This window comes from Sceloporus occidentalis, unplaced genomic scaffold (assembly GCF_023333645.1).
Source record: "Sceloporus occidentalis isolate IW3139 unplaced genomic scaffold, rSceOcc1.0.p SCAF_6, whole genome shotgun sequence".
NCBI classification, from domain to species: Eukaryota; Metazoa; Chordata; class Lepidosauria; order Squamata; family Phrynosomatidae; genus Sceloporus; species Sceloporus occidentalis.
In genome coordinates, this window is record NW_028316986.1 from 111,892,502 (window position 1) to 111,964,391 (window position 71,890).

General features: G+C 44.9%; 1 protein-coding gene across 2 annotated transcripts; it reads right to left on the reverse strand.

Annotated features, from left to right (window-relative positions):
- Positions 1–21,916: 21,916 nt before the first annotated feature.
- Positions 21,917–47,609, reverse strand: PRDM13 (PR/SET domain 13). Of its 2 annotated transcripts, none has more exons than XM_089530682.1 (4): positions 47,380–47,609; positions 42,795–42,926; positions 42,123–42,243; positions 21,917–24,196 (listed from the first exon to the last, which is right to left on the reverse strand). In XM_089530682.1, the coding sequence occupies exons 1-4, from the start codon at positions 47,521–47,523 to the stop codon at positions 22,320–22,322; spliced, it is 2,274 nt and encodes a 757-aa protein (XP_089386808.1). In that variant the 5' UTR covers positions 47,524–47,609; the 3' UTR covers positions 21,917–22,319. The 2 variants fall into 2 exon arrangements, with proteins under 2 accessions (XP_089386808.1, XP_089386809.1); XM_089530683.1 differs by lacking the exon at positions 47,380–47,609 and adding an exon at positions 46,879–46,949.
- Between the last annotated feature and the right edge of the window lie 24,281 nt (positions 47,610–71,890).

Sequence of the window (71,890 nt, forward strand, 5' to 3'; positions counted from 1 at the left end):
AGCATGCTATTAAACACCTGTGTTGGGGGTGAGCAACTGTGGCTGGTCCAAGATCCAATTTTGTAACCCAGGACTGTGCCAGAGGCTGTGCAGACTGCCAAAAAAATGAAACTAATGGAAGTAACCAAAAGCCTACAACAAGCATGGCACAATGGTTTCAGTGCTGGATTATGAATCTGGAGACCAAGATTCAATTCCCAACTTGGCCATGAAGCCCACTGGGTGACCTCAGGAAAATCACATGCTCTCTATTTCAGGGGAAGGCAATGGAAAACTTCCTCTGAACAAATCTTGCCAAGAAAATCCCATGACAGATTTCCCTTAGAGTCACCATAAGTCAAAACCAACTTGAGGGCACACAATACACACAAAAGGGGAAACTCATGTTCCCTGCCACCCCACTCTTTGTATCATGTTCAGACCAGTGGTGAAAGCTTCTGCCCTTTCAGTTTAGCAGAAGGGAAGCAAACTCAAATAAATTCTCCTCAGATGGAATTTAAGGAGAATGAAAGTGACAACCTCCACATTCAACCACTCTTGCTCTAGCTTTGAGACAAATTATTATTATTTTTATTATTATTATCTCGTCCCTCTGTGTAACACAACCAGGGTGGCTTACAACATTAATACATACATTCCCATATCCCAAGACCCCACCCACCCCTAAAATACAATTAAACAAATTACAGTTTAAAGCATAGCATAAAATAATAGACAAAGGAACAATAACTGCAGCAGAAGTCAGGGTATAGCAAGTTAGGCCTGCCGGAAGAGATCCATCTCAACAGCTTTGGTAATGTGATGGATCTCATCTGGCAGGCCATTCCATAATCTGGGAGTGGTTGCCGAAAAGGTCTTCTGGGTGGTGGCAGACAACCTTGTTGATATTTTGAGTGATGAACCTTGCCTGTGGTCCCAGTCTGGTGCCAACTGGATGAAGATGCCGGCTCCTCTCCCACTCAGGAACAAAGCGAAATTCCAAACAGCCTTTCAGCTTGCTGGAACAACGCCTTCTGAAACAGCTGTTTAATTAAAGAATCACAGTCCAGCAGGTTCACTCCTTAGAGGGCTTTATTACTTTGTTTCTAAATACCACGAGCTAGTTACTACTATACAAAAACTCTTACTGTCACACCACACTATCTTCAACTCTCAGACTCCAAACTCCCGGACTCTTAAACTCCCACAATTCACCAGAACAATATTCCCACAATGTGACTACTAAGTCCAGCCTCCTTCTATACAAGTTGCTATGCAACATAGAAACCAATCCCTGTTCAGACTGAAGACATATATTTATATTTAGTCTTCTTCAGTTGACCTTGAACATCCGTCTGTGGCTCTGGCCTCTGGCCTCCACCTGTAGCCAATGTAGACTTCGGCAGACACTGTCACATCTGAACATTTTTACCTTAAATATGCATTAACAAACCTAGTTTTTATAGGTTGCAGCAAATTCCTCCCAGAGGACCTAAATGTGCAGGGTGGATTATATGGAAGGAGGCAATCCTGAAGATAGGTTGGACCCAAGCCATTTAGGGCTTTAAAGGTGATAACCAACACCTTGTACTGGGCCCAGAAACTGATAGCCAGCCAGTGAAGTGATCTCAAAATTGATGTTATATGGTCTCTTCTAGTTGTACCTGAGACCAGCCTGGCTGCCATGTTCTGTACTAATTGGAGTTTCTGAAATAAGCACAAGGGTAGCCCCATGTAGAGGGCATTACAGAAATCAAGACAATAGGTTACCAGGGTGTGCACCACAGTTTCAAGGTCCCCAACTTCCAGGAAAGGGCGCAGCTGGTGTATCAGCCGAAGCTGATAATAGGCATTTCTGACCATCACATTTACTTGATTAGTCATCTGGAGCGATGGATCAAGGAGCACCCTCAGACTCCAAACACAGTCCTTTAACATTTCTGAGCCTCATTAGAGTTATGAGCAGAGTAAAACCAGATTTGTGACATCATGTCTAATGTAAAGTATATATTTTTCATACATGTACATGAAAATGAAGCCTGATACCCAGAGCTGTCTACACTTAGTACCCTTGAACCTGAGCCTTTATGCCTGTGACAGCTTCTAGGCATAGCCCTAGTATCCAGTACTGTAACACCAGCAACATGCCTGCCAAAAGCTCCTGGAGAGGTGACAATGGACCAACCTATAGGCCAGGGAGTTACCTCTTTAAGGCTTGCTAGCTGGTTGAACGGGCAGGGCCTGGAGGGTAGCACTCAGGAGGGCAGGAGTATAAGAAGTTCAGCTCCAGCCATCAAAGGATCAAGGTGTTCACTTGGAGCTATCCTTGGTATAGCACCTCCTTGCTCCCTGCCCCATGGACTATCACCACTGGCCTGAATGTGACACAAGGAGGGATGGCAGGGTATATGTGTTTTCCTCTCCCTATCATAAGCCAAACCTATAAAGTAGAGTAAGCTAATACAGAGTGAATGGCCCAAATTCACTGGCTTATTGATGGTGTTAGAGCACTCGATCCCAGGATCATGGAGCTCCTAGCAGTGGACGGCATGCCTGCTGTTGGGACGATGGTTGGACTATACTCAGGGATATTGAGTTTAGGCAGCTCTGGGTGTCAGGACTCACTGACTTCAAGTTTTCAGATCTGGTTAGCTTTGGATGTCGGATATTACTGGTTAGGCCTGGCTGTCTCAGGGGTATCAGGTATAGCCAGCTCAGCAATGAGACCAACACCTGGTATTTCCTCTGCTGGCTGCTCAGCATCAGAGTACATGTTGAAACTTTTTCTGGGCTCCTGGCAAAGCAGGGTATTGAATGTAAACAACTCTGGATCAATTCAATTCAATTATATTTCATACATATATATATGGGTTACATTAAGGTTAGGAAATGTGGCCAAGATCAGGGGTCATATCCCTCTCCATTTGCCTTTGCTGTACAATAAATATGCATTTCATTTTCAGTAGCATAACCCCTGCTAGGCACCAGGTGAACGAAGCCCTTTCTTTCTTTTCTAAATTAAGGATTTGGCATCAGACCATATCTTTCTGTGGAAGCAAAACAATCTGTGGTAGAGAGTAAGTAGCAATGAGAAATAGGCTAGGAAGGCATAAGGAAGATAAGAAAAGAAAAATTACTAATTAAGGCAGGACCTTGAGATAGACAACAAGGTTTTTGCACAACCTTTAAAAGCCTAAAGTGCCAGCAGTGTCTCTCTATAAACATTTAAGACAATACAACAGAAATGTTGATTGACTGTTCAGCATCCCAGTGAGAGGCTGATTCAAGTGGTTAACCCCTCAACTCTGTTTTCAGATTGTTTTCTTAACCTTGTACCTACAGAGCAACTACATGGCTTCATTGTAACAAAGCTTTTCTTTGTTCCAGCAGACAAGAAACACTTTGGAAATGCACAAATGCAGACTCTCTTTGAAAGAGAGACACTGAACTCAATGGAACTTACCTGGTTTAGGAGCAGGTATCTATGCTCTAGTGGTATGTGGTCTCAATCTAAAATCCCCTGGGTCACCAACATATTATTTCATATGGAGATAATATTTGTTGACCCGCTCAGAGAGGGAAATGGACCAACGTGTTATTATCACTGACACTATGAATAACCACTTCAGAGACAATCCCCTAATCTGCTTCAGGATGCTCTGAGTAGAGGGATGTGCACATCCCCTCAAAAGGAGGCAGGGCTCACTAACATCACCATACACTAAACATTCATGCCACCAGTAGCAGAGCAGAGAAATGGGGGTAGGATGCCCCTTTTGAACCAGTGGGTTGGCCTAGCGGTTAAGAACATGATCCTCATGATCCTGATCTCAGGAGTTTGAATCCCAACTCAAATTTTGAGACCCAGCATGGTGTAGTGGTTTGGGTGTTGGACTCCAGCTCTGCATACCAGGGTTCGATTCCCAGTTCAGCCAGCAAACCCATTGGGTGACCTTGGGCATGTCACACTCTCTCAGCCTCAGAGGAAGGCAATGCAAACCTCCTCTGAACAAATCTTTCCAAGGATACACCGTAAGTCAGAAACATCTTGAAGGTATACACCACTACCATGTCCCTTTTAAGGGGCTCCTGCCCTCCAAATTGCTTGCTCCTTTCCAAGCATTTGTTAGCACAGTTTCTTCTTCCTGCCTACTGATTAAAGCAGTCATCAATGAGGCTGAGTGGGATTTTTGTTGTTGTTGTTGTTGTTGTTGTTGTTGGATGGCCCAGCGATGGCTGCCAGTTCTGATCTCATTGGGAAAACCAATCTACTCTGGGTTACATGAGAAATTTGACAAGCGCTATCCAAGGTACTGAACCACATCCCCAAACTAGGCCCTTGGATAACTTCCTCAAAGTATTAGGGTAAAACCTGGAAAAGATTCACCACCCCACCACTAGCTATGTCTCCATGTCTAGGAATATTAGAAAAGGATGATGTGGGAGGTTTGCCTACCTTTCACAGATATAGGACATGATATGACTGATTGTGATAGAGTTAAATTAAATAGGTTGTCACCAGTGGCATCACTAGGGTGTGCTAACTCACGGTGTCACACACACCCCAGCTGACCTCCTCCCATACCACACTATACAGAATCCTTAGTAATACTTTTTTGTACTAATGTTACTCATAGATCTTAATTCCTGCATATCACTGAATGTAATGGTAATAGTTGTGACATGAAAAAATTAGCAAAATTAAAATTATACCTATAAATTACAATATCATACACACAGCCTAAATGTATTTGCATATGCATAGTTTCAAGTTGTTCATGTTAAACTTCGGTAAGTTGTGCTTTTTTTAAAGAAAATTTAAAAAGAAAAAAATTATCTTTAAAATGATGTAAAAGTTTTTTTAATTTAAATTTTTATTTGTATATTTTTTTAAAAATAAATCCTGGGGCCTCTCCTTTCTTCTCTCACTGTGCCTCACCCCACCACTCACCACATTTCTTCAATGTTGTAAAGAAATGCAGGCAAACTTCACAGCCCACTTCAGCCCAAAGGCAGATATTTGGGGAGCAGTGTCATCCTCCTCCAGGGAGTCACCTGGTACCCCTAGTGATGTCCCTGCAGGTTTTCACATTATCAGGTTAGTGTGGGAAGACTACTTCACAAAAGACATTGGCAGGTATTCAGAGGCACCTTAATGGGGTAAAATGCTGCCTCAGAACTGTTCTTTGGGTTCCAAAGAACAGAATGTCTTTGATATATAAGTAACTTCAAACCCCCTTTGCAGCAAAGGTGGGACAGCACAGGAGAGATGTGGCATCTTCACCCAAGTGGAAGCTATCTACACAGAAATATATGCCTGGCAGCTGGGTCTGGCTCAAACATTTGAGATCTGATGCAAAGGTCCAGAAATGAGACCCTTGCCCTGAACAAGTCTATACTCTATTGGGCCCTTTGCCCAATGTTCTATCACTGTTAAATAATTAATGATGTGACCCTTTTGAATCCATCACTTAAGATTTGCCTCTTTCTTTTTGGGTAGAAGGGCAATGGTGAGTCAAAACATTGGGACAAGAGCAGCTGCTGGTAGCATGTCATACTTCACCTTAATGAAGCATATTTGACTCAGTCCCACTTTAAAACCTATTTGTTTCCAAACATTTTTACTAAGGTATGGATAGGTAGTCAATACTGCTTATTATCTCATGTTTGTGACTGTGACCTGTTGGTGATGATAGTGGCAGCAGTCAAGGGCGAAACTGGTCTTTCCTGGCATTTTCTTCCTCTGTGAGAGTGGTTCTCAATTTGTGGCATTCCAAAGTTCAACTCCAAGAATCACTGACCATCAGCCCTGCTTCTAGGAATTGAAGTCCAAAACATCTGGTAGGTTGAAGTTAGTGGGGACATGAGAGAGAGCCTTCTCAGTGACTGCCCCTAGACTCTGGAACTCGCTTCCAAGGGAGTCCAGAATGGCTCCCCTCCTTGTTGGTTTTCTGCTGGCAGGCTAAAAACATTTTATTCAGATAAGATTTTAAAACAGGAAATTTTAAAAGAACAGGCTAGAGAGTTGCTGAACTGTTTTAAGATGTATTTTTAGCTTTTTAATTGTGTTTTATTCTTTTACTGAATGACTGGTTTTAATACTGCAAATAGTTTAATTCTGTTTTAATGCTTTATTCTTAAATGCTTTTAACTGTATTGTTCTTTTAAATTTTAAGCTGTGTTGAGTCTCAACTTTAGGGGGAAAGTCAGATATAAATACTATACTTGTTGATGTTGTTGTTGTTGTTGTTGAAGTTTGAGAACCACTGCTTTATAATTCCATGTATCCTTCCATGATGTTTCAGAGGTTAGGCCAGGGCATAGTTCAGAATCTTGAATCCCATAGATGTCAGCTGCCATCCACTTCCTGGCCTTTCAGTCCATCAGGAGTCATTTTGTCTTGTCTTTCTGTGTCTTGTTTAGCAAAATGTGAAATTGAGAAAAACCATATGGAGTTGGAAAATTAATAGTTGTTCAGAGGAGGGCACGAAAAACATAGATTTAATTCATCAGAGCAAAGGCTCTACAATGGAAACCAGTAACAGCCTGAGCATGCAGAAACCCTTACAGAAGCCCAGAAAGTATTCAAAGGTTATTATGAACCTAGGAAGAACCCAATGTTTGAGAGATGCCAACTGTGACAACAAAGTCCAATGAAGCGGCAGAAACAGACAGTAAATGTGGTTTCTAAACTAAGTAATATCAAAAAATCAATTGCCACAATATGTAGATAAGAATTACTGATTGCTATGGAGAAACCATAGTGTAAAAAAGAGCAAAGCTCTATATTGCTTCTATCTCTCTCTCTCTCTCTCTCTCTCTCTCTCTCTCTCTCTCTCTCGCTTCCCATTTTGAAAATGTTGGATACCTAACAATATACATACACCATGTGTGGCTGCAAGTAAAAGAGAAATAGAATAGAAAATAAATGCTAAATGTACACTAATAGGGAAGTATAAGGCACTTCTTGTATCCCAAGAACTGGTTTAGGCACCTGCCCTGCCATGGCTAAACTATGAAATGTGGACCTGCCTTTCAGATAATGTATTTTATTTTAATGTTGTTCTTGCTTGTTCTTTGAATTGCCATTGAAGTGCCTGGGATCCTTAGTTGGATCAGGCTTGTTGTATGACTTGGCAATAGGTGTCTGCATTCTACCATGATCCCTCCCCCCCCCCCCTTTTAAGTCATGAAAGAGTAAGACAGTTGTATAAATGCATCAGGAAGACATGTTACATTGTGAGCCATTCCGGAGACGCATGCATGGTTAGATTTGTGGTTCCCTTACCTCTAGAGACAGTCATTTCAGATCAAATCAGTGCCTTGGCCAAAGAATTTGAGACTGCTCATAATATGCCAGTGCCTGCATTGAATAAATCTCTTAAAGCACCCATTAGTAAGGCTATACTTTTGCTACTCTTCATATAATTTAGTCTTAACTAATGTTAGGATCAGAAAAGGGACTGATATGATTGCTTTTCAACCATGGCATTTTATAAAGTTTTCTCAATGCTGGCAATAATGCTAAATCCTTGGGAAAAAGAGACAATCTTGTACAGACAAAAGGGGGGGATAGCAGTCAACTACAATTGAAAACAAAATAAGTGACTTTCTAAGGACTGTTCTGCTACACAATATTTACATGGCATATGCCTTGTTTCCCATCATACATCCTTCTGCACAAAACAAAATTGAAGTGACATATAATCACAATAGAACACCATCTGTTGCAGAAAACTGGGAGGCATTTTGAAGATAAAGGATAATTTCACTCCTTTTTAACACACCACCATATCTATATTCGGCTAAGCTTATTTTCTCTGAAAAAAATGTAAATCTTCTGAAGTTACACACTTTGTCACTTTATTAAAACACTCTTCAATTAAATATACTCCAACTATTCAGTGAATGACGCATACCTCAGAGAATAAATTCAAGCTGTCCAGAAGCATAGTTAAGTTTAAGACGGTGGACTTAGCCACATTTAATTCAATAGGTGTAAGGATGGAGCAGAATCAGTGAAGTCACTGAACAGTGATTCCCAAACAGCAGGTTGGAGTCTATGGGAATACCTCTTGAGAATACCATCACCAATGGAGGGCCAGCTGGACCAGCATGTGAAAGGGTTGCTTCCAGATTGTAAAATGTCCTTCCCTCAAATTTCAATCACTTCCCACTCTTGCTGCTTTTATGAAGAAGCAACTCTTCATTAAATTGCTTTCATGTCTCTTGATTGCTAATATTAATGATTTTAGTGTTTTATCTGTTTTACTTGAGCACTTTCTTAGAAAAAAGCTGTGTATTATGAGAAGGCTATCCAGCTTCATTTCAAAACAACAGGATTAAATACATCCATTTCCATATTTCCATAAATTTGCTAATGCAATTCCTTTCCTATTCAGGAAAGTCTGTCCATTACCAAGAAGTTGCTGTGATGTCTCACAAAGCAAGTGTACAAAATATGACATGCTGTATCATATAGGATTGACTTTTGAACATACCTGAAAGCATTTTCTTGCTCCTAGAATTTATCTGATAATCAAGTGTAGCTGAATCCAACCTTGACATGTTCTTATTTACCTTCAGGTAAAACACAGAAACAGCTCTTACTCAACCATTTGATGCTCTCCTTTGCTTCTTTGTTCCTTCATTCATTCATTCCAGGAACAAAAAGATTAGAAATTATTCTTGATTATCACTTGTACATGGTCCACATTGAGTGGCTGGTAGATTTGTTTTCCTTCCATATCTTCTGTCACAGCAGACAAAATAATATAATCATTCAGTTGGAAGACACACAAGGACCATCTTGTTCAACCCCCTGCCATTCAGATTGTTATTGTGTGTTCCTTCAAGTCTTTTCCAGCTTCTAGCAACCCTGAGGTGAACCTATCATGGGGTTTTCTTGGCAAGATTTGTTCAGAGGAGATTTGCCATTGCCTTCTCCTGAGGCTAAGAGCATATCACTTGCCCAAGGTCGCCCAGTGGGTTTCAATGCCAAGCTGGGAATCAAGCCCTGGTCTCCAGAGTCATAGTCCAACATTCAAACCACTACACCACACTGGCTCTCACATTCTGATATATTCAACAAAATCACTCTTGAGAGCTATTTTGACTTGAGGCTTTCTGGCTAGCTTTTCAGATACATGTCTTTGTTACTCTGTACTTAATATTATGTTTTCCAGCTCCAGCTTGACCCTGACCATCTTTTGTCAGAAATAAGTATCCTTGCTTTCAATGGGCCTTAGTTCCAAAGGCTTGGGGCTGTCACTTTCCTTTGTCATCACTTTTAGCATCAATAAATATTGACAGTGTTAAGAATGTCCATGGCTTCATGCTTCAGTGCAATTTGGATGCTTAATCCCACTAGCTTTAACATTTAAGAATCTTAATTCACAGTCCTATATGGCAGGTAGTATTACGGGATGGGGGTGTCTTCTGAGTGGACATAGGATTGCATGTTATGTTAGGGTTGCAGTCTTTAGAGGGGGTTTTCACATATGAACATGGTGTTATTCTTGACTGTCAGAAGAAATGGGCTTGCTTATCCATGTTATGGAATTACACCTTTATAAGTAGACTCATTTTGGGCAATAAAACAGTCTCCATTTGATGTCTGATAATTAATGCTGATAATTTCCATTTTGCTTATTTACAAGGCACAAATAGGAAATAAAAGTGCATTGGGGAAAAAGAAGCCACTTCTTTCTCTCAGAGGTATCCCAGCTCCACCCAGCTGAGCACCACAATTAGCAATTTTGCCCAAAGGCAATGTTTAATCTGCATGTAATAGAACAGATTGCAGGCATCAGTTATTTAAGAATAATAGGAGCATTGCTAATGTTTACCACTAACTTCACCAAACAGCTTCAGAAAATTGAATATACCATCTCTGTATTCAACAAGAGCTGCAGGTCTGAAAAACAAAGTATTTTATCTTATCCCTAACTTAAATAGAACAACATCTAAAAATTTAATTGCATTCAAATATTGGGGCATATTTTGCCCCTCTGCTTAAAGCCATACCAGCTATTTTGTATGGCTTAACACATACTTCTTTCTACTCTACAACTATCATTTCTGCATAAGAAACACTATGAACAATCCATGTACATCATTTTGCATGAGAAATACAGTGATGCCCCCTTTCCATGTTAATTGGTTACCACCTTGAAACCCATGGATTAGTATCTGTGACACACATACCCTGGTGGTGGTGGTAGTGGTGGTAGTGGTGGTAGTGGTGGTGGTAGTGTACCTTCAAGTCATTTCCAACTTACGGCAATCCTATCTGTCACAGGGTTTTCTTGGCAAGATTTGTTCAGAGGAGTTTTGCCATTGCCTTCCGCTGAGGCTGAGTCCATGTGAGTTGCCCAAGGTCACCCAGTAGGTTTCATGGCCAAGCTGGGAATCAACCTCTGGTCCCCAGAATCCTACAGACTCAAACCAATATGTCCTGCTGTCTCCATACCCTGGTGCCCTGCTTTTCCTCTGTAAGCACGAAGTAGCTTCTTTGTGGTTCCTAAGCTATCAGCCATCCATACTGCTTAGAGAGCCAGCCAGACCAGCAGCAGAACTGGATCATAAATCTACAAACCACAGGAGAGCATCTCTTGCAAAATTGATGCCATGTTCTTCTCACACGGTGTATATACATTGCATCTTATCTTTTTTTTTTTACATAGAAATTATGTGGGGGAAATACCACATCTGAAACAGGCCAAAAGCAATGATTTGCAACAGTTTTATCTAGGTGATTAGAACATGGAATTTTGGTTGCATTTTGGTCTGTATTGTTAAGTCATTAGCTCTGCAAACATTTATGTCTAAGGACCACTGAGGAATTGACTATAAGATAAGAGTAGACAACTGTGGTGTTCCCACATGTTGCAGTGCAAGTTTTTCCACCCCTCATTGTTGGAACTACACATTTCACATTCTTGTGATTTCCACAGGTCTTGATCTATGTTCTTGGAATCACTGGCTTGACAATTTGATAAGTATTCATCGGTTTCTTTGAGAAGTGGTGTGGGGTACGAATCTCTACTCAGTGGATGACCTTACACATGTCACACTATGTCAGACATATCACACTATCTAACCCTCGAAGGAAGGAAATGGCAAACCTCCTTTGAATAAATCTTGCCAAGAAAATCCCTAGATAGGGTTTGATTTACAGGCTGGCCATCAAACCCACTGGGTGACCTTGGGCAAGTGACATGCTCTCAGCCTCAGGGGAACCTCCTCTGAATAAATCTTGCCAAGAAAATCCCGTGGTAAGTTCTCCTTAGGGTGGCCACAACAACAATAACCACAACAACAGAGTTACCACAAATCAGAGTGGACTTGAATGCACATAGTAACAGTGTCTTGCATACAGTACAATCTGACACATGTCTATTGATAGATAAATACCATGGACAGATTGAATTAAATTAAATTGCAGAGGAAGAAGAGAGTTTAATTCATTGTTCCTCTCCAAATGTGCTCCTAAAGAAATCCATCTGTTGTAGGTGGCCTTTCCCCTGGGAGGAAAGGGAAGCTGGAGCTAGGAGAGGTGATCTTCCCTCTAACTCTCTTAGACCCCAGTCATGGACAAGCCAGGTCAGCTGTTCCTGCAGAATTACATAGCGTTGAGCCATGACAGCTAAAGGGGTGCCAAATTGGATTATTTCTGCAGTGCAGATGCAGCCTATGTCTCCTCACAGAGCTGACATATGGAATGCAGATGTATTTCAGGCCAAATAGCTTTGTACAGGATCTGCACAGCTGCAGGACTGGTGGGCAGAGGAGACACACTGGGATAAGCCCAAGCACATACACACATTCCCTGAGTGTCAACCGTGTGTGTCATGAATTTCACCCCTTTTTATTATTTTGAAAACATGGCAGCATGACTTGAGGCCAAGTGTAAGCTCACCATTGGTAGATTCAATGCAGGTTCAGCCCAAATCCCAGAGTGGATTCACCATCCCACTGACATGGAAGCCACCAACCACCAGTTGGAAACCAATCCACAACACTGTGGAGGAAATCTATTAAGACTGAAGCATATTTAGCCTTGCAACTCTGCCCAACCTAATCTGTGAGTTTTGGGTTGTTGTTTTTTTTAATCTAAGCAAGACTGGTGTCCCAAATTCGTTTTTCCTTCAAAGAGCCAAACCACCTGCTCCTTAGCAAACTTAGTTGAACATTTGATGTCTAAATCTTGCTTCCATCCTATTGCCAGGAAGTGTGCTTTCAAAGCCAGTCCAAAAATCAAGAACAGACTCTTGACACAAGTAGATAAGACTGAAACTGAAAGAAAATATTCCCAAGGTGAACGTGTGAAGGTTTCCATGGTCAGGATAGACACACATTCCCTGATTTGGACCAGGGCCCTGGCACACTACATAATTATCCCATTATCATTCCACTCTAACTGCCATAGCAACATCCTATGAAATCCTGGGGTTTGCAGTTCAGGAAGGGGCATTTAGAGTTCCCCAGCAGGAGAGCTTCTCACCAAACTGCAAATTTCAGGAGTCCAAGATGGAGCCATGGCAACCAAAGAAGAATCACAATGATGTAATTGTGTAGAGTTAGAGGCAGTGATCATGGTAAGATGTGAAGAACTTCCATATAGGACCATATCTGGACCCTATATAGGATGCTATCAGACTGTGCTTCCAATTATGATCATCACCATCATCATTATTATGTTTAAAAAATGCTTTGGTTCCTTTTATCATTAGGAGTGTGGATGTAAAAATGCAAAAAAAAATGGTAAAAGATAGGGAAATAGATAAGATTTTAGAGTCCGAAACTGAACTTAGACCAGAACTGTTTCTTTTAAATAAGAAAGATTCTGGTAAGAAGATAAAGAAAGGGCATAATACTGTATACCATTTTGCTATATGTTTACAGCCGCAAGAATGCTGTATGCCAAAAACTAGAGACAGAAGAATATCCCAGGTATTGAGGAGTGGATAGAAAAAGTATAGGATGTGACCATATTAGATAAGTTAATCAACCTGTTATTGAAGGTCATTCAGCGCAGGCATACCTGCAAACATGGCAATCTTTTATGAATTATGTGCACACAAAAAAGAACTGGAGAAAATGTGATTACAGGTTTTGATGGTTAGATAGGAAGGCTTTTCTAAACAGAATATTATTGTTAAGTTATAGGGAAATGCAGAAAACTTGGTTTGCTAAAGATGGATTACTTATAGAGACAAGTATAGAGGTGTTGCGGTTGAAGATCATGATTCATAGGCAGAGCAGGGCAGGAAATCAGTGGGGCTGAGGGAGGGGGATGTGGTTTTATGTATGTATGGGGATTTTGTATGTATTTCTATCTTGTTTTACTATGCAAATATGTCTGTTTTCATTTGTTTTTGTAAACTGCTTTGTTAATAAAGATTATTGTCATTTAAAAATTATATAATGGTGGTGATGATGATGATGATTGGTTATGAATCTCTTGCTAAGGCTCCACCTGCAACCCAATATAGACCTAATAAGCCATGTTGCTTTTCCTGTTTAGGTGCTTAAGGAAGGAAAGCCTTCCTTCTGAAGGCAGAGACTCCTCACCCCATATGTTTACACACACAAGAGGATGGGATCCGTGTTAAAGAATTCAAAGAAATCAAGCCACAAGAAACCAGTCTCCTAAGGCCTGGTGTAGGCTTTTCTTCTGAGTAAATGCATTAAGTATTTTACGCAGCAGGGTCCTTTTGGGGTTAGGGAAAGCAAGCAGCCTTGAAGAGGGAATTGTCTTGCTATGCGTTCCTCTCCACAATGGCTGTAGAACTGCCAACTGGTTCCTTCAACCTTTAGAACCCTTTAGAGACTGGATGTGAGATCCCAGATGTTGCCTTTGGGAAGGCTGGTCTTCTCTCTTGTGTCACATGACACTTTCTCTTCCTCTGGGTGAATAGCTTGCTAGTCTCCAATTTGTATGAGGCATAGAGATCACGAAGAAGAAGAGCAGATATGTAACCGGTTCTTTGAGTGGTCATCTGTGAACTCACACAATCCCTCCCATCCTCCATTTGTTGTGTTCTGCTCTCCTTAGTTCCTTGGCTGCTATTTCAGCATCCAGGGAACTGAGGAGACTGAGTGGGAAACATGAGAATCACATGCGTGTAGGTTGGGAGGGACTAGCACCAAAACACACATGGCATAGCTCTAGAAGGTTCCAAGGGATGCCCTGTCAGCCGCAGATTACTCATTTGTGTGATTTCACTGATGACCATTCGAAAAACCACAGTTACAGATAAACAACCTATTCTTTTCATTGTGTACATCTCCTTCTTTGGAGATCTTTAAACAGCGGCTGGATGGCCATCTGTTGGGGATGCCTTGACTGTGAGTTCCTGCATGGTAGGAGGTTGGACTGGATGGCCCTTGTAGTCTCTTCCAACTCTATGATTTTATGATCAACTCTTCCAGGCCCTCAGCCACCAACACCCAGATTTGGTGGCAAGTGCAGCAACAAGTCTTCTGTTGTTGTTGTTGTTGTTGCATACCTTCAAGTCATTTCCGACTTATGGCAACCGTAAGGTGAACCTTTCATGGGGTTTTCCTGGCAAGTTTCTTCAGAGGGGGGTTTGCCATTGCAATCCTCTGAAGCTGAGAGAGTGTGACTTGCACAAGGTCACCCAGTGGGTTTCCATAGCTGAGCAGGGATTCCAACGCTGGTCTCCCAGTATCCTAGTCCAACGCTCACACCACTACTCTATAGACATGTATTTAAAAAGCAAAGCTACCTTCTTCTATGTGGCTGGTGAAATGTAAGAAAAATGGCACTTTCATCTGAGGCTGACGTTTGGTTCCTTCTTCCCATTTCCCAGCTCCTTCTATGAGACCCTGCTCCTCTGTTTCTTTCCTCCTCCTTTATAGGCCAGAATGGATCCTTGGGATCATAACTATGAACAGAGATATCAGTTCCTCCCCCCCTCCCCAAAAAAAGAAAAAAATTGTGTAGTGTGAAAGCGCTCATCAAAGTTCAGTTCTTTCGACTTCAGCCTGGTCCCTTTCAGGGAAGTCTCGCTATTTCATCTTATAGACCAACCTATTTGATTTGGTATAAGTTATGGTGGTCCACTGAGAGACAGCATGGCATAATGGTTTGAGCCTTGTTTTGGAGTATTGGCATCAATGCTTGTTTTGTAGATGTTTCTTTCCTTGAGAAGGGGGGTGTCTTCTAACAGGAACTTTGATATACTGTATATCTCTCTGGTCATTTGGTCAGTGTTGCTTGTGAAGAGGTCACTTCCAATACCCCTTCCTTTTCTGGGGGTCAATAAAGCTTATTGCCCTTTTGTTCTCTGTCCTCTTCCTCTCTCTGCTCTCACCAAGCAGGGATACAGAAACCAGGTTATGCTACTAAAGATGTCTTTTTCTTCTAACTGACACACATGAGAGTCAGCTCTAGGGACTCTTCTACCAAGTATAGTTTTCTCTACTGATTAGTTATTTTGTAGAACCTTTACTTAACAATAAAGTAAGGGCCTGAACAGACAGGGCAAAATAAAGCTGCTTCAGATCACTTTGGAGGTATGCTGTTTAAATGACACATGCATCTGAGGACCAGAAGCTGCACCAAAGCTGCCTTCCAGTCCTTAGAACTGAAGCGTGGCTTTGGCACAGTTCCAGCCTCTTAGGACGCATGCATCATTTAAACAGCATACCTCCATAGTGACCTGAAACCATGGAGCCATGGAAACCCATTGGGTGACCTTAGGCAAGCCACACTCTCTGAGCCTCAGAGGATGGCCATGGCAAATCCTCTCTGAAAAAACTTGCCAAGAAAACCCCATGAAAACCTTAATGTCTCCATGAGTTGGGAAAGACTTGAAGACACACAACAACAATGGTGTTTCCCAGCTCACTTGATCAGATGCAAGAAAGCTTATGCCCATCAGAACATACATATTACACACACACACAAACGCACACACAAAGATCTGGCTAATCTTGAAAGTGGCCCCAAACTCCTTGAGTTTTGCTGTGACAAAGGCCCCCTATTCACCCACCTCCAATATTCATGGTGGCTTCCATGTTTTCACGAGGATCAATCTGCTGGATTTTAATCTCAACTTTAAAGGTCCTGAATCTACAGTACTTGGGAATCCAAGTTTCTGGCCCTAAGGCGACCCTGTCTTGGGGTTTTCTTGGCAAGATTTGTTCAGAAGGGGTTTTCCATTGCCTTTCTCAGAGGCTGAGAGAGTGTGACTTGCCCAAAGTCACCCATTGCCCAAGAGGGATTAAATCCCTGGTCTCCAGGGCCTCCAGGGTCCTAGTCCAACGCTCAAACCACTACACCCCACTGGCTCGGTTTTTAACTATATCCATGGCGATTCCAACCCACCTACATTGGTTCCTGTGGGACTTTAGATGTCGTATCCAACTTAGGGCCACCCTAAAGGGTTTTCGTGGCAAGACTGGTTCAGAAGGGGGTAGCTACCAGCTTCCTATGAGGCTGCGAGAGTGTGAGTTGCATTTACCTGTATATACAATCCTATTCAGAATCGTCATACTGGGTCTCCAAATCAAGAAGCCTCTCACTCTCGTAATCATCCCAAACGCTTTGCCCAAAGAACCCAAAGGATTTTTCCCCCTCTTTACCCCAGAGTTGTTCCATTCTTTGGACAAAATTTAGGGGCTGTAAAATTTCGAGCCATTTTGCAAAGAAGGCAAGCTCCTGTGGGAACGATCCGCCTTAGTGATACTTGGCTCCCTAAGGATCATCTTTTTGGACTCAAGCTCTGCTGGACCAGGACCCTCACCCTGTCATCCCATGGCCTGAAAGGAAGTAGATTTCAGACCAGATCCACCCCAAAACGGAGCTATTGGCTGCCATTGGCTGCTTCTGCTTGTCCCCCAAGGGGTTTCCAGGAAAGAAAGTTGTAGTTGTAGTCAAATATGGGACAAACATGGTGCCGATCCCAGGGCGCAGGAGAGAGGAGGACCAAGCCAGCCCTTCCTCCATCAGATAATTTAAGGTCCATAACACACTGCAGAAATAATCCAGTCTGAGACTGTTTTAACCGCCCAGGAATACTGGGAACTGCAGTTAATTGTGGCACCAGAGCTCTCTGACAGAGACGGCTAAATGTCTCAGAGAACTACAGCTCCCAGGATGCCCTAGCATTGAGCAAGGGCAGTTAAAGCGGTCTCAAACTGGATTGCTTCTGCAGGGTGTTTAGGACCCAAGAAGGTCTGCACTGATCAATGCGACTCAAGGAAGTGGTCCCTGGGTTGTTACCGACCTTCAAGCCATCAGTTGAGCGTTGGACCCTGAAGACCAGAGTCCTAATCCCCCTTCGGCCATGGAGACCCACTAGGTGACCTTAGGCAGGTCACATACTCTCAGCCCCAGAAAACCCCTAATAGGGGGCTAGCCTTAGGATTGACATAGGTCGGAAACGACTGGAAGGCACACAGCAACAACCTTGGTGAGTTTCCAGGAAGGAAAGAAAGAGTTGTAGTCAGTGGACACAAACATAGTCTCTTGAACAGTGGGGGGAAAGCCTCTTACATCAGATAGCTTAAGAAGCACCGCTCTAGACCAGGTTACGCTGCAATTGATCCTGAATATATTTTCCGGAGTGGCTGCTTTTTCACATTTGAGGAGAAGCCATCCTGGGAGTTTGAGACTGTGCGTGAATGTGGAGGAAGAGGCAGGAACGGTACTCACTGCGTCAAGTCCGTGGAAGTATAAGAAAAGGGATTCAAAGCCACCAAGTTCTTTGGACTAACAATAAGAGTAGAAATAATAGTAATCATACAAGATGTTTGAGAGGTTACGGAGGGACCTCCTCTCTTTATTCATCTGATTTAGCTCTGTTTCCAATTTTCAAGCAAATAAAATACTGGGAATAAAAAGCCCACTGCAGCCACGAATTGATGTATGAGAAGATGCTGTTGCTATGTGTGTTCAGTTGGTTTCCGACTTATGGCGGCCCTAAGGAGAACCTATATCTCTGGATTTTCTTGGCAAGATTTGTTCAGAGAAGATTTATCTTTTGCCTCCTTCTGGGGCTGAGAGAGTGTGACTGGCCCAAGAGGAAGGAACTGGCAAAACCACCTCTGAGTATCCCTTGCCTAAGAAAACCCTATGACATTTATGGGGTCGCCATAAGTCAACAGGCGACTTGACACCACACAGAAGAGAATCATCTTTGGCTGTAATCGTGAGCATTTAAAGTGCAACGTCATTGTGGTTGTTTTTGTTGTTGTGTGCCTTCAAAGCATGTCAGACTTATGGCAACCCTATCAGGGGATTTCTGGAGCTGAGAGTGTGTGACTCACCCACAGTCACCCAGTGGGTTTCCGATGATCAAACCACTACACCATGGAGGCTCTCAAATGTAAATGTAAATGTCTATTCACATGTAAATCCCATTGAGTGCAATAGGGATTTCTTCCATATAAATTATACCATTACAGCCCTACGCTAAATAGTTAAATCCTCATAAAATGATTAAGTTTGTTTTAGTTGGCTGTATGCCACCTTCCTTCCAGGCCGGGACCCAAGGAGGCTTCCATAACAACAAATTAAAAACGTTTACAAAAATCACCAAGATTCAATGTAATCTCGCTGCGGATCGACCTTCTCTGCAAATAAATTGGAAAGTCGTGGGTAAATTCTGTTGGTTTCCAGGTCTTACGCTGTTGTTGTTGTTGTTGTTGTTGTTGTTTAATCGCTACAAGTAAATCCCAATGCTGTTGAGTGAAATTCAGTGAGAAATAACTAGTCGGGATAAACGTGCAAATCAATTTGAAGCAAATGCTTCTCTCTAACAGGGTTTATTTTAACGTGTTGGACAAATTCCAAAGTGCACTTTCAGCAATAAAACCCATCCGAAGTGAAATCGACAAACAGTAGTTTGTCAGTGACTTTATTTTTTTAGGAAAAAAAAAATAATTATTATCCTGACAAACGGAAACGAAGACCAAAATACTGTGTTCGTTGTACATAATTCGTTATAAAACAAACATACACCACATAAATCGTCTACCAAATCCCCCCAAAAAAATGATCGTCTTGAAAATGATATAGAGCGTGCTTTTATGGATTCATGCTTTTCGATATTTATTTTACAAACGTTACTCAAATAGTTTTCTGTCATAAATAAGTTCCAAATCGGGTGTCTGTTATCCCGCTGGGATCCTAAATCCTCTTGTGGTGGTGTGCAATAGATAATGGGTTTACTCGGAAGTAAGTCCCACGGATTTCTGTTGGATTTAACTAAAGTCGCTGTAGATAGTGAAAGATCCCTTTGCCTTTCCTAAAACAGCCTTCCCTGATTTCCCTCGAAATCTACCGCCGTGGATTCTTCCTAAAATCCCGTACTTTTAGGAAGATAATCCAGTTAGGATTTCCTTCTAAATAATCAGGATTAAATAAACAGGGTTGAGATTGGGGGAAGAACTGTAATTCGTCCTGATTTTGATTTTAAAACCAGAGCGAGAACTCAAGCGGAAAAGTTCCACTGTCCAAAACACACTGAAGAAATAATCCAGTTTGAGACCGCTTTGACTGCCCTGGCTCAATGCTAGAGAATTCTGGGAACTGTACTTTTGTGAGCCATTTAGCCTTCTCTGACAGAGAGCTTTGGTGCCACAATAAACTACAGTTCCCAGGATTCCCTAGCACTGAGCCAGGGCAGTTGAAGCGGTCACAAACTGGATTACTTCTGCAGTGTGTTTTGGACCTGAGATAGAAACACATAAGGCTATAAAACAGGAATTAAACCCTTCAAGTCCCGTCCTTGGAGCTGCCCTATTTTAAAATGTTGATGTAGTTGCTGCTGCTGCTGCTGTTGTGGCTGTTGTTGTGTGCCTTCAAGTCGTTTCCGACTGATGGCGACCCTAAGGAGAACTTACTATGGGGTTTTCTTGGCAAGATTTGTTCAGAAGGGGTTTGCCTTTGCTGAGAGAGTGTGACTTCTTGCACAAGGTCGCCCAGTGGGTTTCCATGCCCAAGTTCGAGCCCTGGTGCAAATTTTACTTAAAATATTTTAAATTGTATTTAAAATGTGTAGTCTTTTGTTTTTAAAAAATGCTTTCCCTTCTCCTGCCTCCTTCTCACCTCTCCGCAAAAAGGCACTACTGTTGTTTCCTTCGCACAAAAAGAAGGTAGAGAAAACGAAGGAAGGTCCTGGATGTCTCTGGGGTGTTTAGAGGGAAAAGGGGGCGAAAGCGGATTTGTAACCCATAAACTGCACACCTCAGGCCTCCAAAAGCCACGCATTGGCCTGGAAAGAAGTACAATCATTTCACACACACCCTCCTCTACGCCATTCTTTACAACAGGAGTGGGAATCCCTCCAAATGTTGGACTGCCACACCCATGATCCCTTACCAATGGCTATGCTGTCTGGAGCTGCTTGGAGATGCAATCCAACAGGGCGGCTAGGGTTTTTGCACAGCTGGGGAATTTGTAACCCTCTAAATATTGTTGGATTGCAATACCAATGATTCTACAGTGTTTGCATCTATTATGCAGTTTGACACCGCTTTAACGGCCCTAGCTCCATCCTATATAATCCCGGGATTTGTAGTTTGGCGAGGCACCAGCTCTCTTGGGCAGAGAAGGCTCAAGCCTTTGCAAAACTGCAAATCCCAGGAGTCCATAAGGGTGGGGCTGCAGCACTGAAAGCGGCGTCAAACTGCATTATTTCTACCTTGTAGAAGATGAACCCAAAGCAAGAGAAGAGGTGGTGAATTTCGTCTCCAGAGTCTGCAGCCTATTTAATTATTTTATTGATATCCTCCTTTTCTCCCATATGCGACCCAAAGCGGCTAAACCTAAACCAGCTGGCCTCGAAGAAAGTCCCACTGAAATCACCAAGGGTTTACTTCTGAGGTCCAAAACACAGTGCAGAAATAATCCAGTTTGAGACCGCTTTAACAGCCCTGGCTCAATGCTAGGGAATTATGAGAACTATAGTTATGGGAGACATTTAGTCTTCTCTGGCAGAGAGCTCTAGTGCCACAATAAACTACAATTCCCAGGATTCCCTAGCACTGAGCCAGGGCAGTTAAAGCCATCTCAGACTGGGTATTTCTGCACTGTGTTTTGGACCTGAACAGATATTTGGGATGTGGGGAATTCAGCATCAAGCTCATGGAGAACTTTCAAAGAGAAAAACTCCTCCAATGCAGGCTTTCCCCAATCTGTCGCTCTCAGATGTGGTGGACTACAAGTCCCAACATGTCCAGGCAGTAGGCCCAAGATTATGGGAATTGCAGTCGGTACACCAAGAGGGCTCACGGTTGGGAAACGCTTCTCTAATATGCATTCCTCACTCTTTTGGAACGAGGCAAATGGAGACGGTTCTAGACATAGGTACTTGAAGGGCGAAGTCCTACTAGGTTCACTCCTAAACCCCAATTTAATTATTCGTCCACAGGCCTCAAATAGAGCACCATTTTAACTTCCGTGGCTGCAGCCTATGAGATCCTGGGATTTGTAGTTTGAGGAGGGACTAGAGCTCTCTGGGGGAGAATTCTAAATACCTCCGGAAACTGTTGGTCACAGGATATCCACCGGATCTTATCAGGGTACCAAGAGTGGGAAGCAAGTCTCTCTGAAAACAGGGAGAGGGGCTTACTTTCGAGCAAACATAGAGAGAGGGGCGCACTGTGAATCCCAAATAAGTGTACAATTCAGAGACACAACCATGTTAGTCTGGAAAAACCAGTCTGCAAAGGGATCTTGCAGCACCTTCGAGACTAAATGTACGAAAGAAGTTGACAGCATGAGCTTTGCTAGACTGAAGTCCCACTTCCTCAGATGCCTTTGGAAGAAAGTAGGCTGAAGTCTAGCAGAGTCCATGCCACCAATCTTTCAGTCACTATAGGTGCTATAAGATCCCTTTGCAGATCCAAATAAGTGTGTAGACCGATCTGCAGCCATGGAGGGAGACGGGGGGGGGGGGGGGGAACAGATCCTTATAAATAGAGATGATTTCAATACAGGGGTCCTCCTTTCCAAGCATCTGTCCTCCATTTCCATTTTCTGTCCAGGAGGAATTCCACAACGTCCTCCCATTCGGAGCAGGACTAGAGAAGCATGGGTTTATGTTTATGTCACCGTTTGGAGCTTTTGTTTGGCTCGGGTCCTCCATTTTGCCCCCCCCCCCCCACCTTGTCCTCCTCTGCACCATTTTATTCATGGCGTTGTTTTGGAAACCTTGGCCAACGAGTGCGACTTTGAAGCCAAAAGGGTCCCGACGGTCGCCTCCTCGTCCTTTGGGCCCAGCTACCCAGCCTGATGAGGATGATGGACGTTGCAGTGGCTATACCAGGATTGCGGAGGGTGGGTATCTGGGAAGGGTTTGCTCTCATTGCTGCTCTTTGGGCCGAGAGGTCCCTCCTCCGCTGCTGCTGCTATTGCCGCCGCCGGTGTCTTGGTCGCTTTGGTCGTCGGTGAAGCAGACATCGACGTCGCTCTCGTTGTCGGTCTTGGGCTCCGAGGGGGCTTGGCGGCCGTAGCCCCCCGCTGCCCCTGCTCCTGCCCCCGGGGGCTCTGCACTGCCCGCCCTGTCCTCCGCCCCGCCGCCGCCGCCGCCGCCCCCTTTGGGCAAGCTCTGCCCGGGGTGCCGGGACTTGACGTGCCTCTCGAGGTCCCTCCGTCGGACCAGGACCTTCCCGCAGAACTCGCAGCGGTAGGGCGTGTTGCCTTCGGCGTGGAGGCGGATGTGCTTGTTGAGGTTGCTGGGGTCCCCGAAGGGACGGAGGCAGACCTTGCACTTGAGGGGCTTGTACCCAGTGTGGGTCCGCATGTGGATCTTCAGCCCATACTTCCGCGAGTAGAGCTTCCCGCAGTAGAGGCACAAGTGGCCCGTCTTGGCCTTGCCGGGGCCCGACACCGACGGCAGGGGCCCCGACGGCAGAGGGCCCGAGGCTCCTAACCCTTCCAAGCGGGCCCGGCTCTTCTCGGCCGCCGCGATCTCCGACAGCTGCTGGGTGTGCATGGCGATCTCCCGGTCGATGCTGGCTAAAGAGCCCAGCTCCGACGGGTTCAGCCCCGCCGCCGCAGCCGCCGCAGCTGCCGCAGCCGCAGCCGCCGCCCCGTTGAAATAAGAAACCGAGTCCGGATACTTGAGAAGATTCCCGAAGTGGAGCTTGAGCGGGTAGTAGGGGGGTCCGTAGAGGAGCTCCCCGTTGTAGACGGTGAAAGGCATGAAGGGAGGAAAGTGGCACTCCCCCGACGGGGCGGACGAGGAGGCGGAGGACGAGGAGGACGAGGAGGAGGAGGAAGAGTAGGGCTTCAGGCCGCTGCCTTCGAAGGGCGGCAAGGCAGCGGCGAAGCGCTCCAAGTGGAGTCCGGCCCCACTAGCCCCGACGGGGAGGGGAGGGTAGCGCCCGGCGGGAGGGGAGAGCCTGGAGTGGAGCCCCCGCTCGACGTGCTTGAAGGCCGAGGTCTCCTCGAAGTGGGAGAGGAGCGGGAAGCCCCGGACGCCCCCCGAGTAAGCCAGCCCCGCCGCAGCAGCAGCCGCAGCAGCCGCTACAGCAGCCGGGGCCCCGAGGTGGCATTTGGGGTGGGGGTTCTGCGAGTGGGGAGGAGGGGGAGGAGGAGGAGGAGGGTGGGGGTGATGGGGGTGATGGGGGCTGTGGGGTCCTCCCCCCAGCCCAACCAGGCCTTCCCCTCCAGACCGGCCGGGCTTGAGGCTCCCCAAGAGTTTGCTGAAGCCCCCGACGGCTCCTCCTTTGCCTTCCTCCCGGAAAGGCGGCGGCGGCGGCTCCGCGGTGTGGGGGGCTTTGGCCAAGCCGGTGGGCTTGAAGGCCGAGCGGACCCCGCCCGGGTAGAAAGACAAGCCGTTGCCCAGGAGGCCCCACAGCTGCCCGGGCCCCCGTCCGGAGCCCAGGCTCATGTCCAAGGCCCTCTCCTGCTCCTCCTTGGCCGCCTTGCTCCGTCCTCCTCCTTTGGCCAGAGGCGGGGAGCCCGAGGAGGAGGAGGAGGAGGAAGACTCCCGCTTGATGAGGGCCCCCTCCGGCCGGGAGCCTCCGCTTGGACAGCTGGACCTCAAGGGCGCCGGCCCCGTTGCTCCGGGCTTCAAGGCGGCGAGGCTGAAGAGCTCCGAAGGCCTGGAAGGCTCCGGGGGGCTGAGGAAAGGCCTTCCGTGGGGGAGGACGCAGTGGAAGTGGACGTGGGCCTTGAGGCTGTTGGGGTACCTGAAGGTTCTCCAGCAGTACCAGCAGATGTAGCGCTCCTCTCCTGGACACAAGAGACAGAGAGACAGAGAGACACCGGGCAGAGCCCTGTTAACACACTTGTTCCAAAATCTATGGGAAGATTTCCCCCTCCCCGATAGATGATGATAGATTAGATAGATAGATAGATAGATAGATAGATAGATAGATAGATAGATGATAGTTTGTTTCCTTGAGAAGGGGAGAGAGGTCTTGTAGCAGGAAGATTGATGTATATCTCTCTGGTCATTTGGTCAGTATCCTTGTGAAGAGGTCACTTCCCATACCCCTTCCTTTTCTAGGGGGTCAATAAAGCTTATTGCCCTTTTGTTCTCTGCCCTCTTCCTCTCTATGCTCTCACCAAGCAGGGATGCAGAAACCAGGTTATGCTACTAAAGATGTTTTTTCAAGATGACACACATGAGTCAGCTCTGGGAACTCTATAGTTTACCGATTAGTTATTTCGTAGAATGCAGACTTAACAATAAAGTAAGTCTCTTTGTACCTACCAATGTATCCTGTTTATTTACCAGAAGCTCAAATCTAGTTGTTTTACCAAATACCTGTGGAGTACATGCTTGTTGTTGTTGTTGCTAAACTGATTTAACCACAAACAACCAAAACCATAATTCCAACACATGGCGGCAGGGCCCTTAAAGTGGTGTCAACCTGGATTATTTCTGCAGTGCTTGTGTTTTATTTAAGTGAAGCAGTGCGAGCTAATGCCCACTCCCCAGCTCTGTGCTGTCAGCTGCCAATGCAGAGAGTTCTCACTTCAGGCAAAAAATAGCATGAGCTGAGGAAAGCCACCGGAGTGAATTGGGTTTGGTATAAATGAAGCTGTCTTAATGCTTTCCTATGCCCCCCCCCCCTTTAGAAGAGGCCTAGAGAAGATGCATTCACCCATCTCTCGGTCCCTGCTTCTTCCTCTGCAGACAGATGCACAGATTAACCCAGACTCTGGATGTCACAATTCCAGAGCATATCTGTTGGGGGCCTCTCCCAGTGCATTGCAGCCAACCAAGCCCGCAAGGTGACTGCCATCCCTCTCAGGAGATGGTAATCTGTCCTGAAACATTGCCAGCCTTGGAACAGGAAGGTTGGGTTTTTTGCAGTGACATTCAGGAGCCACATTATGGATCTCTTAAGAGTTTAAAAGAAAAGACAGCAGAAGCTAGGAAGGGAGGTGTGCATTTCAGGGAGAGGTGCACTGGAGAAGTGTGAAAGGATCAATGCTGAGACTGAAAGTCTTGTTCTCTGGGCTAATCTGCACTGCAGCAATAACGCAGTTTGGCATCACTTTAACTACCATGGCTCCATGATGTGGGATTCTGGGGTTTGCCGTTTTGTGAGATATTTAGCCTTCTCCTATATAGGTCTGAATCTTGTTGTTGGCCCTAGCAAAAGGACACCTAGGGCCCACAACACACTGCAGAAATAATCCAGTTTGAGACCACATTAACTAATAATAATAATAATAATAATAATAATAATAATAAATGTATTTCTGCCCTGCCCCTCCAACAAGATCAAGGCCTGGCTCAGTGCTAGGAAATTCTGGGAACTGTAGTTTTGGGAGACATTTAGCCTCCTCTGTCAGAGAGCTCTGGTGCCACAATAAACTACAAATCCCCAGGATTCCCTAGCACTGAGACAGGGCAGTTAAAGCACTCTCAAATTGGATTATTTCTGCAATGTGTTTTGGACCCAGGGTGCATTTGCGCTGTAGAAATAATGCAGTTCTGTACCACTTTAAGTGCTGTGCCTCCACCTTATGGATTCTTGGATTTTGTAGTTTTACAGTCTTTAGCCTTTCTCTGCTGAAAAGTGCTGATGCCTCACAGAACTACAAATCCCAGAATTAGCATGGAGCCATGGCAGTTAAAGTGGTGTTAAAATTGCTTCAGGGCACAATATAAACGATCTGGAAGTGAGGAGTGAGGGTGAGCCAATGTGTGAAAGATCCCAAATTATTTAGGGAAGTGAACAAAAGGGGCTGTAAAAAGTTCTAGAAGGGTTTCTTCAGATTGGGAGGGATGAGCATTAAAATGGCAAAGTGTGAGTCAGTGGAAGCAAGTGAAAAGAGATGCACATGTGGACAAAAGGAATCCCAGAGTCCCAGGCCCCTGACAGGATCTGAACAGGTGGAAACAGATTTAAGAAATAGGTCTTTTTAGGGTTATGATGGAGGACTTTGGGGAACTTATCCAATATCCACACCTTGTTAAAATGGAGACAAATTCCACACTGGGCCTAGAACACAGAAGGAATCAAACCCAATATTGCCAATATCATCTTCTCATTGTAATAAAAACATCTATGTTGTGACACAGCTAGAATATTGTGTGCCATTCCTAGTCTCTGCATCTCAAAAAGGCAACCGAAATGGCCAAGAGTCTGGAGCAACTCTCCTGTGAAGAGAAGTGACAAGGTTTGGGGCAATTTAGCTCAAAGACAAAGGTAAGCAGAGGAAGATGTGATATTATTCCTGAAAGCCAGCCTCCTCCATCAAAGCTGAAATGAGGGGAGTTTCAGTACAGATTTAAAGGAAACACATCTTCACACAGTGCATACCGTATATACTCGGCTATAAGTCGACCTCATGTATAAGTCAAAGGCAGGTTTGGGGGCAAAAATTATGGATTTTGATATGACCCGTGGATAAGTCAATTGCAAAACGTAGGGGCATATATCAAAGGATCAAAAGGATAAAGCAAACCAAAACAATGTCAAAGAACCTACAAAATTCCAGCCACAATGTTTGGGTTGGTACTTCCAGGACAAATTATACTCTTGCCTTTCACCAGGGGATGATTCTCCTGTTAAATAAGAATTAAGATACAGTACTTACATTGACCCCTGGATAAGTCGACTCAGGGTTTTGTTTTTGTTTTGGGGGGGGGGGGTTAACCTAAATTTCTAGACTTATACATGAGTATATACAGTAATTAAACTGTGGATTGTGCTCCCACAAGATGTAGTGATGAATACCAACTTGAAAAGAAGATTAAACAAATTGCCAGGGAAAAAATATCTAGCTGAATGGTAGACCACATGCTTTGGGGGCAGGATGCCAAGTTCAATGCCTGGTGTGGGCAAAGAAGGAAAGAAATAGCCCTATATGACATCCTAGGAAGCTGCTACTGTGGTTACAGACTAAAGGAATGATTAATATGGTGCCTTCTCTCTGTTGCTGGACTCCAGTTCCCATCAGTCCCAGCCACCATGTCCAGTGCACAAAGAAAATGGGAGCTGCAGTCCAACCATATCTGGAGGAGCATTGCTTCTCCATTCCTTGCAGAGGGAGCATAAACACAAAGGTGCAAACATCAAGAAGATTGTGTGCTTGAAGATAGCATGAAAGCTAGTATATTTTAACATTGTGGTTTGAGTATTGGACCACAAGCAACTCAGGAGACCAGGGTTCAGTTCCCCGCTCAGCCATAAAACCCACTGGGTGGCACTGGGCAAGTCACACTCTCTCAGCCTCAGGGGAAGGCAATGGCAAACCTCCTCTGAAGAAATCTTGCCAAGGAAACCTCATGATAGGTTTGCCATAAGTTTGCCATGATAACTTGAAGTCACACAACAACAAACAAATCGCAATAGCAAGACCACCAATGCCACAACCAACTACAGTTCCCAGAATTCCATAGCATGGATCCATGGCAGTTAAAGGGGTGCCAAACTGGCTGATTTCTGCAGTGCAGATGCAGCCTAAGGCAGTGGTTCTCAACCTTTGGTCCTGCATTTGTTTTGGACTTCAGATCCCAGAAGCCCCAGCCAACTTGGCCAATAGTCAGAATTATGGGAGCTGAAGTCTAAGAGATGTAGAGGACCCAAAGTTGGGAGCCACTGGCTGTTGAAGGAAACCCAAAATGATTTACCCTAATGTGGATCCACCCACTCACCGCTGATTTCTTTCTCTGTTAAGTCACCTTAAGGTGATGAGTTCAAGGCAATTAACGTTAATGGCACAATACTCTCGAAATCTGGGTTGTCATCAGCCCTGATTTGTTAATGGTCAGGTAATTGAGAGGGGAGGCTTTTAAGTCATTCTTACTGACTGCTCTCTCTTTTTTGCATTTCATTTCTTCCACTTCATTCCTCTCCCTTTCCCTCTGCTCCTTATTCTTCCCTACACAGTGTGTGTGTGTGTGTGTGTGTGTGTGTGTGTGTGTGTGCACACGCACGCACGCACACTTATAGGCCTGCCCTCTTGGCTTACATTTCCTGAATCAGATTCCATCCCTAGAAAAGTCCCTAGGTATAGCGTTGGACATTGTTGCAAGAGTGTGGGCACATTTATACAGTTGTTGTGTGCCTTCAAGTCGTTTCCAATTTATGGCAACCCTAAGGTTTTCCTACCGTGGGAGATTTATTTTATTTTATTGGAAGATTTGTGAAGGGTGGCTGCTACTGCCTTTGTCTGAGGCTGAGAGAGTGTGACTTGATCCTTCTAGATCATCCAGTTAGTTTCCATGGTCCATCATTGAGTCCAACACTCAAATCACTACATGCTGCTGATATAAAATACCTATAATATATTAGAATTCAAAGATATAGCCATGTTAGTCTGTAGAAATAGTATGTAGAGAGATCTTGTAGCACCTTTGAGACTCACTGGAGGAAAGAATTGGCAGCATGAGCTGCAGTAGACTTCAGTCTGCTTCCTCAGATGCATCCGAGGAAGTAGACTGAAGTCTATGAAGCTCATGCTGCCAATTTCTTTCTTTCAGTTAGTCTCAAAGGTGCTACAAGTTCTCTCTACGTATTATATTACTTAGATTAGTGCTCATAGGTTTGGATCCTATTCTTAGACCTAGCCAGAGCAGGCCCACAGAATCTTTTGTTGAATGGTGAGTGAACACTTAGGTAAGTCCCACTGATTTACAGGTCGGCTCATAAATCTTCATCCTTTCCTGGACAGAGATAACTTAGCATTGGTAACTTCTCTACTAGACTACTGAAATGTACTCTACAGTGGGCTGCCCTTGAATAAGTCTCAGAAGCTGAAGCTAGTGCAAAATGCAGCAGCTCAGCTGCTGAGTGGCATGTCAAGTAGAGAGCATGCAGTGCCAGTTTTAGAAGAATTGCACTGGCTGCCAATACAGTTCAAGGTGCTTTGTGATTACATTTGAAGCCTTAAATAGCTTGAGGCCACAATACTTGAGGAAGTACTTGTTCCATATGTGGCTGGTGAGGATTAAGGACTCTTCTGGGGCCCACCAGTAAGGTCAATAAAATGTATGAAGACATGGGAGAAGGCCTTCTCAGCCATGGCTCCCCAAATGTGGAATGCTCTCCTCCTGAAAGCCTGACTGGCACCAATAATCTTGTCGTGTAAGTGCCAAGTTAAAACTCTGCTGTTCACCAATGACTTTGGGCCTCATTAATGCACCCCAAAGACTTTTATTTTCAATTTTTAAAACTTTTGATTTTTTTTTTAATCTGTTTTTAATCCACTAAATTCTTCAATGTGTTTTTAGCTTGCTTAAACAGCCTTACTCTTTTTAACCTGTTTAAAGTGTTTTAATGCTGCCCTGAGATCTCTTAATATACGGCAAGGAATAAAAAAAATTAATAAATTAGTCAACAGTACTCTGGATCACGCTACCAGTAAGCTTTAAGTGATAATTTTGGCACAAGGGATTTTGATGAACGTTGATTTAGCCATCCAGCAATTGATGTAAAGGCATCAGTAGGATCTCTCTCTAGCTGGGAGAATATTTAAACCACAGTTAAGAGTGCATTACGCTGTAGCTAGAATCCAGTTGGTGACTCATGCAAGCATAAATTGCAATACGCACGCAAAGTGACATTTTTGGATAATGTGGCATGGATGTATCCAGCTGATGGTGGTGGAAGCAGAGTTCTGCATGCCAAACCATTGCTGATGCACAATAATGCTCATAGAGTAGTGGGTCAGTGCACAATGCACATTATACACTGCCTTTATGCATTGTGCATGGCCCACATTCACCATTTTCTCATAAATTGCACTAAGAGCATTCAGAACAGGAACTGTGTTGTGCTAGTATAGCATAACTTCATTAACACATATTTATGCTGAGATTATGTAGGTTCTCTCCCTGTATTTATTCAGAAGCCAGTCCCACTAAATTCATCCCAATTTACTTTCTTGTACATAGGCTTAGTGTGCCTTGTTGTGCAGCCTTTATTGGAGCCAGGATTAAGGGTGAAATCTCACATATTGATCTCCCCCCCTTCCTTAAATGAGTCCCTGTTTGCCCAAGCTAACATGCATGTTGAAGATATTGCATCAATGCTTGTAACTATGGAATTGGGAGTAAGGGGGTGACTTCCTTATTGTCCGTATTGTTTACCTCGATGGTCATTTGGTCAGTGTGGCTGTAAAGAGGTCACTTCCTATCCCCATCTCTACTAAAGGTTAAGAGTTTTATGACTCTTTGTACTCTGACTTTTCTGTTCTCAGCCAACATGGAAAAGGCCACGAGGCTCTCCCACAAAGGATGTTTTTCTTCCTACTTGCATGCATAAGAGCCAGATGTAGGGACTCTTCTAGTGAAGTCCAGGGTTTTTTTCCCTAATGATTTCATACTTTTCTAAAACCCAGATGAATTCTCTATAACAATAATGTAAGTCTGATTTTTGCCTAACCTTACCAATGTATCCTGTTTATTTACCAGAAGCTCAGATATTGGATCACACTGGCTGCTGCTGTGCTTAATATATAAACTACCCATTTTACTAAATTCCAACAATGTTTTCCTGAACGCAGAAATGAAACAGGCGTGGTTACAGATTCATAAAGGGTAGCTTTATATGATTCCCAATAGTTTGGGTCAAATTACTTTTCTTGGATGACCACTTCTAGGATTCCCCACTTGGAGTTTAGTTCAACAAAAAGGTACTCCAAGCTGTGCCCTAAACTAGACTAATCAAGACCCTCCAGTGTCAAGATATCATTAGATACCAAAACTGAGATCATCCATGCCATTGTATGTATGCTGGACTGTGAAGAAAGCTGGACTGGAAGAGAATCAACTGGCTTCAGATGTGGGGCTGGAAGAGAGTCCTGCAGATACTATGGGTTGTTAAAAGGAGAAATGAAGAGGTCTCAGAGGAAATCAGGCCTGATCCGTCTCTAAAAGTCAAGATGGTTAAACTGAGGCTGTCACACTTTGAATAGATCAAAAAGACAGTAATGTTTGGCAAAGTGGGAGTGGTTTAAGTGCTGGAGAACGGCTCTGGAGACCAGGGTTCGAATCCTGGCTCGCCATGGAAACCACTGGGAGACCTTGGGCAGGTCACACTCTCTCAGCCTCTGGGGAAGGCAATGGCAAACCTCCTCTGAACAAATCTTGCCAAGAAAACCCCATGATAGGTTCCCCTTTAGGGTCGCCATAGGTCAGAAACGAGTTGAAAGCACACAACAACAACGGAAGGCAGTAGACAAAGAGGGAAACCTCACTACAAGTGGACAGAGTCGTCAAAGAAGCCAGGGCTGTCCTGAATTTGCCAAACCTGAGTAGGGCAATAGTTGATCGGACTCCTAAAAGTCTTTCATTCATAAGGTCGCCCTAAGTCAAAGTCTTGCTATTGCTAAGTCAAAGTCCATGGCAAGTGCCATGGCTTCCATGGCAAATAACAATACTGCTTTGGAAGCCTTTTCTTTGTCTGTGAAGGGCCACAAGTGGCTGCCGGGTCGCCTTTGGAGCAGGGTGACCAGGAGTCATAATCTCAAAGGAGGACAAATGTAGGACATGCCAGGGAAAAGGAGGAAATGACCCCCCTCCCCTCAAAAAAAAAGTTCAAAACACTCCTAGAAATATAAACTCATACTTCATAGTCCTGCTCCCAGCGGAGGTGGTTTTGGAATTCCCCCTGGATCGAAGGCTGAAATGTAGGGCCTGTCCTAGAAAAGGAGGACGCCTGGCCCCCTTGCCTTGGGAGGGGAGGGGATGGAGGGGAGCATCTGCCGCCTTGACACCGGAGTCCGGGGGCCCATCTGTTGGCCTTTGCCGAAGAGGCGGCGTATGTCGGGCCCTGCCTCCCCTCCACAAAGGCCAATGCGATGCTCATCAGCGCCTCATTACCAAGCGAGACAATTCCCCGATCTATGGGCCGTATGGAAGGGGCTCATTCACCAGACAAGGCCCTTTGTGCCTCCCTCCTTCCAAGGGTTAGCATCCCCTAAGGCGGAACAAACCCAAAGGCCCTCCCGCTCCAGCCTTCCTCCCCCTTTACTCCACTTTCTGCCTTGCCTGACTCCTCTCCATTCCTACCTGCTTGTCTTACTCCTCGGTTTTAGTTCTCGCTTGTCGCAGGTAGAAGGAAGCCAAGGGTTACAGCACTGGGTTCAACTCGAGGAACTATCTTCAAAGCCTCTCGCTGCAAGATGGAGGCAACTGTGCCTTCTTGATACAACGATGTTGTTGTAGTGGTGGTTGTTGCTGTGTGCCTTCAAATCATTTCTGGCTTATGGTGACCCTAAAGCGACCCGATCATAGGGTCTTCTTCGCAAGCTTCTTCAGAGCGGAGTTGTCATTGTCTGAGGCGGAGAGAGTGTGACTTGCCCAAGGCCTTGCTTGGTGTGGATTTACATGCCCGAGCTGGACTTTAAACCCTGGTCGCCAGAGTTTAACTCCAACGCTACACTACACTACACTACAGTGTATTAAACCACTACAGTGTATTAAATTCTGCATTTCGGGCAGGAGAGAAATTAAACCAGCGAGAGTTCCCCGGAAAGATCCTTCCAAGAAAGCGGCGCAAGAGACGGATTTCCCGAATACAAGATGGGTAAATGACCCAACGAGGGTGGATCTAGAAATATTACAGTCTGACACCACTTTTAAGTGCCGTAGCTCCACCCCAGGATTGGTAGTTTTACAAGGTATTTAGCCTTTCTCTGCCAAAGAGTGCGGGTGCCTCAGCAAACTACAAATCCCAGGATTCCATAGCCCTGGCCGATAAAGGGGTGTCAAACCTTTCTATACTACTTCCACTTTCAGTGCTGGAAGTTACTGCTGAAAGCTTCGTAGTGTGGAAAAGGATAGTATGCATGCCAAGAAAGGACCATTATGAAGAAAAAGTTGTGGAACAATTTCAGCAACTCCACCCTATGGGATCCTGGGATCTGGAGTTTTATAAGGTCCTTAGCCTTTCTCTGCTAAAAGGTACTGGTGCCTCACCAAACTACAAATACCAGGATTCCCTAGGATGGAGCCCTGGCCGAAAAGAGGGTTTCAAATAGCATAGTTTCTACAGTGCAGATGCATCCAAGATGCCAGGGTGGGATTCCTTAAACCAGAAGTCGGGTTTTAAAGGCCTAAATCGACATTGTTGGTCCTATGTCGAGTACACTGATTGAAAGGAATGGGTCTTGTTGTCTGGAGTTCCCCTTAAGTCCTATTGATGCCAGAGAGTCTATTTAAGGGAGGACCCAAGAGTAGGTTCAACTGGAGGAATTACCATGGAAACCCCTCGCTGCAAGATCCTTCCTGGGATGTGCCTTCCTGGGAGAGAGGACAGAAGATATTGCAAAGCTCTGGTGCAATTCCCAGAATTCCATAGCATGGAGCCATGACAGTTAAAGTGGTGTCAAACCGGATTGTTTCTGCAGTGTGGATGCAGCCCTCTTAAATTGACGAACTCGGAAGCTGGTCACTTTGGGAGGATTCCGTGATCCTATAAAGAATATTCTTCAACTCTGACTTTTGCTTCTTTCATAGGGAAAGAATGATTGAATTGTATCGACTATTGTTCAGCAACTTAAAAGAAAGTGGAGAAGAGGCGTGTGGGATCTTGAGGATTGACGATTAATTTTACCAGGAACTGCTCTGAATTATAATCCCTGTTTTGGATCACAATCCACTTCCTGTAATCCATGGAAACTCAAATCTAATCTGCACTGTAGGAATAATCCAGTTTGACACCGGTTTCACTGCCCTGGCTCAGTGCTAGGGAATTCTGGGAACTGTAGTTTTGTAAGACATTTAGCCTTCTCTGTCAGAGAGTTCTGGTGCCACAATAAACTCCAGTTCCCAGGATTCCCTAGGACTGAGCCAGGGCGGTTAAAGCTGTCTGAAACGGAATGCTCTGACAGAATGCTCTGCTAGAAAGCCTTAGCAGGGGAGTGAACTACAGCTCTCTAACACATAGAATGGCATGACAGACCATCAGACTACGGATTCTAGAACTCCATTGGATTGAGCCATGGAAGTTAAAGCGGGATCAGACTGCAATGGCTGTGCAGTGTGGATGCACCCAGCTGGCAAAGGCTTAATGAATCCTCAGGTGCAGAGGCTGAGAAAGATTTGGGGAAAATATCATAGCAGGGACTCCATCTGTGGAACCCTTTTGGTTAGTCCCAACCAGAATAGACCTGTTTAATCAGTCCTTGAATGGTGAGTCAACACGTAGGTAAATCCCATTAACTGAATAGGTCTACTCTGATCAAGAGTAACAGCCAGCATGTTTTTTCTCCTTCGACTAGAAAGACACCTGAGTCCAAGAAACAATGAAATGGATACCTTCATCAATCAATAATTTTAAAAACAAATCGGCCTCACATCTTCTTTGCAACCCTCCCTCCTGGGTTTTATTCATAACTTTCATTCATTCATGACTTTCCTGAGCATTGTTGGACTACAATTCCCTTCATCCCTATCTTGGTCCTGAAATCGAAAATATATGGATAGTTGTTTTTTTTTTAAAGGCTGCATTTCCCTCTTAGTTAAACCCCAAATGGTTTCCCTATACTGTCACACAGAGAGAGAGAGGTTTCACTCCTGTCACGCATGGTACTTATTGGCTTATGGGGTTGCCTTGAAGTCGGTGGCCTTTAGAGAGAGACTATGCTGTAATACTCAATAGGAGGGAAGCAATGGGTCCAAGTGTGAAAAGGGGAAAGAAAAGACGGAGTGTGTTTCTCGGGAGTCTCATCCTCCGGCAATTGTTCAGATCGGATTTTAAAGCTTTTGCAAGCACCTTCAGAGACCCATTTACTCCCCCTATTAAAGCATGCCAAGGTCCTCACGTAGGGCACATGTAACACTAATCCACGCACTATCTCTTGGCAGAACAAGACCAGTTTCCGAAATCCTTTTCCCAATTTCTTTCCCTTTGAAAACTTGAATTTTCTTTTCTTTTCGTTTTAACTGTTCCCTAATTCTAATCCGTTACTTCCCAAATGGAACAGGGGAGTAACGGATTAGAATTCAATCAATACAAGTTTCTTAGTAAATGCAAACAAAAAATCCATCAGTGATACCTTTTATTGGCCAAGCGAAATGCACAATATACTTGTGGCAAGCTTCCGAAGCTCCATGGGCTTCTTCATCAGGCAGAATGTTACAAACCAAACAAGTCGTTTTCAACTTATGGCGACCCTACTACATGGTTTTCTTGGCACAATTTGTTCAGAGGAGGTTTGCCATTGCCTTCCCCTGAGGCTGAGAGAGTGTGACTTGCCCAAGTTCACCCAGTGGGTTTACATGGCCAGGCTGGGAATATCACCGTGGTCTCCAGCGTCCTAGTACTCCAACACTCAAACTACTACTCCCTTTCCCAACTCAAGAGTTGTTTGCAAACAGTGTGTGTTTATGTTTTCGAGTCACCTGTCAATTCATGGCGACCCAATTCATTTCATAGCTTTTTCTTAGGGAAGGAATACTCAGAGGTGGTTTTGCCAGTTCCTTTCTCTGAAATTAATAATAATAATAATGCTAATAATAATAAATGTATTATTATCATCATCATCATCCTATTGACTTAATTGTCCTATTATTGTTCTTAAGTGTTATCCTATTGACAATGGGGATCACCGTTGTTATTATTATTACTATTATTATTACTCTATTTATTCCCTTCCTCTCCTCAAGGCTGAAAATACAGCCTGGGGCACCTGGTATTCCTTGGCGGTTTCCCATCCAAGTACTGACCAGGCCTGACCCTGCTTAGCTTCCAAGATGAGAGGGGGGTCTGTTGCCTTTTAGGGTGTTCAGCAAAGAAACCCGAAGCCCCTCGGCCTCCTGACTGCTGCCCTCTGCCCTCCGCTGGGTTCCCTGTCGAGGTCTCTGCTGCTAAGAGCCTCGTTTACTCAATCTGCCGCTAAATGGAGCGAGGCAAACCCCTTTTGTGCCACGAAAGAAGATTGCCTGGCAGCTATGCAGGGCCTTTTTCCAGCCTCGGTTGAGTGTGTGAGAGAGGAGAAGGTCTTGTGGGAGGGACTGTATAGTAATATATTGGGGAGAGAGGGACATTATCGGTCATTTATTGGAATGCTTTCTTAACTCCCTTTAATGGTCCAAAACACACTTCAGAAATCATCCAGTTTGAGACCGCTTTAACTGCCCTGGCTCAGTTCTAGGGAATTGGATGGAACAACGGCGCTTAAAAGTGGTGTCAAACTGCATTATTTCGACACGGTAGATGCAAATAAGCACTAAACAAATAAATGTGTTGGCCCTCGTACAAATCCTATTGACTTGATTGGTTTGTTGCACTTGGGAGCATCAACTGGACTGGATGGAGACTTTGGAGGTCCTCCAGATGTTGCTGGACTGCAATTCCCATCAGCCCTCGTCAGCCAATGGAGAGGGATACTGGGAGTTGTAGCCCAGGAACATCTGGAAAGTAGCACACTTTGCTCAACACAGATTAGGACTGCGGCTGCAGCTACACAACAGAATCAAGGCAGTTGACACAGCTTTCACTGCCACGGCTCCATCCTACAGAAACCTGGGGTTTGTAGTTTTGTGAGGCCCCAACACTATACGGCAGAGAAAACTAAAGACCTTGCGGATTCCTTAGGATAGTTAAAGCGGTGTCCAACTGCATTATTTTCTTCAATGCAGACGGGCCCTACCTATTGCCACGCTTGTCCCAAACCAGCATCAACAAAAGCTATTTTTCTAATATTTCAAATAATCCAATCACTCCCATAGAAGGTCTCCTATGAGAAAGTCTCCATAAATTGGAGTCCATCTGAAGGCACATAACAACAATAAAATCTTCCCTTGCTATATTGAATGGTATTCAGTCTCTGAATCTTCAGTTGGCACTAGTCAAATCGTGACTAATAGCCATTTGCAGCTTTATCCTCCATCTCTTAGTCTAGTCACTTTGAAAATTGGGGAAGCTGGTGGCCACCACACCTTGAAGTACATTATACAGTTTAATGACACTCAGTGCAAAGAATACATGCTCTCCCCCACTTTCTCCACACTGTTATTAATTTTACTGAATCGTCCTACCTATTTGCATCCAAGTCCACCTCCTCCCGCCTCCCAAATAAACAGTCCTATATTTTGCAACATATCCTCCAGAGAGGAGAGCCAGTGTGTAGCGTAGTGGTCTGAATGTTGAGTGTGGGACTACTAGGACTCTGGAGACCAGGGTTCAGTTCCCAGCTCGGCCATGTAAACCCACTGGGTGACCTTGGGCAAGTCACACTCTCTCAGCCTCCTCGGGGGAAGGCAATGGCCAACCTCCTCTGAACCAATCTGGCCAAAAAATCCCCATGATAGGTTCGCCTTGGGGTCGCCATAAGTCGGGAAAGACTTGAAAACACACAACACACACCTTGAGGGGACACTTGAAATCAGCTTCCTGCCACTCAAGTCACTGGCAGAGAGTGTCCTCCACATTGCACAAGAATGGCACTACTTTGATGCCTCTTTTCTAATATTCCTAATGCTGGGATTTGTAGTTTGGTGAGGCACTAGAAGACCTCGCCAGCTGAGAATTCTAAATATCTCACAAAAATTAAGATTTCAGGATTTTGTAGGCTGGAGCCTTGGCAACTGAAGTACAGTACTTTCAAAGTGCTGCAGTAAATGGCGCAGGGTAGAAGAGACCATTGCCCTGTGCCTTCAAGTCCTCTCCGACCTATGGCGACCCTAAGGCGACCTCATCACAGGCTTTTCTTGGCAAGATTTATTCATGACAGGTTTGCCATTGCCTTCCCTTGAGGAGGCTGAGAGAGTGTGACTCGCCCAAGGTCGCCCAGTGGGTTTTCATGGCCGAGCTGAGACTCGAGCCTTAGTCTCCCAAGGTCCCAATCCAACACTGAATCCGCTACACCAGGAGTTACTTAGGATGAAACAGATCCTAGATTTCAGGAGGTTTTTTAAGGAGGACCTTTTAGCCTTCGGGTTTTCCTCTCCCTTTCTCTAGTAACAGTCAAATACGTTTTCCAGATATTTCTCCACGAATTCTCCCTTTCCCCTGGATGAGGAGGCCTTCAATTATTATTATTATTATTATTATTATTATTATTATTATTATTTAAAATGCCCTTCATTCTGTTGTTAGTCCTGGCTATAGCAGACCTATTGAATCAATACTGTTGATTCAGTGTCTTGACAACAATTGGCCCTAGTCCCAACTCAAAATATTTGGATGGCCTTGACGATTTAGCACCCGTGGCTTCGGTACTTTTACATCACAACCCTGAGCATTTTTAACATGGAAATAAAGTCCATTCTGTTCAGTGAGACCAAAGCCGGCGTAGATACAACTTCACCCAAGAGTTTCACAGTCCAATTTTCCTGCCAAAAACTCTTTCTGAACATAGCTTTTCTGTCAAGGCAGCCTCTTCATTTTATACTGTTTTAACTAGGTTATTTTAATTGGGTTTTTTTAAATAAAGTTTTTAAAGTGTTTTTATCTTGTGAGCCGCCTTGGGCCCCTTTTTGGGAGAGAGGCGGCATAAAAATAAAATAAAATAAATTCATCCCATCCTGTTATCATGTAATTCAAAGGGGCTTGTGGACTCTCAAAACATTAAATCTGTCTAGCTCTGTGAATTTAAAATTCACTGTTTAAGTCCACTGATCTAAAGTCGGGTCCTTTCTGGGAGAAAGGCGGCATAAAAATGAAATTAAATAAAAAATAAAATAAAATAGATAAATAATTTCAGCCAGGTCCAAGAGCAAGTCTGAAAGGAAAGGGAAATTTCACATATCTATATCTAATTTTATGTTATATCTGTCTACCAATCTCTCTCTCTCTTTTTCTTTCAGACAGAATACGAAAAAACTCGGGTGTGAAGGAAGTCGCAGCTGTTCCACACCGAAGTGAAATGAGAAAACAGATTCAACCATTGCTACTGGGTTGGAACCATTTCTCCTTTTCCAATGTGAAAAGAGCAAAAATAATAATAATTTCGAAATATAAACTCTTGAACCACAACAACGAGGGCGAGGAATAGGGAATAACGCGAGAGTCATCTATTTTGCCTCCACAGGAATGTCCAAGATTTCAGAACAACGCTACTCCTCTATTTTAAACCCATGCTGCGTCCACACATATTTTCCTCCTTCGAAGATTATAGAGAAAGGTTTCAAAGAACAGTTGTATTCTGGTGTTAGGAGGAGCAAGGGAGAGATGTATAAATTGTGTAAGGAAATAGAAAGATAAAAAGAAAAATAGATTAATAACAATAATCTTGTAGGGAGGTGCGTGACAGCAATTGCCAATCCAGAGGGAAGCAGTGAACTGGTAAGGAAATGCCAACTCTATAACGGGACCGAAATTCTTCCTTGTAGTAAAAGTAACGAGAACTGTAACTACCAATCTGTGGAGATTCAAGGAGACCGTGTGCTAAAAGGGGCATAGACTTGCTCCCGTTATTACAGTAGGACATGCCCTACATCTCAACCTTCTGTCCAGGAGGAATTCTAATATTCCCTCCATTTGGGGCATGACTAAAAAGAAGCGTGAGTTTATATTTATGTGAGTGTTTTGAGCTTGGTTTGAGTCGTGTCCTCCGTTTTTTATGGCATGTCCTCCATTTGACGGTGCTTTGTCCTCCTGTGGGGTTATGAGGACATCTGGTCAGCTTGTCTAAGGCTGCCAAAAACTGTCAGTTTTGCTGCCGCCCCTATCCAAAGTCTTGTTCAGATGGATCCAGCCCCATTCTTCCCCTCTTCTCCTCTGGCATGGCTGCACCCACACTGCAGAAATAATCCGCTCTGGCGCCACAACAAATTACATCTCCCAGAGTTCCATAGCACTGAGCCAGGGCAGTTAAAGCGGCGTCAAACCGAGTTATTTCTGTAGCGTGGATGCAATAAGCGTCACCAAGTATCGCCACTCAACTTGAGGGGGATCTTCCTGCATTTCGACCAAAAATGAACAGCCTCACACGGGGATAAAAAAGCCCCCTTTTTGGCAGTGGTCCTTTCTTCGCAGGCAAGCTGGCTATGCTTTAGCTGCCCAGATTTACTTGTCCTCAGGCAAGCCCCTGTGTGTCGCAAGAGATGCCACCCCACTCTCTAACATTTCACATTTATTGCTCCCTTAGTTCAACGGGATTTGTTTTGAAGCGTTCTCGTTGTGTGCCTTCAAGTCGTTTCCGACTTAGGGCGACTCATGGGGTTTCCTTGACCGTATTTGTTCAGAGTTGTCTTCCTCTGAGGCTGAGAGAGTGTGACTTGCCCAAGGTCACACATTGGGTTTCCAAGGCTGTGCGGGGATTTGAACCTAGACTCCAGAGTCATATGGCAAAATGCCACAGATGCTGGCGAAACGTCAGAAAGAAACTCTGCTAGAACATGGCCACATAGCCAGAAAAACCCACAAAAAAGTGTTCAAACCATTACACCACGCGGTTACTTCCAAGTTTTTCCATCCCTAGACTTAATCTAGCGGTCTGTGATCCTACTGTGGATTATGGGTCTTCCTTTAAATCCAAAATGTGGAAGTAACCGTGTGGTGTAGCTGAGTGTTGGATTATGACTCTGGATTATGACCCGGGCATTAAAGGTTGGCAGCCAGTCCCCTACGAGATGAAAACCGAAGTATAAAAGAGCTGTCCGAGGTGCTGAACCGTATCCCCAAGACCATCTTAAACAGGGCGACCAGATGTCCTCATAACCTCAGAGGAGGACATGGCCCCGCAAAATGACGGACATTCCAAGAAAATGGAGGACATTACCAAAATCAAAGCTAAAAGCACTCACATAAATGTAAATTAATGCTTCTTAGTCATGCTCCAAACGGAGAACATTTTGAACTTTCTCCAGTACAGAACATTGAAGTGTAGGACAGGTCCTGGAAAAGCAGGACATCTGGTCATCCTGCCGTTGAACCAGATGTTGAGCCAAGGAATAGGTAGACCCCATACATTCAACGCCTCTGCTCTATTTGGGACTGATATAATAGGATCCGGACTCTAGACTCATTTTGAAATTCCTCCTGGAGAGAAGATTGGAATGGAAGAGGCGTCCTGGAAAAGAAAGATGTCTGGTCACCCTGACCTTTGATGGTTCCCTTAAAATTCCTACTAAAATCCAGAGTGGGTTCACTGTCCTAACCTCCCTGAGGTGGAAACCACCAGCTACCAATCTGAAGATGGGGAACGTTAGAAAATTGGTGAGGTCAAAAATAGTAAACTGAGCATAGAAGCAATAACAGCAAGCTTACTCCATAGCCATATAGTAAAGGTCTATAGATCTGAGTTTCTGGTAAATAAACAGGTCAGTATAAATCAGTAAAAGAAACTTACTTTATTGTGACGTCTAGATTCTATCAACAACAACAACAAAAACCCCTAATCAGTAGAGAAAAAACTATACTTGGTAGAAGAGTCCCTAGAGCTGACTTTCATGAGTGTAGTAAGTAAGAGGAACAGCAGCTTAGAAGCACAGCTTGGTTTCTGCATCCTTGCTGGCGGAAGGCAGAGAGAGAAAGGGAAGAGCACAAAGAGTAATAAACTTTTCTTAACTCCCAGAGAGAGGAGTCACACTGACCAAAGACCATAGATGCAATCAGAGCATCCTGGGAGAAAGGCAGCCCCCTTCTCCAAAGAACATAAGGCTCCAAGCAATGATGCCAAATACTCCAAGAGGAAAAATGTGGGACTTCTAAACAATACAAAAACCCCTCGCATCCGCGCTCTCTGCCTCCTCCTTCGGCTGCCAGTTGCTGGCCAAGGTGGTGCTGGAAGAGGTGCCTACCTTTCTCGTCGTGGGTCGGGGTGGCCGTGGTCGGCATGTCAAACCACTGCGCCAAAGAGTTGGAGTACCACACCGTGAGTTCCTCCCCCGGCTGGACATCTCGCAGCGCCCGGTAGAAAATCTGTGGGAGGAAAAGGAGAGGTCCGGTCGGCAAAGCCCAAAGGACAAAGCAAAGTCCCAGGACGGAACAGCCCCACTCCCTTGGTGCCAGTCCCCCAATTCCTCTTGCTGGTGGTGGTCTGGGCCCTCGTTTCCCGACTTGCGACGACCCTATCATGGGGTTTTCTTGGCAAAGTTTGTTCAGTTGCCACTGCTTTGCCCTGAGTCTGAGAGTGCACGACATGACCAAGGTCATCCAGTGGGTTTCATGTCAGAGTTAGGATTTGAACCCTGGTCTCCAGAGTCATAGTCCAACACTCAAACCACCAAGCCACACACTGGCTCTCCTCCCCGATTTATGGGGTTTTCTTCTTCAGAGAGGGTTTGGCTTTGCCTTCCTCTGAGGCTGAGAGTATGTGACTGGGCCAAGGTCACCCAGTGGGTTTCATGTTCGAGCTAGGATTCGAACCCTAGTCTTCCGAGTCATCTGCTCACAGCACTAGGAAACGCTGTCTCTCAATCCCACCTCTGAGCAAAGCCCTAGCTAGCGCTCACCGAGAAGAAGGTAGGTACCTGTCCGCCCGGTAGATCCGCAATGGCCTCCAAGGTCTGTTCTTGCGCGTGTCTGGCGGCCCGGATGAGCCCGATCCACTCCACCGCCGCGTCTCCGGCTTCGTCCACCAGCTCCCCTCTCACCATCCGCACCTGGAGGAACACGGGAGTCACTTCCACGTGGGAACAGCTCAGCCTTGAGGGTTCAGTTAGGCCAAGATTCCTGAGGGCTGAGCGGATCATTCCGCTGCTCTTGGGATTCTCTAAAATCCTATCAAAGCACAGGCTCTTTCCTTCCTTCCTTCCTTCCTTCCTTCCTTCCTTCCTTCCTTCTCAGGGTGACCAGAGGTCCTCCTTTTCCAGGACATGTCCTTTCTGTCTAGGAGGAATTCCCAAATGTCCTCCATTAAGAAGCATGAATTTACATTTTTGTAAGCATTTTGAGCTTTTATTTGATCATATCCTCCATTTTGTGGGATTTTGCCGTGCCTTGTCTTCCTTTGCGGTTATTTGGACATCTAGTCACCCTGTTCCTTCCTCTGACGGTCCCATTAGTTTCTTTTTTTTAACAAAGATCTTGGGAGCTGACAGCCACAAAGCAAGAGACCCTGGACACATCTACTCGGGAGTAAATCCCCCGGAGGGGTGTATTATGTGGTTTACTCCCAGGGAAGCCTCTCACTCTTAAGGCTTCAATCCCATGAGCATTTGTTTGAGGGTATCCCCCCCCCCCCCCGCCTCACTAGAACTGGAAAGCAATAAGGATTTGCTAAGGGGTAAACGAGAGTCAGGGTTGTTTGAGTGTTGGACTAAGACTCTTGGAAGCAGAGTCCGGTTTCCAGTTCGGCCATGAAACCCATTGGGTGACGTTGGGGCAAGTCACAGTCTCTCAGCCTCGGAGGACGGCAATGGCCCTCTGAAGAAACTTGCCAAGAAAAATTCTGTGATAGGTTCACCTTAGGGTCACCATACGTATAAAATAATTTGGAGGCACACAACAGCAAGGAGTAAAAAGCACAATCCACATTCATGGTTTCTATTTGCTACTCCCTATTGCTTTGCAAATCCTTATTGCTTTCCAAAGCGTCTTGCAAACAGATGCGCATGAGCTTGAAGTCTGATCGTGCGACATTCATTTATTTCAATGGAAAGCTCTTCCAAACTCCCCATTGCGCTTTTTTACTTGAAGAATTTGGACCGCTGGACTCTCCTAAATCCAGTTCGGCCGAAGTACGGAGTTTTCAGTCGAGATGCCTGGCTCTGTAAGGGCTGGAAGGAACCTCCTTCGTTTCAGAGGAGTTCCTTTCTTCTAAAGATCCTTCCATACTTCCTGATTTCAGGATCGAAAGGACAGTCAACTGAACCAGTAAGTCAACTATTGTTTCCCTTATTGTGGATCCAGTTGGTTTAGAATCCAAATAGCCCGACTTCATTATTTATTTATTATTATTATTATTATTACTATTATTATTAGAATCGAAAGGACAGTCAATTGAACCAGTCAGTCAAATATTGTTGCCTTTAGCCAGACTTGTGGATCTTGTCGGTTTAGAATCCAAATAGTCCGAGGATCGAAAGGACAGTCAATTGTACCAGTGAGTCAAATATCGTTGCCCTTAACCAGAGTTGTGGATGCGGTTGGTTCTGAATCTAAATAGTCCGACTTCATCATATATTATTATTATTATGATTATTATTATTATTAGGTTCGAAAGGACAGTCAATTGTACCAGTGAGTCAAATATCGTTGCCCTTAACCAGAGTTGTGGATGCGGTTGGTTCTGAATCTAAATAGTCCGACTTCATCATATATTATTATTATTATGATTATTATTATTATTAGGTTCGAAAGGACAGTCAGTTGAACCAGTGAGTCAAATATTATTGCCCTTAACCAGAGTTGTGGCTGCGGTTGGTTTAGAACCCAAATAGCCCGACTTCATTATACAATTATTATTATTACTACTACTATAATTTAAAAATTCTCCCTTCTAGTTCCTCCCCCACTTGGCATCTCCGGGGTCTTGAGGGACAGTTAATTAACGAATAAAACAATCCCTCCGAAGAAAGTGGGGAGAGGAAGAAAGGGGGCAGAGGAGCTGGTTTTGGTGGGTCCCTCTGCCCCTAGGATCTGCTTGGTGATAGTGAAAAGAAGGAGAGCCAGAGAACAAGCGAGGGGCTCCCCCGTTCAATGATCTGGCAATAAAAAGACTCTGCAACAAAGGCAGCCTAACGGGGCCAGATGAGAAATAAATTCAAAGCGTTTAGAAGCGATTACAGGGCATTCAGAACCCCAGCGGAGCTTATGACAAACCTCTGCGATTTTTTCGGGGGGGGGGGGGGAGGAGTGGAGGTCGCCTTCTGCTAAGCTCGTTAGAAGAGATGTGCTGAAAGATGGCCAAATCCATCTCTCCCCAGCTTCCTTCACCCCCATCCACCAGGGTGAAAAACCAAAAAACCAATTTCCTCACTTTTTTGGTAGACCATAAGAAATAGCCGTCGAGGAACGGGCTACTTGGTTTTCTGGCTCTAAATTCGTTTGGCCAATATTTAAGCCTGGACTGGAATCCGTATCAGTTTTGGTTTTTTAAGATAATTTTGAAGTGGGGGAAGAAGATAATTCTTAAAGGTTGAGGTTTCTGAGGTTTCTGAGGCGGCTTTGCCCACTGGATCTTCTACGGAGTCCATACTTTTGAGTTGTCGAGTTTTTGCTGTTATGTGCCTTCAAGGCGTTCCCGACTTATGGCGACCCTAAAATGAACCGATCCTGGGTTTTTCTTGGCAAGTTTCTTCAGAGGGGGTTTGTCATTGCCATCCTCTGAGGCTGAGAGAGTGTGACTTGTCCAAGGTCGCCCAGTGGGTTTACATGGCCGAGCAGGGATTTGAATCCAGAGTCCTAGTAGTCCAACACTCAAACCACTACGCCATGTTGGCTCTTTTGAGTTAGTCGGGTCCAATCTTTGGGCTCCTCAAAGGCACGTGAAAAACTCGCCCTTGGCTACCTGCTTCTCCAGACTGGCTTCTTACCCACCCTGAATATTTATTTTATTTTAATTTTGTTGGTATTTTCATGCCTCCTTTCTCCCAGAAATGGGCCCAAGGCAGCTGACAGATAAATTCTTTTAGAAGTTTACAATTAAGAAAAAAACTCGTTTAAAAGTTTAGAAATAAAAGAATTAGAATAATCTAAAAACGGTATAAATTCATTTAAAACATATAGAAGTTGAGAGGAAAAAACCCTGTCACCCTGTAGCGGGTGTATGTCTGTATCTGTCACCTTCAGGTATTTGAGAAAATGGCTTCTCGCCTAAGAAAGCTTAGCCACCCGAAAACCATCCGGACTGAAAAGGGACCTGAGATTTTTGCAAACTATTTTCGGGAAACCTCTCCTTCAGGCCGTTTAGGTTTCGTGCTAGGCTTTCCTGCTGTGGTTTTGTTTTTCTTTTTCCTTGCCATGTAAGAGAGAAAAGGCTACAACAGATGGTCAACCCCCTCCTAAAGTAGATCCATTGAATCAGTGGGGCTTACATAAGTGTTGACTTACCAACTCTCCATTGATTCAAGGGGTCTCTTCACATTGGGACTGGAACCAGTGAGTTTGACCCAATTCTTGTGGCCTGATCTTTTTCCTTCCAAAAACCATGCAAGCCAACAAAAAACCCGCACCCCAAAGGCCAAAAAAGCCAGTGACAGGAGGAACTGGTTAACTGCTTTCTTCCCGATCCTCACTCTCCATTCAGTTGGAGACAGGAGCAGCAGGAGGAAACCATTCGGTTGGAAACTTGTTGGTAGAATTAAAAGATATAGCCGTGTTAGTCTGTGGAATCAGTAAGCAGAGAGATCTTGTAGCGTTTACAAAAGTCTACGAAAAGCTCAGGCTGCCAATTTATTTCTTTCAGACAGTCTCAAAGGTGCTACAAGATCTCTCTCCGTTTGGAAACGTGTCTTATTCTTCCTCCGGCAGCCTTCCAGCGACCCAAAACCAGTAAGTAACTGGTGGGAATGCTGACCCGCTTGCTCACACTCCTCCCAATCCCCACCCCGACGAAATACATAGGATCTCCCCCCCAAAAAAAAAAAAACCCCACCCCACCCTTGCCATTACATGTCTCATGAAAAGGGGAAGGCAGCTTGCGGTTCTTGCTTCAGGTCCTTCCCGATTTATGGCGACCTTATTCTGGGGTTTTCTTCTTCAGAGCAGGGCCGCTCTTGTAACTCTCTGAGGAAAGGTTGAGACAGTGTGACTTTGCCCAAGGCCACCCAATGGGTTTCTTTGGCTGAGCTGGGATTTGAACCCTGGTCTCCAGAGTCCTAGTCCTACACTCAAACGATAAGCCACGCTGGTTCTCAAGAGGGATCAGGGAGGCAAAGGCATTTGGGGTGACCCCTTCCACCCCAAAAAACCACCCTTTGTTCTCTGGCTAGGGGCAAGAAGGAACTTGGTGGCCAGGCATTTCATTTCCTCGCGTGGATCCGGCCCTCCACCTCTCTGTCCTCCCTCCCTGGGTCCCCTGGTTTTAGGCTCCCCCTCCCCAGACCTTCCTCCCCTTCTCTTCCCCTCCCCTCTCCATCTCTGCCTTCGGGGCCAGGTGCGGGAGAGCAATACCTTTTTCTTGGGTCCCGGCTCCCTCCGATCGGACAGGTACTTGCCCAGTTTGAAGGCGCCGGAGACGGGACCCAGGCGCAGGCCGGCCGGGATGCTGCTCTCCGCCGCCACGCCGGGTGCCCCGGGGCCACGCAGCCCCGACATCGCCCCCTCCGACGAGACCCACCGGGGACAGTCCCCTCCGCCGGTCTGGGGGGCACAGGGGCCCACGGACAGACAGCCACAGCCACAGAGACAGAGAGAGATGGAGGGGAGCCACGCACAAGTGGGGAAACAGCAGCAGGAGCAGGAGGAAGAGGAGGAGGAGGAGGAGGGCCCAGCCTCGCCGGCCTTTTCTCCACCCGTCGAGTGACGCTGCTGGGACTGCGCACCGCCTTTTCAATCGCCCCCCTCCCTCCCTCCCTCCCTGGTCCTTGAGAGATAGCTGGTGCTCCAGGGTCCCCGGCTGGGCTGGCACCAAGGCTGAGAGAGTGGCACTCTCCGAGCAGCTGCCCGGTGGCCTCCCAGGGGGATCACGGGGACTTCGCCCTCGCCCTCCCTCCCTCCCTTCTTCCTCCTCCTCAAGGCATCATCGAGGCCTCTCTTTCCCCCTTCCTTCCTTCCTTCCTTCCTTCCTTCCTTCCTTCCTTTTTCTTTTCTTTTCTTTTCTTTTCTTCCCTTCTTCTTTTTCCCCTCAACCCATCATCAATGTCTCTCTTTCTCCCCCTTCCCTCCTTCCTTCCTTTCCTTATTTTCTTCCATTCTTCTTCCCCACCAAGGCATCATCAAGGTCTCTCTTTCCCTTCTTTCTTTCTTTCTTTCCTTCCTTCCTTCCTTCCTTCCTTCCTTCCTTTCTTCTCTCTCTCCTTCTCCACCCCCCAAGGCATCATCATGATCTCCCTCCCTCCCTCCCTCCCTCGCTCCCTTCTTTCCTTCCCTCCTTCCTTCCCCCTCCCTTCTTCTCCCCCCAAGGCATCATCGAGGTCTCTCTTTTCCTTCCTTCCTTCCTTCCTTCCTTCCTTCCTTCCTTCCTTCCTTCCTCCCTCCCTCCCTCCCTCCCTCTCTCCCTGTCTTCTTCTTCTTCCCCCCACCAGCGCATAATCGAGCTCTCCCTCCCTCTCTCTTCTCTTTTCTCTCTCTCTCTCTCTCTCTGTTCAGAATGGCCCATCCCAAAGCCCTGGCCCCGGCGACCTTCCCATTCCTCCAAAATCCACTTTGTCAAGGGCCAAGCAAAGGCGCTAGTGAAGCCCGGGTCCGGCGGGACCATTAATCCTCAGCGGGGCGGGATTGTCCCGGAGACAGTTACGATATTTTAAGTGACAAACCCACGGCATAATTTCCCCATAAATCGTGCTCCCTCCGATTGTGTGCCCCGACAAACCAGTTTCTGGAAAGAGGGGTGGAAAGAGCGGAGGGACTGGGAAGGGAGTGCTTTCAGTCTCCTCGGCTGCGCCTTTTGTGGCTCCGGGGACTTCAAAAGCTTCTGAATGCGGCCCCCTTTTGCCCGGATTGTAAAGGCGAGTCAACAAAGCGAGGCCGGGGAGGGGGAGGCCTGGAGGACTTGTTAACTTCTATTGATTCCCGGCGTGTGCCATACAGACATTGGGCAGGTACTTGATGGGAAAACACCAGAAAATACCTACCCTGAGAAAGAAGGGGAAAGGGCCGCTGCCCGATTACACATTCAGTGGGATGCTGGGAGCCAGGAAAGCGGGTCAGAGAAAAAGCCTTTTAAAAAAAGGAAAACTTCTCTCTTTCTCTCTCTCACTCCCCCCATCATCTTGGTTTTAAGGGCACCGACAAGGGAACCGTCGCCTTGGGAGGAAAACACCAGGCGCTGCATGCAAAAGAACAAGTTTTATTCCACTCCTAGGGCCAAACCGGCTTGGATTGTGGAAAAGAAAAGGCCTGATCAGAAGACCAGGGTCGGAATCCTTAGTTCACTTCTCAGTTCAGGGAGAGCTCTCCGTCCTCCGAATTAGGTCACTCCGTTTTATTTATGAGCTGGGTGCATATTATACACACCCACTCACCCACCCACCCACACACACACACACACACACACACACAATAAGACTCCGATGGGAATATATATATATATATCCCATCGGCTATTCCCACCGCAGTCTTATTCTATATATGTGTACATACATATGTATAGATACACAGATAGATAGATTGACAGAATAAGCCTGGGAAATATTATATTATATTATATTACCCCCATCGGCTATTCCCATCGCAGTCTTATTCTATATATGTGTATATGCATATGGATAGATAGATAGATAGCCAGACAGATAGACAGAATAAGACTGGGAAATATTATATTATCCCATCGGCTATTCCCGTCGCAGTCTTATTCTTTTCAACACACACGCGCGCGCACACACACATGTCGAAAACAACCATACATTTAAAAGAATAAGACTCCGATGGGAATAGCCGGTCCAAATTATTAACAGAGATAGAGTTAGTCCCAGCTAGAGGAGACCCATTCAAGCAGTTGTTGTCAACCCATAAGTAAATCCCGTTGATTCAATAAGTCTGTCACACAGGCAGGACTAACATCAGACTCTAGGCCGTTAAAAATAAATAAATAAATAAATACTGAAGACCTCTGATAAAGCCCTCTACTCAGGGGAAGGTGAGAAATATCTGGAAAACGTAGTTGACTGTGTCGTTATGTCCTCACTAGTTACTAGGAAACGCTGGAGGGAAAGAAAGGGGAAACCCAGAGGATAAAAGGCCTGCTCAAATCAGGCTTGGTTTAAGAAACTCTGTCGCTATCAGAGTTCCCACAACAAACGCCAACTCCCAGAATCCCATAGCCTTGAGCCAGAAAAGAGTTAAAGCGGTGCCAAACCGGGTTATTGCTCCAGTGTGGATGCAGCCCAGAGTTACATCAGACAGAGCCACGCAACCAGGGGAGGCTCATTTGGTTCCAAGCAAAAGTAGACCTCTTCTTCCCAATTCGGTTTACTTCAGGGGTGGACACAGCGCAATTATTGGGGACTTTTCTTGTTGTTGTGTGCCGAGAGGGGATTCGAAGCCTCGTCTCGCATTGGGAACCAGCAAGGCTGATCTTCTCCCTGGATCATACCTAGGTTGAATAATTCCGACGCTCCAGCAAACTACTGTATATTTTGGCAGCAGTCCTAAACCTCTTTCCTTGACAATGAGGGTTGGCCTCAGTGTACTTTTGAGTATGCCAGAGTTGTAGCGTCTGGAGAGCAGAGTTCGAATTCTGGCTCGGCCATGAAAACCCACTGTCACACTCTCAGCCTCAGAGGAAGGCAATGGTAAAACCCCATCTGAAGAAATTTGCAAAAAAAAACCAACAACAACCCTGTGATAGGTTCGTTAGTGTCGCTGTAAGTGGGAAAGGACTTGAAGGCACTCCACAGACACACACACATATGCCAGGCCACAATCCTATCCTATGCATGTGTCTAAAGAGGCACTGTAGCCCCTTTGAGACTAACTGAAAGAAAGAAAACATTCAGAGGTAGCTGTGTTGGCCATTTAACAAATGCAAAATAAAAACCGACCAGTGATGCCTTTATTGGCCAACCGAAATGCATAATATACTTGTGACAAGCTTTCAAAGCTCCATGAGCTTCTTCTTCAGGCAAGATGAAAGAAAGAAGTTGGCAGCATGAGCTTTCCTAGAGTAAAAAGTCAACTTTCTCAGAAGCATTTGGTCTGAGGAAGCAGACTTTGGTCTACGAAACCTCTTGATGCCCACTTCTTTGTTTCAGATAGTCTCAAAGGCGCTACAAGATCTTTTCCGTACTGATTTTTATAGACTAACACGGGTATATCTTTGAATATGACTATTCGGGAGCGAGCCCCATTGAATTCAGTGGGATTCCTTTGCAAAGTATACGAATCCCAGGTGCTGTAGGCTCTAATTCAGAGGCAGGGACTGGCAAAGTCCCTTCTGGGTATTCCTTGCCTGAGAAAACCCTATGAAACCCATGGGGCCGCCGTAACAGGCGACTTGAAGGCACTCCCACACAAACAGGGTCTCTTTAGCTCTTTAGTGGCTAACTTCTAAGGACAATTTGTTTCTGAAATGTAAATGGTCTGAGCGGCCCTTCTCCTCTCTAAACGGACGGTGGGTCGGGCAAGGCTGAGTCTGGCTGTAACTCTTTTCACTTAATGAAAACGTTAACGTGACATTTGATTTGTTCAGGTCCTATTCAGCCTCGGAGATCTCATTCAGCCCCGGCTGCTGATAGCGCTCAGCCGCTGGAGTTGACTTTCATGCAAATATGTTTGCTTTGTCCTGGGAAGTATTTCCTCAACCTTTTTAGCTAGGGAAACTCAAGCAAAATTTCCTGCTCCAGACTTCACAGGGAATAAGAACTTGAGAGTTTAAAGAAAAGAAAAAGGGTGATTTCTTATTTCTAGGGAAACTCAGTGCACTAAGGGGAGTAAGTCTTGTTTCAATCATTGGAACTTTAGTGAGATGTTTCAGCTAAACTACCTAGAGATGCTTTCATGGTTCCCTGGCCTCTAAAGACCAGGGATATGGGTTCAAGTCACCAGTTAACTAGGTGCGACTTTGGTGTAAACAAGGACTGGCACCGATTGCATGCTGATAGGTTGGGAGCCGCTGTGAATCCCAATCTAGGGGGAAAGCGGGGTACAAATAAATATAATTAATAATAACAATAGCAATAAAATCTGCAAGGGTACTCAGAAGGAAGTTGAGTAAATGTAGGTGCGACTGCTAGAAACTCAGCCTAAATTAGTTATAAGGAGGGAAGAAGAAATGGGTCTAATACTCCGAAATTAGACAGCATTAATTTTGAAGCACGTCATTTTGGCTTCTAATGATTAAGGATGTTTCTGCATTAAATAAATAAATAAATTTGACACGACTATAACTGCCATGACTATCTTACAGGATCCTGAGATTTGTAACTTGGTGAGGCAGCAGAGCTCGCTGATGGACCAGTCTGAATACCTCACCAAACTACAAATCCCAGGATTCCACAGGAAATCTGGAGAACATCGCCTTCCTCTGGGATTAAATCAGGCTTCCTTTCCCCTGTGACAAAGGGTGTTTCCTTCGGGAGAGTCGAGGACTTTAAAAAAAAATACCAACGACGATGGAAATACTTCCGATGCCACCTGAGAAGTCAATGCCACCTGATCAAGAGGAGTTTGCTCCGTAGGAAAGGTGCTTTTAAGATGGGGGAAGATTTGGAGGGCATTGCTCCCCAAATAAGAACTCTACCTCCCCCGATGAAATGTACATTCATTTTCCAAATTTCCAGCATTGCAGGGAGTGATACTCTTATAGATGATGTGGTCACATTCCCTTGGTCACTTTGCCTGAATTTTATTTATTTTTTTAAAATGTTCTACTGACGTTTTAAACAACTGAATTCATAGCGGTTTGAGGATTGACGGAAAACTTCATATGGGACAGAATTCTTATTCTGGGAACAACATCTTTATTTTGCCTCCCGCGATTTACCTATGGTCTGCAGCCTTAACGCAGGACTGTGCTTGCCCGTTCTTCTTCTTGTTGTTGTGTGCCTTCAAGTCCTTTCCGACATAGGGCGACCCTAAGACGAATCTATCCTAGAGTTTTCTTGGCTAGTCACCCTCTGAGGCTGAGAGAGTGTGATTTGCCCAAGGTGACTCAGTGGGTTTATACAGCCGAGCTAGGATTCGAACCCTGGTCCCCAGAGTCGCAGTCTAATGCTCGAACCACTACACCACTCCTGGCTCCTGTCAGTGGAGGTCAAATAGCCGGACGGCTATGGAGATTTCAAGAACCCAACAGAGAGTGCATCTACATTGTAGAAAGAATTCAGTTTGACACCACTTTAACGGCCAGGGCTCCATCCTACAGAATCCTGGGATGTGTAGTTTTGTGAGGAACTCTTTGGCAGAGGAGGCTACAGACGTTGTAAAACTACAAATCCCAGGATTCCATAGAAAGGGATTACAGCATGGCATCAAAGTGAATTCTTTCTACAGTGCAGAAGCACTTGAAGATTTGGTAGCAGTGATGGCCATATAGCAAACCCAGTAAAAAAAAAACACCAAACAGTGATATCTGATTTTGCGCATTTTGGTTGGCCAATAAAGGCATCGCTGTTTGATGGGTTTGGGACTGAATCTTTGGCAGTGAGCGTACTAGGATTGGGATTTGAATTACAGGGAAACGAGAGGGAATGGAGGGGGGAGGAAACAGTAATTCCGCCCCAAAATCGGTCCTTTAACCCCCTCCCCTTTTTTTTCTGGCTTCAAGTCAGAGATCCTTCTTCCTCTGCTAAACAAGGTAGTCTAGGAGAAGGGCATTTCAAGAAAAGGTTACTTTGGACGGATCCCCAAGTTACTCCCCATCCCTTGAGGAAGAGAATAACTTGGGGATCCGTCCAAAGTCGCCTTTTCTGAAAATGCCCTTCTCCTGTATACTACCTCGCTTAGCAGAGGGTCGTTGGCTGAGGAGGAACAGACTGAAGATGACCTCTGTGATCCGGACCCTGAATGGGAGGCAGAGAGAGGGACAAAAAGCCAAGGGCCATAAATCCAGGGGAAGAAGGGCTCCCTGTCTAACCTCTTGGCCTGCCGGCTTTTGGCCGACACCCGCTTGAAAGATCACCCCACCCGTCGCAGGGGCACTGGCCGGCAAAAGAGAGAGGAAAAAAGGAAGGGAAGCCACCCTGCCCTCCTTGGACCCCTGAAGAAGAAGCCTCACTAGATCCAGTCCTAAGCCAGAAGAGCGTGTAGGCCACGCGAACCATCGCTGCAAAGCCTGGAGAAGCTGCAGGTGGACAGAGCGAAGTTGCTTTGTATCCTAACAAAGGAAGCCATAGCCCTGCATTTGCAAGACCTGAGCTGGACTGTTGATGCCAGGGTGACTTGGGGGTTTCTCAGTCAGAAAACAAGCTTGCTCCAGCCTCAATAGGTCCCTCTGTTTTAAGTATTTGAAGGGGTGTCATATTTAGCAGGAGCAAGCTGATTTTCTGCTGCTCCAGAGAACAGGACCCGGAACAATGAATGCTAGCTCCAGGAAAAGAGATTCCACCTCAACATTAGGAGGAACTTCCTGACATAAGGGCTGTTCAACAGTGGAACAAACTCCCTCGGAGTGTAGTGGAGTCTCCTTCTTTGGAGGTCTTTAAGCAGAGGCTGGATGGCCATCTGTTGAGGATGCTTTGATTGAGATTTTCTGCATGGCAGGGGGTTGGACTGGATGGCCCTTGGGGTCTCTTCCAACTCTACGATTCTATGATTCGTTGTTGTTGTTGTTGTTGTTGTTGTTGTTGTTGTGTGCCTTCACGTCATTTGTGACTTATGGAGAATCTAACAGGAGGGTTTCTTGTCAGAACTTGTTCAGAGGGGGTTTGCCCTTGAGGCAGAGAGTGGGTTGCCATGGCTGAGCAGGGATTCAAACCCAGGTCTCCCAAAGTAGCCCAGCTCTCAAACCAGCTCACCAGGCTGGCTCTCATCTCTCCCATTCACAGGATCTCTACCAATCGAAGTCGACTTGAGGACAGTTAAGAGTAACAGCAACAACTTGGAGAAGCCCCAGGGTTTTCCAGAAATTGAGCATTTCCTTTGAGGGCTACCCTTCTCACCCCACAGCCATTCCTGGTCAGGAAAGCCTACTGATAGAAATATTCGTTCAGACTTTGGAAGAATAGTCGTGGTGGTGATGGTGGTGGTTTGACTTATGGAGATCCTAAGGCAAACCTATAATGAGATTTTCTTGGCAAGAAAGCGAGGATGTGAACCCTTAGCTTCTCAGAGTCCCAGTCCAACACTCACACCACTACACCAAGCTGAATCCCTCCCCTCTACACACCCCAGGATGGCATTGTGTCTGAATCAGATAGACCTGGTTGTGCCTGATTCCCGTCCCCTGGAGCAAAAGGCCATAAACTCCCACTCCTTATTTATTGTCTGTAAATGGTGACACTGCTGACAAGGATCTCATTCTGAATCAGTGGCCTATCTCATCCTAAAGCCAGCCCAAGCCACTCACTAAAGGCAGCACTGTTGTTGCGGGCCTTCAAGTCCTTTCCGATTTATGGGCATCCTAAAGCGAACCTATCCTGGAGTTTTCTTGGCAATTTTGTTCAGTGGGGCAGGGTTTGGCTTTTACCTTCCTTTGAGACAGAGAGAGTGTGACTTGCCTAAGGGCATCCAGTGGGTTTCTATGGCCAACAGGGATTCGCACTCTGCTCTCCCAGTATCCCAGTCCAACACTCAGTCCACTGCACCAGGATTTGAGCATGCCTTGCAAGGGACTCTGTTGGCAATCTTCCCTAGTAACCCTGAGTACAGTCAAATAACGTTTTCCAGGTATTTCTCCACGACTTCTCTCTTTCCTTTGGGGTGGGTCTCATCAGAGGGCTTAAGTTTTTAGTTTGGTTTAAAAATGGGCTAAAATCTGTTGTTTAGTCCTATCCATAGCAGTCTCAGTGGCATTTACTCACTGTCTATACTCAGCTATAAGTCAGTCTCAGCTATAAGTCCAGGGCACGGTTTTGGGCCACAATTATGGATTTTGATATGACCCCTGGATAAGTAGAGGGTAAAACCTAGGAGCATGTAACAAAGGATCTAAAGGACTTTGTCATTGCCTTCCACTGAGGCTGAGAGAGTGTGAAGAGAGAAACCCAGTGGGTTTCCATGGCCAAGGAGGGATTTGAATCCTGGTCTCCAGAGTCCTAGTCCTAATCCTTAACAATCCCGAAGTAGCTATCTCGCTATTGCAGCTAAACAGAGCTCTGATCCACTAAGGTTTATGTCGCAACAATGGCAAAGAATTAGGCACCATCCCTCCTGCAACCTTCGTTGGCTCTCTTTCCTGCCATCGCCACCAGCAGCAAGTTTCCTCGGCTCAGTCGCCTTTGCAAGCTTCTTTTCCACTGCAATAAATGCTTAAAAGGAGGGGGGTGTTAAGGGAAGGAGCCACGTTTGCTTTGATTCTGGTCTTCCTTTAAAAAGGCGAGCTGAAATCGACCTAATGTGCCCAGTGGAGCAAGCCAGGCCCTGAAAGGCTGGGTGTTGAAAAAAGAAAGAGAGAGAGAGAAAGAAAGAAAAAGCAAATGGAGCCTTGGAAGCAAATGGGATGGAAAATTAAATGAAATTAAATAGCTTGAAGGGCTTTATTGTCCCTTATTAAAAAGGACACATTAATTACATGCTCCCAGCTTTATGCCCAGACAATGTTGGGACTCCAAGCCTTCCACTCGTCCCCTTTTGAGCCCCTGGAATTGAGGGCGGTTAAAAGGGGGGAAATCACTTTTGCCCAGAGATCTGGAGTTTCTCTCTCTTTTAGTGAGGGAAAGAAAAATAGACCCATCCTCCTCTCTCATTCTCTCTCTCTCTCTCTCTCTCTCTAAGGCTGAGCTGTCAAAGGCCTCCAGGAAAAAGCTCTGGCTCCAGCGCTTGGTTGGCTCTCTTCTTGGCTGGAACAGGTTGCCCCATAATGAGGCATGAATGTGAAGGAACAAGAGGCGTCCAAAGAGCCACAGTTGCGCCTCGCAATGTCCCACCAGGAAACCCCCATTCAAAGCCCATTCTTGGGAAGGTTCACCCTTCTCTAGTCAAACCAGCGTGAATGCCTATGGACAGACCCAGCGCCATTAGGGCAGGATTGGACCGTAAAACAAAATAAAATAAAATAAACCTTGGCAGGGGAGAGGAGAGAGAGTGACAGAGACCAAGCAGGACGAGAAAGGAAGAAAGACAGAAAGACACAGAAAAAGAAAGAAAGAAAGAAAGAAAGAAAGAAAGAAAGAAAGAAAGAAAGAAATGGGGCCAGTCTTCTCCTGTTGCCAGTATGGTTTGAATATTGGACTAAGGTCCAAAACACACTACAAGCTGAGAGAATGTGACGGGAAACCCAGTGGGTTTCTATGGCCAAACCGGGATTCGAATCCTTTTAGGTCCCAAACACACTGCAGAAACAAATCGGTTTGAGACCGCTTTAACTGCCCTGGTTCAATGTTAGGGAAATTCTGGGAAGTGTAGTTTTGTGAGACATTTAGCCTTCTCTGTCTGGTGCCGCCTAAACTACAGTTCCTAGAATTCCTAGCATTGAGCCAGAGCAATAAAAGCGGTCTCACACGGGATTATTTCTGCCGTGTGTTTTTGGACATGGAGGACAGGGTTCAAATCCTGGCTCAGCCGTGTGAACTCACTAGGTGACTGGGGCAAGTCACACTCTCTCGGCCTCAGGGGATGGCAATGTCAAACCCCCTCTGAAGAAACTTGCTAGAAAAACACACACCGTGATAGGGTCCCCATAAGTCGGAAAGGACTTGAAGGCACCCAACAACAACAACAACAACAACATTCTCCACCAAAGTCTTCTTCTGTTGCCCAGATTCTCCCAGTGCAAACTGTACAGGGGTTTCTCTCTCCCAGCTCCATCCGTCATTCCTCACTCTCAGAGAGAGAGGTCCTAACCCAGGGTGACCCCATGTCCTCACCGCAAAGGAGGACAAGGCACCCCAAAAAGAAAAAAAGGGGAGGACGTTCAAATACAAGCTTAAAACACTCCTGGAAATCTACATCCTTCTTAGTCAGTCTCCAAATGGAGGGCCTTTGGGGATTCTTCTTGAACAGAAGGCTGAAATGGAGGGCATGTCCGGGAAAAGGAGGACATCCAGTCACCCTGGTAGATACTGCCCCACCTCCAAGAATCTCATATTGGGTTCCTGATGTCGAGGCTATATTATTGCAGGGGTTCTTGCATGCCTCCCTAAGCCTTTCCCCCTTTCTAAATTTTCTTCTCCAAAGTTAGGATCAAGTCTTCTTCTGGTGAACACACACACATACCAAAAAAGGGATAAATAGCATCTCTTAGGCCCCATACAGAGAGGCCAAAATAAAGCTGCTTCAGGCCACTTTGCAGGTATGCTATTTAAATGATGCATGCGTCCTAAGAGTCCAGAAACCATACCAAAGCCACGATCCAGCCCTAAGGACTGGAGCACAGCTTTGGTGCAGCTTCCGGACTCTTAGGACACATGCATCATTTAAACAGCATACCTCCAAAGTGGCCTGAAGCAACTTTATTTTGGCCTCTCTGTATGGGGCCATAGGCAGCTAATCCACCAATTGTATATTAGCCAAAACCAGGATAAAGAAATGCCAGACAAGGTTGAAGCCAAAGGGGGGGTTGCCATTACCAATCCTCTGAGGCTGAGAGTGTGTGACGGCCACTGGGGTTCCATGCTCGAGCGGGGATTCGAACCCAGCTCTTCAGAGCCATAGGCCAACCCTGAAACCACAACTAGACCCTTCTAGAAACGAGGTTGTATGATTTGTGGGAGGCCACAGATCATTTGGGGGTGCACCATGTGATTTCTTTCTTCATTATGGGCACCTTGTGACACCATTCCTTGGCGAAAAATGGCTTGTGAGAGTGGTCAAAATTATGTTTTAAAATTAAAAGGGCAGAGTTGACAGCAACACGAAGTCTTGAAAACCTGGATTTGGAGTGCAGGAGCGTTTAGACCTGCTGTCTATCTTGATTCACCTGTGTGATTTCAGTGTGGTTTAGAAATTTGGTGCAAAATAAAGGACTGGAATTAATAAATTAATCGAATTAATTAATTAATTAACTGAATTAAGGAGCCAGCTTCAGCCTCGTGAATGTCACAGCAGCTTTAACAAACGGAGGTGTAGATAGATAATTTCATCATACCTCTCACCTTTCCCCAAAATTTAACCCTGCACCATTATTTCAGGATAAAAATGTCACCCTTCTCCATTTTTATTTTAAAATTTGACCCCAAAGTGTTGTGCCTGCAGAGAATGTGCATGTGTGCATATATATTACACGTGTGTATGTGTCTGTACACGTGTAGATATGTACATATATTAAACATCCGCACTGAAGCAATTGTCGGGTGGTGATTCATCGCTTAACGCATATAATTCAACCGGGTTGCATCTACACTGTAGAAACAACGCTGTCTGATGTTACTTTAACTGCCATGGCCCCTGGGATTTGTAGTCCTGTGAGACCTCTGAACTCTTTAGCAGAGAAAGGCCAAACTACAAATCCCAGGATCCCATAAGGTGGAGCTGCTGCAATTAAAGTGGTATAGAACTGTATTATGTCTATAACGTAGAGGAGTGTTCCCAAAATTGGACCCTTTAATTGATTTTGGACTTCATCTCCCAGAAGCCTCAGCCATATTGGTCTGGGATTCTGGGAGCTGAAGTTCAAAATCCCTTAAAGGGCACACAGTTTGGGGACCACTGGAGTAGAGGCATTCCCGGGTCCAAAAAAAGACTACAGAAACAATCCCGTTCGAGACCGCTTTAACTGACCTGACTCAGTGCTAGAGAATCCTGGGCTTCGGAGTTTATAGTGGCACCAGACTTCTTTCGGACAGAGAAAAAGGTTCAAGGTCTCACAAAACTTGAGTTCCCAGATTCCCCCAGCATTGAGCCAAGGCAGTTAAAGGTGACCTTGGGGCAAGTCACACTCTCTCAGCCTTAGAGGAAGGAAAGGGCAAAAAAAAATACCCCTCTGAAGAAAGCTGGCAAGAAACCCCCATTATAGGGTCGCCTTAGGGTGGCCATAAGTCGGAAACGACTTGAAGGCACACAACAGCAGCAACAGTAACAGCAACAACAAGATGGCCAAGGGACCGCCACCAGCTGCTCTGGACAGACAAGAAGCGGGTGGGATCTTTTGAGAGAGTCATTGCTGGGTTTCTGTGGGAAACCCAACAGACGGCCCCATCTCCACCGAAAGCGGCTTTCCCAGCCAGCCTCAGGCCTGTTGTTGTTGTTGTTGTTGTTGTTGTTGTTGTTGTTGTTGTATGCCTTCCAGTCCTTTCCGACTTATGCAGGATCGCCAGACACGTCCTCCAGGACACGTTCTCCATTTCCACTTTCTCTGTCCAGGAGGAATTGTGCTGTCTCGTTCCTCCTTTGCGGTTATGAGGACATCTTGGTTATTCTTGTCTTATAGCCACCCTAAGGCTAACCTATCATGGGGTTTTCTTGGCAAGGTTAGTTCAGAGGAGGTTGCCCTTGATTTGTGAAGTTGAAGGCTTTCATGGCCGGCATCCATAGTTTTTTGTGGGTTTTTCGGGCTATATGTGGCCATGTTCTCGAAGAGTTTATTCCTGACGTTTCGCCACAGCTGTGGCTGGCATCTTCAAAGAATGCATTCTCTGAAGATGCCAGCCACAGATGCTGGCGAAACGTCAGGAAGAAAGTCTGCTAAAACATGACCACATATAGCCCGAAAATTCTACAAAAAATCTTTGCCCTTGATTTTCTCTGAGGCTGAGAGAGTGTGCCTTGCCCATGGTCGTCCACTGGGTTTCCATGGCTGTGTGCGTTGTGTGCCTTCAAGTCATTTCTTATTTATGGTGACCCTAAGAATAATCTATCATGGGGTTTTCTTGGCAATGTTAGTTCAGAGGAGGCTTGCCCTTGCCTTCCCCTGAGGCTGAGAGAGTGTGACTTCGTGGGATTGCAAGCAGGCTGTTCCAGAAGCAATTTCTGAGCAGCAGCGGCGGCCGCCTTTCCACGGCAGCAGCAGGAGGAGGAGGAGGAGGAGGAGGGCTGCATTAACGTATTCAAAGGCTGTCGGAGAGGAGCAATCGCCCTTTTGAAGAGCTCCTCTCTCTCTCTCTCTCTCTCTTTCATTAATTCTTTCTTTCTTTCTGTCTCTCTCTCTCTCTCCCCGGCTCTTTCGGATGACAGGGTGCAAAGAAAAGTCACCCGACTTGGGTCTGAATGGCAATGTTTCGGTAGGCACCTTCTAAATTCATACCTCCTTGCCTCCAAAGGGGCCGGGGGGTGGGCTGGCTCCCCATTCGGCGGCCCCTCGACGGGCGAAGTTCATTCCTAGGCAAATGTATTCAGGAGCCCCGCGGGATGAATGGGGCCCTGTGTCAGCCGCCCCTAATTGGGATTAAAGCACTTCGGGCCATATGCGGCGAGTGACAGGAATTCTCAGGTCCGATTGTCTCGGGCCTTCCACCCGCCTGGGCCCTCCTCCCGGAGAGGAGCCTTACAAAGCCGGCCCTGGCCCTGAAAGGGAGGCACTCTGCAGAGGAGGGAAGGGCCGCTGGGGCTGGCCAGAGCAGCAAAGGGAAAGGGAGGTGGCACGCCAGCAACGACGCATGCCTTGGCCTAAGGCAGCCCCGAGGGGAGGCTGGCCGAGAGAAAGGTCAGCGCTATGGGGTTTTTTGTGGGGTTTTCGGGCTAGATGTGGCCATGTTCTAGAAGAGAACATGACGTTTCGCCCGCATCTGTGGCTGGCATCTTCAGAGACAATTCACCTGTCTCAGTTCAGCCTAGAAGCAACCAGGATGGTTCTTTCCCCTTGATCAAAAATGGGGGTCTAAATCCAGTCAGGGATTCTTATTTGTTTTCTTTTGATAGAGTGAGATGTGGTTCTTGGGGTCCAGACCCCCCCCCCTTCCATTAGAAAAATGAATGGTGTGTGCTGCTGTGCCGCCGCACCCAAGCCCCATTATAATGGTGGCACTTAGTCTGGACCCCCCCCTTCCTAAAATCCTGGCTACATCCCTGATCCAGTGGTGGCCATGTTCACTGACTTGCCAAGTTCTTTCTCAGGGTTGTTGTTGTTGTTGTTGTGTGCCTTCAAGTCGCTTCCGACCTATGGCCACTCAAAGGGGTTTTCTTGGCGGGTTTCATCCAATGGAGTTTGCTGTTGCCATCCTCTGAGGCTGAGAGAGTGTCACTCAGTGGGTTTCCAGGGCCAGCTGGGATTTGAACCATGGCCTCCGGGGTTCTCTGACCACTGCAGTTCTTGCCAGACAGCTTCTGAGAAGGAGGAAGGGGAGGTGGGGTGGAAACAACAACAGATGCAGCGACCCAATTAAACCCTGATGGGCCCAAAATAAAATTCACCTCAATTCGCCCTAGAAGCAGCCCTGGCTGGACTAATCCTGAGAAAGCTGTGGGCCTAAATCAGTTGTGGCCATGTTCAGTCAATGGGATTTAGGCCAACCTATCATGCGGTTCTCATGGCAAGATTTGTTCAGAGGAAGTTTGCCATTGCCTTCCCCTGAGGTTCAGAGAGTGTGACTTGCCCAAGGTCAACCCGTGGGTTTCATGGCTGAGCTGGGATTCGAACCCTGGTCTCCACAGTCGTAGTCCAACACTCAAACCACTACCCCACCCTGGCTCTCATCTACAAATATATCTCTGGGTAATCCCCCCTCTCTCCACCCAGGATTCCTGACACTCATTGGCTGCAACTGTGGGCTTCACACATACAAAAACATGCTGCTGAAATGGAGCAAATCTGAGGTAACCAGGAGTGGGCTTTTGTCTGGAAGGGGCATGAGTTCCACTCAGTTTTTAATCTCTAAAACAAATCCCTCAACTCAATGCCCCCCCCCCCCCCAATTCATTGTCCCTGCCTTTTCTACCCAGCTCCTCTTAGAGGGAATCTGCATTATAGAAATATGCAGGTTACCACTTTAGCTGTCCTGGGTCCATCCTACAGAATCTTGGGATTTGTAGCTTTGTGAAGCACCAGCACTTTTTGGCAGAGATGGCTAAAGGCTTTGTAAAAATACAGATCCCAATATTGGATAGGATGGACCTATAGCACTTAAAGTGGTGTCACTCTGCATCATTTCTACAGTGTAGATGCAGCCTACTTGACTGCTTTGAGTTCAGGAGGTCACCTTAAGCAAACTACTTTCTCTGACACTGTATATGCACTACAGAAATAATGTAGTTTGATAGCTCTTTAACTGCTGTCAAATGGTATGGAATCTTGGGATTTGTAGTTTGTTGTGACAGAGAAGGCTAACTATCTCACAAAGCTATAAATCCCAGAATTCCATAGCTTTGAGCCATGGCAGTTAAAGCACTGTCGAACTGCACTATTTCTGAAGTGCAGATCCATCTGAGTTCTTAGCGCCCTTCCATCTGCAGAAGGTGAAATAAGACATATGTCATAGGGATGCTATGTTATAGGGAAGTATGAGGCAAATATTAAATGCTGTTGCCATAACTGATGATGACAGGTGTTTGTAAAATTATTAATGAATTGAATAATGACTATGGAAAGAGTCATGAAAAGTAATTCTTTCCCTTTCCTAGATTGGAGTTGGGGATAATCCCATGGAAATGACTGATGGCAGAGTTGAGGCAAGCAAAAGAAGGCAGGCAATTCTTCACCCGGTGGGGAATTAAAATGGCCCCCCAGCAGGGTATTGGGACACATCCGCCAAAGATCAGGCTCTGAATACCTATTGATTTGAAGCCTATTAAAACTAGAGTAGACCTATTAAATCAACAGGTTCTACCTGTGTGTTGATGCAGTTTTCAACAATGGGTTCATTTGGTCTACTTTAGTTGGAGTTAACAGGATTCAGTCCATTTACTGTGATCATTAAAGGGAGCCTCTGTGTTTGGAAACAGTATACCTCTGAATACCAATTGGGAGGCAAACAACTGGTGTGGGCTGTTTCATTCATCCTCTGTTTATCAGATTCCTGAAAGCATTTGGCAGGCCAACTGTGGGAGGATGGGGGAAGGATTCTAGACTCTTCCTCTTATCCAACTTCTTTTAATGTTTTATTATTATTATTATTATTATTACTCTCTCTTTTTGCTGTGTTCCATTGCAGTTTACAGTGGGAAAGGTGCGTCTACAATTTATTGGATCTTGTCAAGACATCGCATAACTGATCATTGCAAGAGAAATATTCAAAAGCTACTTGGTACATACTTCTGTAGGGATCTATGGGGCTTAAATGTATGCAGTTTTGACTGGATAATAGCCTAATTTGCAGATCTTAGAAAAGTCACTGTTTTGGATTACAATTCCCAGAACTCACTCCCAGCTATATGACCAAAAGGTATTGTTTCCAAGGCCTTCCTAATTCTCTTTCATTCTCCCGCTATTTTACTCTCTTCAACAGCACCAATGTTTTTGGGGGTGATTGAAAATTGTTCAGAAAGCTGAGTTAAAGTCAAGAGAAAGCAGAGTGCCCAGCAGTATCCTTATAAAGTATGGAAGAAAACATCCACAAATACACAGCACAAAATAACATTTTAATAGGATTTTACAAGTATGTCTCAGATTTCACAAACTGAGATTATATTCCTTGAGCTGGGATATAACTGGAGCAGAGAACAATAACAGTTTGATAAAGTTGTACAACATGCTATTACTTTTCTTCTGGCCAATAAAGACGCATGGCTGGGTGGATTCAGTGCCAAAAAGAATGACAAAATGGAGCAGGATCCAGCCAATATCAAGCACATTTTCAATTCTTTTTATTCATGTACAAAAGCTTAAAATTCTCTTTGTGGAATCAATGAAATGTAAAAATGCTTAATGTTGGTTGAATCATGTCCTTTAAATTCCTGCTTTGGCACCTATGCCAAAAATCCACAATGCTTTCAATGTACACCTTAGATTTCTTTCAATATCAGTATTTCTTTTATATTTTGTCACAAGCCCAAGCTGCAGCATTTTACAGCTTTTTAACCCTTTTCTGCATTTAGTCATCTTATTGTACTCTTACAATGCATGGCCTTGAGTGAAACATGTATTTGAAAGACCTGCAAAGCATTAATGCAGTGTTAAGGCCACAAGATGGACAGTACAGTGAATCACAACAAAACAGGCCAAGCAAGAAATAAATGGTATACAAAAACTTAAGACTACCAATAATGCATTATGTTTCCACTCAGAATATGTGTGGAGAAAACACAGTGCTTTCACCTGAAGAAAACTGTGTTGACTGAACCAAATGAAATCTGTAACAGGTTGGTGTACTTCTGTCAAAAAGATATATATTGGTCTCCATTTACAAGTGATTTAAAGTTCAATAGCACAGCCCCTTGGACATCATGGCATTTTGCTGATGATTGCTATACTGTCTCCAGAAGTGTCAATGTGTGATTCTATATTTGGAGCATTATATGTCCCTTAATCATATAAATCTTGAGATATTTTTATTTAGAGAGAGAGAGAGAGAGAATGTATAAAAAAAGAGAGAGTAACAAAAGAGAAATATCTGAATATTATGGCAAGATATTCTGGCTTATTTCTTCTTCAACTCCTCTGGGAAGTTAAGTATGTGTCTATCTGTCTGAGTTTGTGTGTGTGTGTGTGAGAGAGAGAGAGAGAGAGAGAGAGAGAGAGAGAGAGAGAACAGTGTCTAGGATGGCTAAGGATGCTCCTCTGATTTGTCCAAATTGCTTCTGCCCTTTGTCAACATCTTCATCATTCATCATGGCACTTGTCATCCTTGTCACTGACCACAAAGGTAGTGCACATTCTTCTGGTTCATGCCCCAAAGACCTTGCAGTCTCCCCACAGGCTTCACCCCCAAGCCCTGAGATTTCATTTTCTGCAAGCTTGTGGGTGGAATGACTGTGAGGAAAGAGGTCAGAGTTTGGTGGCAGCCAGTTTCTATGGCATGCCAGTAAATTCTGTGTCAAAATGCTTCTTCAGTGAACTCTGCTTGCTGGAGCATTTGCTTCCAGTCTTTGGGTTTGATCTGTCTTGGAGAGAGATCCAGGACAGCTGTGGGTGGAGAGATAATAGGTGCATGGTCACTGAACCAAGCATGCTGCCAGAAGGGGCTAGGATGGTGCACACGTGTTTCTTGGGCCAGAAGCTGATAGACTTCTTCCTGCAGTAAGGGAATCTGAATCATGTCAACCTCGAGTTCTAAATCAAGCTTTTCTGTCAATCTTTGAACCAATGACACTGGCTCCTTCATCCTTTGTATAATTGTTTAGGTGTTGGGGGTAGGGAGAGATTGCTCTTTGCAGCCATTATTTAAGTGTGAAGTTAGTGGCAACGTTGTTGCTACATAATATGTGAAATGGCTCTCTCCTTGAGCAGATCCTTCTCAGATTCCAGCACCATTCCACCATTAAGCAGAGTTGAGTGGCTAACCTCAGCAGCAGATTTTGGGTGTATTAAAAAGACAGCAAATTGTCAAGATTTTTTTGTCATCATATACTTACTAGCAGGGTAAAGCTGTGGAAGGGGGCCTGACTATCAAAATAATGTAGTTTGCTTGGCTATTATTGCCCACAACTTTGGACAGGGTGGTTGCAGTGGATGGGGTTGGTTTACTGCTCTGTCTCAGCAGCCCAGAACTCATTGGTCAGTCTCTGACAAAGGCCTTTAATTCTGCAAAAACCACTTCTTCTTGTGAGAATTAGAAAATGTTTCTTCTTCCTCAGCCATAAACATTTCCAAATATTTTCCTTTTTCTTTAACACACACACAGACACACACAGACACACACGTTAAAGCCAGGTATTTCTTTTTGCTAATAAACAAAACAATGCTTAAAGGGCTATAAAGCAGAGAGAGACTGACCATGTTGATTTTAAGTCTAGTACGAAAAAAAACGAAATCCTTTCCCTACAGAATAACACAAAGTGGTGGAATGTATTTGCTGTGCTAAGAGGAGCAGATGCAGGCAGTGTGGTGTAAGGGTTTGAGTGCTGGACTATGGTTCTAGAGAATAGGGTTCCCCTCTCAGGCATGAAATCCATTGGGTGACCTTAGGCAAGTAACACTGTCTCAGCCTCAGCAGAAGTTATTGGCAAACCTCCTCTGAACAAATTTTGCCAAGAAAACTCCATGATAGGTTCACCTTAGGGTTGCCATAAATTGAAGGCACACAATAACAGCAGCAACAAAGTACTTTCCTCCGGTCCAGCTCCAAACAATGAGGAAGAACAGAGAAGAAAAGTGAAGAGAAAAACAAAACAATGATTCTTTAAATGATAGGGCAGAGAAAGTGGAAAGTGCAGACAGAGTAGTGTTGTTTCTTTTTCTTTGAAAAAAATTAAATTAAACACAGGCTCCATAGAAATGAAGACAGTGTGGATTAGTAGTTAGAACGGGAGTAGCAAGTCTGGCCTAGAATAACTCCAGCCCCCCCCCCCCCCATTAACCAGAGAGTTAACCTTGTACCCTCTTGGAGAAAAAAGTGAGGGATGAAGAATAAAAATACTTAGTCAAAAATCAAGAAAGGCAAACAGATGAATAGATGGCCAGTGACTTAATCACTGGGCCATTAAGTGTGAGGCTGAAAACAAACAACCTGTATTGTGCTGGATTTGGAGGTGATGGTTTTTCTTGTCTAGCAACTCCCAAACTTCCTGTGGGGATTTTCCAGTCCTTTTCTCTAGGGCTCCTGCCCTCTCCTTAGCAAGCTGCTTACATGACATCTCTGCTTTGGAGAAATGGTGGTGCCCCTAGGAGGCCAGCTTGGGGCCAAAGTGAATTCCAAACACACTCCAAAATTTATTAAAATCCATATGTGGTAACACAAGCCATGCATTTCTGAATGCCTTATTTCTTCATGGCCAAAGCGCCTGAAGCTTCCTTCTTCCTGCCACATACAGCAAAGTAATTAACACTAGCATAAAGCCCAACAGATTCTGGCAATGCTTCATGTTCACTTACAATAAACCAAAATGAGTTCCTTGGGATTGAGTCAATTGTTGCATAGAACAACATGGGGGAAATCTTCCACAAAGCCAGATAAAACAATCATGTTTGCTTGCTGTCCTAAGGATACACAGGAGTGTCACTAAAGAGATGCAGGGAATATAGACTGCACCAAGTGAAATCTTAACAAGGGTGATACCACTGCTCCTCCAGAAATCTGCCTTTTGGTAGAAGTGGGCTGTGGCATTTGCCTGTGTCCTTTTAAAATGCCGAAGGGATGGTGTGAGTGGGGCAAGGCTCAGTGAGAAGAGAAAAGAGTCCTCAGGTTTTTTAAATTGTATTGGTTTTTTAATATTTTTAATATTTTTTTATTTTTATATTATCTTTAAAAATCAAATCTTACCAAATTTTCACTTTAATCACAAGAAACTATGTATGTGTAAATACATTAAGGCTATGCATATGGCATTTTAAAATATATAAAGGAGATATATAAGGCTACTGAAAGAGCAGGATGTGGAGAAACAGGATGGTTCCCAATTGGCAAAGGGGTAAGGCAAGGCTGCATTTCATAATTTTATCCATTGAACATGTATGCAGAAAATATAATAAGAAGAGCAGAATTAGAATTGGTAGAAGGAGTGAGGATAGGAGGAACATCAATGATCCAAGATATGCAGATGACACCCTACTACTAGCAGAAAGCATAGTAGACTTGGAACAATTACTAAAGAAAATCAAAGAAGAAAGTGCAAAGGCAGGCTGAATGCTGAACTTAAAAGAAAAATAATGACTATGGACAATGGACATAAATTCAACCTAGATAATGAAGAAATCAAAATAGTTAAAGATTTTCCATACTTTGGATCAAACATTGATCAGAAGGAGACTGCAATCAAGAAATAAGAAGAAGATTAGGAATGGGAAGGGCAGCTATGAAAGGACTAGACTAGATTCAAAATTGTTAAGATATACAACTGAACAGTAAAGTCAGAATTGTCCAGTCAATTGTATTCCCTGTCAACACATACAGATGTGAGAACAAAGTGGATAAGGAAGAAAATTAACTTATTTGAGATGTGATCCTGGAGAAGAGTGCTGAAGATACTGTGGACAAACAAATGGATCCTAGAACAAATCAAGCCTGAACTCATCCTGGAAGCCAAGATGACTAAACTGAGGCTGTTGAACTTCAGCCACATTGTGATAAGGCATGACTCATTAGAAAAGACAATAACGCTGGAAAAGGTAGAGGGCATTAGAAAGAGAGGAAGACTGCATGCCAGATGGCTAGACACAATTAGGGAGGTCACAGGCCTTAACTGAGCAGAGAAGTTGAGAACAGGGGGTCATGGAGATCTCTCATTCACAGGGTCGCCATGAGTCACAGTCAATTCTAACAGCAACAACAAGATGGTGTCCGATGGCCATGAAAGAGTGTCAGGTACAGAATATGAAATTGTTACTACAGCAGCACATACACATATGTGGAAAAATCCTCTAGAATAACAGCTGTACATTTCTTGTGCAATAAAAAGATCCTACAAAAAGCCCCCAAGAAAACATCTGCTTCTTCCCCAACTTAGACATTACTGGGGCCTTTGCATCAGGGAAGAGTAACATATTGTTCTAATAATTGATGCTATTGGATTTTATTGTACTTCCCAGCAATAAGTTTTCAACGTGATCAGGCATTTCAGTAGCAGTCTCAATTCATATATCACATGCATTCACATTGAGGAGAAGAGAATATAGGTGCTGCACTTCCATCCTGCTGAAGATCCAGGTTATAATGATAATGTTTTATTTATATCAAACACTCTACAAGCTGGCTTAAGTCCCGCTAAGAAAGTGTGCAGTTTAAAATCCAGCTCAGCTGCTCAACAAGGATCCAAACTGATTCTTCTTTAACACTCAGGTAAGTGGGACCAGGGACCATTCAAACTTTCATTCCTCTGGGTATCAAGCTGCAAATATCTGTGAACTGCTCTGAACTTTCAAACGCCTCAAATGTGTCTTTGTAAATTTCTCCCACGTCAATTCCATTTACCTAAAAACCTTAAAGGTGCCACATACCATCTGATCTTGGAAGCTAAGTGGGATCAACCCTGGTTAGTTGAGATACCACCCACAAATACCAGATGCTGTAGGCTATATTTCAGAGGAAGGAACTGGCAAAACCACCTCTGAGTATTCCTTGCCTAAGAAAGCCCTATGAAATTCTCATAAGTCAACAGGCAACTTGAAGGTGCACACACACAAAGAAACACACAATTCCAAGCTCTCCCTTCTTGCCAGCCAGGTCCTCTCCAATATGACTTGTTCCTATGCCACTTCCTATTTGCTTTCACACTCTCTTGCCCTTTTAGCTCAACAGAAGATGCTGGTCTAATTGCTCTCTTTGTGGCTTCTACAAGACTGCCTTTATCTAGAAACCCTTTCTTGACCTTATTCCATGCCTCAAGCTCTTTCTTTTTAAATCCTCAACTGTACACTTGCCCTGCAAGCTAGTACTGACACAAACATACAAACACACACCAGCACCTCTCTAGTTCAATAATTGTGAGCATAAAATATAGTGGAAAATAAGACTACTGCTGTGTTTTCCAAAATTTGAGAAATCAAGCAACTGTGCAATTGGAGGATATTCTACAAGATACACATAATAGTGATTGCTTTAAAACATGGATACACTGTACTGGTACACAGATGTAAGGAAAGAACAGATTAGTGTACCACCCATTCAAATATTTCATTTTAATGTGGAAATTAAAGACAGAGTTAAACATGTCTTGCTTCAGTCTATGAAAAAAAAATATTCTACTCAGTTGTGTCACTTGAGTTTAAAAATAAATTAACTTTAATAATGTGTGTGTGGGTGGGGAGACAATTTAAATCTATTATATAATACAGTTTCCAAGAGGTCCTACTCTTTCTTAATGTATCTAGTGTCAATGTCAACTTTCTCAAGGGAATTGCAGTCTGTGGATCTTTGCTGCAACATTTCTTTACAATTCATTTTGGATTCAAAGGAGATATTTCCCTAAGGTATTGCTCTTGATTCTTGTGCCACTGTTGCTGGATTTCAACCACACATCCTGAAGCCCTCAAACACCCTGAGCGACAACTCACCAAAGCTAAAGTGGTGACCTTTATGTAAATCTACTTGTTCGCCAATCCAAAACACATATCTCACTTATAACATCTTATGTCAGATTAAAGCCTCTCACCCTGAACATACAAATTTCAAGAAATCTAATTGCTAGTTCCTAATAAAACAGACTGGTTCAGTCAATGGAAACTGGTAAATCAATACTTACAGGAGTGCCATTGTATTAGTGGGTCTACTCTTGTTAGTAGTGACACTTAGGCTGCTGCCACAATGCAGAAACAAAGCAATTTGACACCACTTGAACTTCCATGGCTCAATGCTATGGAATTCTGGGATTTGTATTTTGGTGGGTCACCAGAGCTCTCTGTCAGGGAAGACTAAATATCTTGTTGTTGATGTATGCCTTCATGACATTTCTGACTTATGCCAACCCTAAGGCAACCCTATGATAGGGTCTTCTTGGCAAGATTTGTTCAGAGGAGGTTTATCATTGCCTTCCCCTGAGGCCGAGAGTGTACAAAATTACGACTCCCAGAATTCCATAGCATTGAGTCATGGCAAATAAAGTGGTGTCAAATTGCTTTATTTCTGCAATGTGGCAGCAGCCCTTGATGGCCTAGAACAGTAGTTGGTAAAGATCATAATTGTGTACAAATCCCTGGCCAGTCAGACACATTTGCTTTTCCAGCCTGACCTAAGAAAGTGACTGGGAGAATAGATTGGGGCTATATACATTTACACAATCTAAAGCTCCTAGAAAGCATCACATTTATTGATGCACAACTGATTCATTCACTCATGTTCAAATCAAGCAGATCTAGAAGCAGATCTGACTGAGCTCAAGCACTATGCAGGGTAGTTCTATACATGTTTGTTCAGTGTCAACTGCCATAGGTGCTGCTTCCTATGGAATCCTTACTGGGTTTTGCGATTTAAGGATTTAGAGCTGTTTGGCTGAGAATTCTAAACATCCCTCCCTAAACTGTAAA

What these genes read in the sequence shown, in the direction of transcription:
- PRDM13 (XM_089530682.1), bottom strand. Translation starts at nt 47,523, where the DNA reads ATGTCGGGGCTGCGTGGCCCCGGGGCACCCGGCGTGGCGGCGGAGAGC. An exon ending in AGCCGGGACCCAAGAAAAAG is followed by an intron (nt 42,927 to 47,379) that starts GTATTGCTCTCC and finishes GTGTTCCTCCAG; the next exon opens with GTGCGGATGGTGAGAGGGGA. An exon ending in CGGATCTACCGGGCGGACAG is followed by an intron (nt 42,244 to 42,794) that starts GTACCTACCTTC and finishes TTCCTCCCACAG; the next exon opens with ATTTTCTACCGGGCGCTGCG.